The 60,948-nt window shown below is 49.0% G+C and overlaps 3 protein-coding genes across 4 annotated transcripts; 1 reads left to right on the forward strand and 2 right to left on the reverse strand.

The window, feature by feature from the left end:
• Positions 1 to 17,672: 17,672 nt before the first annotated feature.
• On the forward strand, positions 17,673 to 26,147 carry CCDC65 (coiled-coil domain containing 65). The gene is made up of 8 exons (XM_047786502.1): positions 17,673 to 18,024; positions 18,767 to 18,934; positions 21,622 to 21,791; positions 22,449 to 22,587; positions 24,035 to 24,232; positions 24,429 to 24,647; positions 25,487 to 25,639; positions 25,745 to 26,147. Exons 1-8 carry the CDS (start codon positions 17,893 to 17,895, stop codon positions 26,060 to 26,062), a joined length of 1,497 nt encoding a protein of 498 aa, XP_047642458.1. The 5' UTR covers positions 17,673 to 17,892; the 3' UTR covers positions 26,063 to 26,147.
• Positions 26,148 to 26,485: 338 nt separating this feature from the next.
• FKBP11 (FKBP prolyl isomerase 11) lies at positions 26,486 to 31,684 on the reverse strand. Of its 2 annotated transcripts, XM_047786503.1 has the most exons (6): positions 30,802 to 31,678; positions 30,560 to 30,625; positions 30,085 to 30,172; positions 29,755 to 29,788; positions 29,325 to 29,395; positions 26,486 to 26,726 (listed from the first exon to the last, which is right to left on the reverse strand). In XM_047786503.1, exons 1-6 carry the CDS (start codon positions 30,925 to 30,927, stop codon positions 26,509 to 26,511), a joined length of 603 nt encoding a protein of 200 aa, XP_047642459.1. In that variant the 5' UTR covers positions 30,928 to 31,678; the 3' UTR covers positions 26,486 to 26,508. The 2 variants fall into 2 exon arrangements, with proteins under 2 accessions (XP_047642459.1, XP_047642460.1); XM_047786504.1 differs by lacking the exon at positions 30,560 to 30,625 and having other exon boundaries at positions 30,802 to 31,684.
• A 9,272-nt stretch (positions 31,685 to 40,956) lies between these two features.
• Positions 40,957 to 60,363, reverse strand: ARF3 (ADP ribosylation factor 3). Its single transcript, XM_047786505.1, has 5 exons — positions 60,166 to 60,363; positions 45,686 to 45,926; positions 44,746 to 44,856; positions 44,390 to 44,514; positions 40,957 to 43,834 (listed from the first exon to the last, which is right to left on the reverse strand). Exons 2-5 carry the CDS (start codon positions 45,831 to 45,833, stop codon positions 43,673 to 43,675), a joined length of 546 nt encoding a protein of 181 aa, XP_047642461.1. The 5' UTR covers positions 45,834 to 45,926; positions 60,166 to 60,363; the 3' UTR covers positions 40,957 to 43,672.
• Positions 60,364 to 60,948: the final 585 nt, after the last annotated feature.

Genomic DNA, 60,948 nt, shown 5'->3' on the forward strand with positions numbered 1-60,948 from the left:
CGTGAGCTGTGGTGTAGGTCATAGGCACAGCTTGGATCTGGCGCGGCTATGGCTCTGGCATAGGTTGGCATCTGCAGCTCTGATTTGACCCCTAGCCTGGAAACTTCCATATGCTGCAGGTGTGGCCCTAAAAAGACAAAAAAAAAAAAAAATTCTATTTCTCAGCCCTTCCCACATCTCTCCTTTGCCGGCTCCCTTTATCACTTGTGTCTTTAGATACTGGCAGTCCAAGTCCAGCTCTAGGACTCTGGCATGTAGATGGAGCTGAATGGAAGAGGGCTGAGAAATAGCCCTATGTCCAGGAGGACCCTCAGGTCCAGTGACTAACAGCTCCATTACCCAGGCCCTTACCACCTGCGAGGCCCTGTGCCCAGTGCTTCCCCTGCATGATGTCATTTAAGCCTCTCTACAACTCTATTAGGTAAATGCTATTTTATTGATGATGAAGCCTAAACATAATTGGTGCAGGTTCCTAGGTTTATCTGACTTTCCAGATCCTCCTTTGGGTCAGGGTGCTCTCACAGTGGGACAAGCCAAGAACTGCAGACATAGAGTGACTTTTTTTTTCTCTTGTCTCTTTAGGGCTGCACCCACAGCCTTTGGAAGTTCCCAAGCTAGGGGTTGAATCCAAGCTACAGCTGCTGGCCTACACCACAGCCACAGCAATGCAGGATCCAAGCCGCGTCTGCGAGCTACACCACAGCTCCAGGCAACGTTGGATCCTAAACCCACAGAGTGAGGCCAGGGATCAAACCCACATCCTCATGGATACTAGTGGGGTTCTGACTAGTATCAGACTAGTATCTGACTAGTACCACTGAACCACGATGGGAACTTCTAGAGTAGCCTCTTCTGAGGGGAGGGGGAAAAAAATGCCACAGTAGAGGAAGTTCCCAGGAGGGAAACAAGAAAAAAGTATTAAAAGGATGAAAGACCCTGAGACGCATGCAGTTCAAAATTGCATCACAGTGTCTCCGGGCAGGGGGACCAGGAGAGGCAGTGATGAGAGATGGGTGGGATAAGTCTAGGATGGGGGGTGGGGGACAGAAGAAAGGTCACGGAAAGAAATGCGCCACCCCCATTCCTGGGAAGAACCGCAAGATCAGGAAGGTGCCGGTGTGTGAACTGTGTTTATTTTTTCCGAAGTCTAAAAATACAGTGAAAAGGAAACATACACACACACAAACCAGCCTAACCAGAAATGGGAAAAAGTGGTCATGGCAACAGTTGAGAAATCCGAGTCAGGAATTTCAGGAACTGGGATAACTCGGTGACCGGAGCTTGGAAATTCCACCTCATGACGAGGTTCTTGAAAGCTGCCGGCTTCCGATCAGAGTCTGGAGCGCTTTCCAGCAGCCTGGGGTGGGGCGGAGGGGAAGGAGGGAGGAGGCGGGGAAAGCCTCCTACCGAGAGGGCGGACCTGTCACCTTGAAAGGCTGTGGGTGTGGAATGAAAAAGCGGTAGGGTCCTCCAGTCAGCCCTCTCTCAGAGTAAAAATAAGCCCTCACCAAGTGCTCAGCAGATAGCAACAATCTTGCAAAATAAGAATTATAATCCTTGCGGAGTTCCCGTTGTGGTGCAGCGGAAATGAATCGGACTAGGAACCATGAGGTTGTGGGTTTGATCCCTGGCCTCGCTCAGTGGGTCAAGGATCCGGCGTTGCCGTGAGCTGTGGTGTAGGTCACAGACACAGCTCAGATCTGGCATTGCTGTGGCTGTGGCGTAGGACGGCAGCTGTAGCTCCAATTCGACCCCTAGCCTGGGAACTTCCATATGCCGTGGGTGCGGCCCTAAAAAGGCAAAAAAAAAAAAATATATATATATATATATAATCCTTGCTTTACAGATGAGGACTTCTGCACAGAGATGTTAAGGAATTTGCCTAAGTTCTACAGCTGGCAAGTGGCAGATCTAGGGACCTTTTTTTGAGCTCGCAAAGCCTTTTTGCAGATTTGATGAAAGCCAAGCGGCCAGGAAAAAGGCTTGTAATGAGCTTATATACATCTTACACTCAATTTCAGGGGGGTTGAAGAGCCCCTAGTCCCATTCTTGATAAAGCAATTGATAATAGGGCCAGTGTTGAATTACGTCCCCCCTCCCCCACCTCCAATCCAACAGTCCAGTAAGCAAAGCAAAGAATATATGGGGGAGGAGATGGTTTCCACGGATTGCCTGTTCCCCACCCCGAACCCCTGCTATTCTGGGACCTGAGCTTTGTCCTGGCTGGTTTGAGAGGTCTCCCCAGCCTGCTTGGGTGTGAGGTGGGGAGAGGGCTGGCAGGTGTGAGGGGATGGGCCAGGAAAGCTATAATGGGCTCTGTGGAGAAGCCCAAATTGTGCTCTATTAAAGGACAATGCTTTTCCCTCACCCCCTCAGGGTATCCTTTTTCCGGGAGAGATTTGGAACTGCCCAGACTAGAAGAGATGAAGGCCTCCTCCCTTAATTAAATGCCCAGGGGTTGCTATGGAAACCAGAGCTTCCAAATCCTGGCCAGACAATGGGGAGAGGAGCAGCCTCCAGCCTAGACCAGTGAAGCTTCAGGGGCCTCACAGGGGCTGGAGTGGGGGCCAGAGGGTGAGAAAAAGGGGGTGCCAATCAAGAAGTTCAGCCTCCCCTCTCCCTGGAACTGTGGGAAGGGGCCTCTCAGAACCAAGGGGTCTTGCCTGAGACAGGGGGGCATCGCTCCCGGAGAGAGGAAGGGAGTGGGGGCGGGTAGCTGGAGCCAGGCACGGCCCAGAACTGAACACCTCCTTTGTTCCCAGAGGAGAAAGCCAGCCAAGTTGGTAACCAAAGAGAAGAGGCCAGAGGGCAGACAGCGAAGCGATAAGGGACTGCGCAGAGCTGAGTAATGGAGCCTGAGAGACCGAGGGGGATCTCCTGTGTCTCACTGACAGGCAGAACGGGGCATATATTGTCACCTGGAGGTACACAGTCAGCAGAGCCACGTGGGAACCACACAGACACTCCCCTCTACAGAAAAGTATGCACTGGGGCACCTGTCTTTGGGGACTCTCAGCCCCGCCAAGCCATGGTCCCCTAGCTCCCCTCTGGAGCCACCTTTTCACCTCCAGCCTTTGGGCTGTGTCTTCAGGGAAGGTAGGGGACCGGGCTCTGGAATCTGCTCGGGCTCCCGCATGGGTGGGGAGCTGCATATTGGGGTCAGGTGCTTCAAAGGTCATGAATCTGGCCCAGGGGAAAGACCCACATTTTGAAAACGTTACAATCCCTACCTTCCTCACTGCTCATGGTGCCAGGCAGCTCTGCAGGGAAAAGTGACCGTCTTCCTTTCCCAGAGAGATGAACCTGAGGGGAAGTTAGGAAAAGCCAGAAGCTTCACAGTCAGGAAGTGGCCAGGCTGGGAATTTTATTTTATTTTTTGTCTTTTTAGGGCTGCACCTGCAGCATACGGAGGTTCCCAGGCTAGGGGTTGAATTCAAGCTACAGCTGCTGGCCTACACCACAGCCACAGCAACGCGGGATCCAAGCCGCCGCATCTGCGATCTACACCCAGCTCACAGCAACGTCGGATCCTTAACCCACTGAGCAAGGCCAGGGATGGAATCCACAACCTCATTGTTCCTAGTCGGGTTCATTAACCACTGAGCCACGAGGGGAACTCCCAGACTGGGATCTGAACCCATGTTTGTCTGGTTCTAAAGCCTGTGTGCCTTCCCATTTTATTTTATTTATTTACTTCTTCATTTTTGTTTTTGTCTTTGTTTTAGGGCCACACCCATGGCATATGGAAGTTCCCAGGCTAGGGGTCAAATCAGAGCTGCAGCTACTGCCCTATGTCACAGCCACAGCCACGCCAGATCTGAGCAGTGGATGCCCGACCCACTGAGTGAGGCCTGGGATGGAACCTACATCCTCATGGACACTAATCGGGTTCTTTACCACTGAGCCACAGTGGAAACTCCTGCCTTCCCACTTTAGACGCCTTTGCTTCAAAAACCTCCTGGAGGAGTTCCTGATGTGGCGCAGCGGAAACGAATCCAACTAGCATCTCTGAAGACAAGGCCTCGATCCCTGGCCTTGCTCAGTGGGTTAAGGATCATCTAGAGTTGTGTTGTGCTGCTGTGAGCTGTGGCGTAGGTCATAGACCTGGCTCAATCCCGCGTTGCTGTGGCTGTGGTGTAGGCCAGCAGCTGTAGCTCCCCTAGCCTGGGAACTTGCATATGCTGCGGGTACGGCTCTGAAAAAAAAAAAAAAAAAAAAACCTCTTGGAAACTTTTCTGAACAAGCCCACTCTGTTCTTGTCCCTTCACTCTCCCACTCGGTGTTACCTAAATACTTCTTAGAAGCAGCTCCCAATCTGCAAGCTAGTTTTCTAAAGAGTTTATATATAACTTGGTTGTTTGGAACCAAAACATTTTTTTTTTTTTCCCCAGAGAAAAGGTATTAAATGGCTCTAGAAAGGCCACTTGACCCAGAATGCAGCTGACAATGGTACAACTGGTTCAGGACTAGCCTGAGGCCCCAGCTGTCATTTAAACTGTTGTTCCTGGAGAAACATATCCCCAGTTATACTGGGGGGAAAGAAGTAGCGTTCTTTTCTCACTTTCTCCTCCATCATCCTGCAGGACCCATATCCTAGTCACTGAAGTGGCTGAGGAGGGGAGGTGATAATTCATAAATCAGGCTACATTCTGAGTGCTGACCAAAGGGGATGTTTCTGGAGAAAGGGGCCCAGGGTGAAGAAGCATTAAGAAACCAAACCTTGGAGTTCCCGTCGTGGCGCAGTGGTTAACGAATCCGACTAGGAACCATGAGGTTGCGGGTTCGGTCCCTGCCCTTGCTCAGGGGGTTAACGATCCGGCGTTGCCGTGAGCTGTGGTGTAGTTGCAGACGCGGCTCGGATCCCGCGTTGCTAGTGGCGTTGGCGTAGGCCGGTGGCTACAGCTCCGAGTTCACCCCTAGCCTGGAACCTCCATATGCCACAGGAGTGGCTCTAGAAAAGGCAAAAAGACAAGAAAGAAGGAAGGAAGGAAGGAAGGAAGGAAGGAAGGAAGGAAGGGAAGAAAGAAAGAAAGAAAGAAAGAAAGAAAGAAAGAAAGAAAGAAAGAAAGAAACCAAGCCTTCCAAAGCTGAAAGAAGGTTTGAGACTGGCAGGGCTGGGCAGGATGGCTATAGCTCTGATTCAACCCCTAGCCTGGGGACTTCCATATGAGATGAGTATGGCCCTAAAAAACAAAATGAAATGAAAAGAAAAGAAAGAAGAGTTTGACTAAAATGTTGTGAGCGACTGGCGCCTCCCATTATCCTGGAACCTCCCAGGGAGCAGGCTTTCTTGTGCTCTAACAGTATCCCTAGGAGCTGGAATGGGAGAATCCTTGCCTGTCTTATGTGGGAGGCCCAGGTTCAATTCTTTTTTTTTTTTTTTTTCTTTTTAGGGCCACATCTGTGGCATATGGAGGTTCCCAGGCTAGGGGTCTGATTGGAGTTGTAGCCGCCGTCCTACACCACAGCCACAGCAACTTAGGACCCTTAACCCACTGAGCAAGGCTAGGGATCAAACCTGCAACCTCATGGTTCCTAGTCAGATTCATTTCTGCTGGCCACAATGGGAACTCCCTAAAATTTGTTAAAGGTGTTTAGGACAGGACCTGGCATGTACTAAGTACTCTATGAGTGTTTGTTAAATAAAATAAGTTACTGGCAATAAATCATTACAACATCTGCGTCCTTGTCTCATCCCCGTGTTCTTCCAGTTCAGCACCTAAGCCTGCAGCAGGGAGCCAGGGGCCAAGCTTTCCGCTGTCATTGCTCACCTGCTTTTCTTTTCTTGTCTTTTTGTCTTTTTACACCCACCCCCAAGGCATATGGAGGTTCCCAGGCTAGGTAGGGGTCGAATCAGAGCTACAGCTGCTGGCCTTTGCTACAGCCATAGCAACGCAAGATCCCAGCCACGCCTGTGACCTACACCACAGCTCACGGCAACGCCGGATCCTTAACCCACTGAGGAAGGCCAGGAATCGAACCCGCAACCTCATGGTTCCTAGTCAGATTCGTTTCCGCTGCGCCACAATGGGAACTCCAAACCAAGGGACACGTGATTCCTCGCTTTCCTTTTGTCCTCCAGCTGTTTTCAGAAGCGGAGGGTATCCTGCTTTACACTGAATGTATCACCGAGTCTCACATCTTGGGCCCTGGGCCTGATCCCCGAGACTGAGACTAAAGCTCCTCCCATATGCTCCCACACCGCCCACTCCCGTGTTGAACTTACACGTCACATCACAACCACCAGCTTTCTTGTCTGTGTCCTTGAGGGCAGCATCTGTCTCCCTGCTTTCTGTTGCACCCCAGGGCCTACATATGGCACTTATGCCTCTAGCCCCATTTCTCATGAGTTCTCTGCCTGGCATTTCCGAGCCAACCACAGGCCTGTCTGCATCTCAGGTTTGCTGTTTTCTCTCCTCAGGGCCTTTATATGGACTTTTCACCCTGCTGATGTGTTCTTCCGGAGTTCCCATCATGGCGCAGCAGAAATGAATCTGACTAGTATCCATGAGGACGCAGGTGCGACCCCTGGCCTCGATCAGTGGGTTAAGGATTTGGCATTGCCATCAGCTGTGGTGTAGGTCATAGACGCAGCTCGGATCGGGCATTTTTGTGGCTGTGGTGTAGGCCAGTGGCTACAGTTCCAATTCGACCCCTAGCCTGGGAACTTCCATATGCTGTGGGTGCTGCCCTAAAAAGCAAAAAAAAAAAGTTCTTCCTCAGGTCTTTGCCTGGCCAGCTCCAGCTACTTCTTCAGCTCTCAGCTTACCTGTCGCTTCCTCCAGGAAGCTTTCTGTAAAGGCCTTGGTCTAGATCCTGGTGGGGCTCCCAGGACCTGAATTTCTCTTCACTGTATTTTAGGCATTTCTTTCTTGCTCTCTCTCCCCCTCTTTATTTATTTATTTATTTGTTTGTTTTTTGTCTTTTTAGGACTGCATCCCTGGCAAATGGACATTCCCAGGCTAGGGGTCTAATCGGAGCTGTAGCCACCAGCCTATGCCACAGCCACAGCAATGTGGGATCCGAGCCACATCTGGGCCCTACTCCACAGCTCCCAGCAATGCAGGATCCTTAACCCACTGAGTGGGCCAGAGATCGAACCCGAGTCCTTGTGGCTACTAGTTGGGTTCGTTAACCACTGAACCACAGTGGGAACTCCCTCTCTCTTTCTTTCTTGGCTACCCTGTGGCATATGGAATTCCCATGCCAGGGATCATATCCAAGCTGCAGTTGTGACCTTTTGTTGCTGCTGCTGCCGTGCCAGATCCTTTAACCTGCTGTTCTGGGCGGGGGAATCGAACCCATGTCCTGGCACTGCAGAGATGCCACTGATCCTGTGTGCCACACCGGGAATGCTGAGCATTTCTTTACTTACCTGTGTTGACAAGAATAACCAATAAACAATCTATAATAACAATAGAAAAAAGTTTTATTTGAACCAGAGTGAGGACTATAACCCAGAAGACAGCCTCTTAGATTATTGAGGAACTATTATGGTTTTCAGCACCCCGTTTTATGTCTTATCAGAACAAAGAACATCAAATATGTCAGGGATACATTCCTTCTAGATTAAAATTAAAAAAAAAAAAAAACAGATTAGCATGTACTCAGTGAGTCAGTCTGGCCTTGGCACCTGGGAAGAGTCTTATCATAGAAAGAGCAGCAGCACTGGCATCCCAGAAAGGAAGGCATTTAATCTTTATTTTTAACATGGACATTCTTTACTTCTGGTCAATGTGCCCTTTTCCTTAATAATTAAAGCAGATGTACAATGTATGTTTGATCACTATAAACCGACTGTTCTAATTAGCATAACATTCAAGTCAACTTATATATAGGCCAGAATGACTTCCTCATACCTCAACATGTGAAAATTTATTTTATCATGTGTCTCCCACTAGCCTATAAAGCCCAGGCAGGGTGGAGGCCATGTTTATCTAATTTGTTTGTTGATGTTGTGGCTTTTTTTGGGCCCTGTCCGTGGCATATGGAATTTCCCAGGGCCAAGGATCAAACGCAAGCTACAGCAGCAACCCGAGCCACAGCAGTGACATGGCAGATTCTTACCTTGCTAGGCCACGAGGGAACTCCATGTTTATCTAATTTGCATTGTATCCTCAGTGGCCTAGGACCCATAAGAGACCAGGAATTGAAGCCTTGGGACCCATGGAGGAGCTCCCAAGAGTTCAGGAGGCTCCCCAAATCATAACAATGTTTATAGATTTACAGTAGAATCTTTCTGGGAGAGAGAAAGAATGCACTATAAATATAATCATAATCTCCAAGAATATGCAACAGACCTCCCCTCTCAAAAAGGTTAAGAACCACCATGCAGGCATTCTGTAAACATTTGTTTCTGATTGGGTGCATCTATCCTTGAATATACTCATTGATACTCAGTAAACGGTTATCGAATGGATGACTAAGCTTCCTCCTCAGGGTTAGGGTGTTTTTTAATGTTTTCAACAGATTAAGAAAAACCGCAGAAACCTTCGCAGGTAAAAGTTAAAATGCCCTTGCTTCAGCCCCTGACTCTGTGGCCCTAAATACCTCTCTCCCCAAGGGAGCTCACAGCCTGAGACTCAAAGCTTTAGAGGCTCACAGCCCCTGCCAGAACCCATCTCCTGTCCTGAAATCCACCTACTGTGCATTTGCAGCCTGTCAGCTGAAAATAATCTTGGTGAGAACAGGGGTGGCAGCAGTGGAGAGGCAGGAGTCCTACAGAAGCTTTGACGGAGGGAGACTCTGCCCCCTGCTGGCGGCCCTGCTCCCCTTCAGCGACCCAGCCATGGCTCAAAGAATGAGGTCAGAACAGGGAAGAAGACAGCGAGACGAGGCAGAGGGGCCAGGGCAGGGGGCGGCTCTCGCAACGGGGTAGTCTCTCCCATCAAGGTTAGGCTTTGTCTTCAAACCAGAGAGCGGCTATAAACTCTGCTTTGAAGCCCTCACCGCTTCCCTTTCCAGGGCTCCTACGGTGTATTCCCGAATTAGGAGTTTGAGGAGGGCAGGGGGTGTGGTGGGGGTGGAAGTCCTTCTGGAGCTTAAGGGAGGTCCAGTCACTCAGACTTGGCTTTCTCATCGATCTCTTTTCCTGGAGCCTGGCTACTGCCGACACCTTTGGATCCTGAGCCAATTCTCTGCATCGCCTACACTTGGCGTGTGGTGTACCAGCCTCCCCACATCACCATGGAAACAGGAGCCTCTGCATCCATCCCAGAACTGATTTGTGAAGCTATGAGAAGAATCTGAATTTCCGGGTGGGGTGCATAGGAAGGGCAAAGAGAAAACGTTCACACAAGTGATGGGGAGAGGGGAAGAGAGACGTTAGGGTAGAGGAGGGGCTGTTTTATAAGGGTTACTGGAATAACTCGTACCATGTGAAGAGGGGCCTCTTCCTTGACAGATCATAAGGGCAGTCCTCTCCTGGGCTACAGGTCAGTTCAAACAGACCAACCGCCCCCTACAGGCTGTCCTTTGTAGCCGCATAACCTTGAGTGAGTTATTTAATAGCTCTAAGCATCACTTTTCTCACCTGTAAAATAAAAATAATAGCAGCACTTACTTCACAGGGTTATTGTAAGACTCCAGTGAGGTAATGCACATGTGGCACTTAATATAGTGCTTAGCACACAGTGAGTGCTCCAAAATGTATTGTTGCACATGCTTACATATTTAGTATTTGTGTCTCCTTAGCTAAATTGCCAGCCCTTCAGTAATGTTTGAAGACTTTACAACTTCCTTTTCTTTTTTTTTTTTTTTTTTGGTCTTTTATTTTTTTTAGGGCTGCACCTGTGGCATAGGTAGGTTCCCAGGCTAGGGGCTGAATCAGAGCTGTAGCTGCCGGCCTACGCCACAGCCAGAGCAGTGCAGGATCCAAGCTGTGTCTGCAACCTACACCGAAGCTCACAGCAATTGAACCCGCATCCTCATGGATACTAGTTGGGTTCGTTACCTCTGAGCCACAACAGGAATTCCTACTTTACAATTTTAAAAGTGCTTTTACACATATTTGTCCCACCACAATCCTGAAAAAACGAGAGGGGATTACTCTCCCCACTTGATACACAAAGATTTAGATTCAGGATTTAAGCTTGTTCAGGCTCAGCGCTAACCTGGTTCCAGGCCTCTGTAGAGCCTGGGTTCATTGCCCTGTTTGCTCATCTCCTTTTTGCATTCCGACACAGTGCCACGGATGGTCAATGCCTCATTGTTTGCTGACATTGATCCTGGAGTAGGAGTCTCCAGGAAAAGCTAGTCTTGAAGTGTGGGCATTGGGTTTAAACAGGAAGGAAGCATTAAACTCTTAATTGAATTTGTAATTTAACACATTGCCACAAAAGGGAAGTGACTGCTAATGGTTTGGGTTTCTTTTTCTTTTTTCTTTTTGTCCTTTCTAGGGCTGCACCCTCGGCATATGGAGGTTCCCAGGCTAGGAGTCTAATCGGAGCTGTAGCTGCCTGCTGGCCTACGCCAAAGCCACAGCAACGCAGGATCCGAGCCGCATCTGCAACCTACACCACAGCTCATGGCAACGCCAGATCCTTAACCCACTGAGAAAGGCCAGGGATCAAACCCGCAACCTCATGGTTCCTAATCAGATTCGTTAACCACTGAGCCAGGACGGGAACTATGGGGTTTCTTTTTCTTTTTTTTTTTTTTCCTTTGGGCCGGGGATCAAACCTTCACTACAACAGTAGACACAAGCCGGATTCTTTTTTTTGTCTTTTTGCTATTTCTTGGGCTGCTCCTGCAGCATATGGAGGTTCCCAGGCTAGGGGTTGAATCGGAGCTGTAGCCACCGGCCTACGCCACAGCCACAGCAACGCGGGATCCGAGCCGCGTCTGCAACCTACACCACAGCTCATGGCAACGCCGGATCGTTAACCCACTGAGCAAGGGCAGGGACCGAACCTGCAACCTCATGGTTCCTAGTCGGATTCGTTAACCGCTGCACCACGACGGGAACTCCGCCAAGCCAGATTCTTATCCTGCTGTGCCACAAGAGAACTCCTGGGGTTTCTTTTTGAAGTGATGAAAGTGTTTCCTCCCAACAAATTTTTTTTTTCTTTTTTGGCCACCCCTCCGCATATGGGGTTCCAGGCCAGGGATCAGATCTGAGCCACAGTTGTGACCTAAGCCACATTAATGCTGGATTCTTAACCCACTGTGCTAGGATGGGATGGGGGATTGAACCTGTGTCCCAGCACCCCAGAGACTCCACCAATCCCCTTGCACCACAACGGGAACTCCGTGTTCTAAAACTGATTGCAGTGATGGTTGCACAACTCTGTGAATGTAACAAACACCACTGAATTGTATATTTTAAGTGGATAAATGTCTGGTGTGTGAATTATATCTCAATGAAGTTCTTATTTTATTTTGTTTTTGTCTTTTTTAGGGCCCCACCTGTGGCATATGGACAATCCCAGGCTAGGGGTCAAATCGGAGCTACAGCTACTGGCCTACACTACAGCCACAGCAAGGCCAGAGCTGAGCAGCATCTGTGACCTACACCACAGCTCACAGCAATGTGGGATCCTTAACCCACTGAGCAAGCCAGGGATGGAACCTGCATCCTCATGGATACTAGTTGGGTTTGTAATCTGCTGAGCCACAACAGGAACTTCCTCAGCAATTAAACCTAGTGAACTAAGAAATTTTTTATTTAAAACAATTAAAACTGGTGAACTAAGGAATAAATGAAAACTTTTTTTTTTTTTTTTTTGCTTTTTAGGGCCACACCTGTGGCATATGGAGATATGGGGTCTAATTGGAGCTACACCTGCTGGCCTATGTCCCAGCCACAGCAACACAGGATCCAAGCCTCTTCTGTGACCTACACCACAGCTCACAGCAACACTGGATCCTTAACCCATTGAGCAAGGCCAGGGATCGAACCTGAAACTCATGGTTCCTGGTTGGATTTGTTTCTGCTGCGCCATGATGGGAATTCCAATGAAAACACTTTTAATCTGATGAAGAAAACCTTTAGAATCGCTATAAGCAAACATCATAGTTAGTGGTGAAATGTTGAAAGCTTTCCCTTTGACGTCACAAATAAAATGTCCCCAGAGTTCCCATTGTGGCCCAGTGGGTTAAGAACCCAACATAGTGTCTGTGAGGATTCAAGTCCGATGCCTGACTTGCTCAGTGGGTTAAGGATCCAGTGTTGCTGCAAGCTTCAGCAAGGTTCACAGATGCAGCTCAGATCCAGTGTTGCTGTGGCTGTGGCGTAGGCTGGCAGCTGCAGCTCCTATTGGACCCCTAGCCCGGGAACCTTTTCACAGGTGCAGCTGTAAAGGGAAAAATGAAAAAATAAAAGAAAGTGCAAAGGTAAACCACTGAATTGGGAAGCATAAATGCAAGGGAGTAATTAGACCCCAAGGTTGCAGGGGCCGTGTGGTGGCAGGCAACCAGCAAAGGCCAGGTAAGAGTGGCTACTGTAATGGATAGCAGATTCAAACCAGAAGTCATAATATCTGACTCACAAAAACCTGCAACATTGATTGATATTGATCGTGGTGCCCCTAGAAGTGAACTAAATAGGAATCCTACTAAGATCTTAATTGATCCATATAAGCAGAAAAGTTCTAGGCCAAGTGAAAAAAAATTCTAACCAGAATCATAAAAGCAGAGTCATCATAAAAAGAGTCAGAGCCCTCATTCAGTTCCCAGACTTGAGTCACTTTATACATGCAGAGCCCTTTGAATGAAGAGGAGATTGTGTCTTCCTGAGGAAGGACCCAGTACACGGCCAAAAATTTGTACTGTTAATGTCTCTCAGCATTTGCCAAAAGGCCTCTTACCAGGGTCACCATGCACTGGGGAAAAGGAAATGATCAGGCTTTCCAGGGACACTGGACACTGGCTCGGAACCAACACTAATTCGAAGAGACTCAAAATGTCACTGTGGGAGTTCGTGTTGTGGCACAGTGGGTTAAGAATCTGACTGTAGCAGCTCACGTCGCTTTGGAGGAATGGGTTTGATCCCTGCCCCAGTGAAGCAGGTTAAAGGATTTGGCATTGCCCCACCTGTGACTCGGATTCAATCCCTGGCCCAGGAACTTCCATATGCCATGGCTGCAACCATTGAAAAAAAAGTCACTGCGGTCCATCAGAGCAGAGACTTCTAGAGATCTTAAAATGATCGATCTAGGTCTATCTCACAATGGGCTAGTGGATCCCTGAACCCATCCTGTGGTTATTTCCCCAGTTCTGCAGTGCATAACTGGAGTATAATCAGCAGCTGCCAGAATGCCCGCATTGGTTCCCTGACCTGTGGAGTGAGGGCTATTATGGTGGGAAAGGCCAAGTGGAAGCCACTAGAACTGCCTCCTCCCAGGAAAATAGTAAACAAAATCAATGCCACATTCCTGAAGGGATTACACAGATTACCATCATCGTCAAGTTCTTTTTTTTTTTTTTTAATTTTATGGCTGCCCCATGGCATAGGGAGTTCCTGGGCCAGGGATCAGATCTGAGCTACAGTTACGACCTAAGCGGCAATTGCAGCAACACAGGATCCTTCACCCATTGTGCCAGGCCGGGGATTGTACCTGCGTCCCAGCATCCCAAGATGCCATGGATCCTGTTGCGTCATAGTGGAAACTCCATCAAGTTCTTGAAAGATGTAGGAGTGGTGGTTTCCACCCCATCACCATTCAACTCACCTATTTGGTCTGTGCAGAAGACAGATGGACCTTGGAGAATGACAGTGGATCACTGTAAGCTTAACCCGATGGTGACTTCAGTTGCCACATGTGATTTCATTGCTTGACCAAATTAACACATCCCCTGGTACCTGGTATGCAGCTATTTATCTAGCAAGTGCCTTTTTCTCCATCCTTGCCAACAAGGACCACCAAAAGTAGTTTGCTTTCAGCTGGCGAGGCCAGAAATACATCTTCCTGGTTCTAGCTTAGGGCATATCAACTATGCAGCCCTATGTCATTCAGTTCACAGGGATCTTGATCACCTTTTGCTGGAAAAGCCAGTCTCATGCTCACGATCTATCTTCCTTCCTTTCTTTTTTTTCTGTGTGTGTGTGTCTTTTTAGGGCTGCGCTTGTGGCATATGGAAATTCCCAGGCTAGGGTCATATTGGAGCTTTAGCTGTTGGCCTACACCACAGCCACAGCAACACCAGATCCGAGCCAAGTCTGTGACCTACACCACAGCTCATGGCAATGCTGGATCCTTACCCCACTGAGCGAGATCAGGGATGGAACCTGGGTCCTCATGGATACTAGTCAGATTTGTTTCCACTGAGCCACGACGGGAATTCCTCATGCTCACGATCTTTCAACGCCACTCAGCAACATAAGCATGGACCTTGGTGCTGGATCACTTTCTTACCAAGAGGTAAAGAGCCCACACAGCCTGTGCTGGGCTTATCACCTTGTGTGGGAATCTCTCTCTCTGTTTCATGCTCAGTGTGTACTCCTTTGTTCTGTTTAAGCAAATGCATCAACAGTACTCAGGCATGTCCCCAGCTGTTTCAGATTCTATGGGGGAGGGGGGAGGGGTCCTTCTCCTTGGCACCAGAGGGGGTGCGTGTAGGCCAATTGCCAATCAGCTTCCAGGAAGGACCCATGGGCCATGGGGGACCAACACCCGCGATTAGCTGATATTGCTCTGTCTCTTCTCTTTGTAAGTAAAGTACTGTTCCACCCAGTGCTTGACTGCGTTGTTCTCCTTGGCAACTCCAATTCTAAGAGGCAGTGAGCAGTGTTTGGATTTCTACTCCCAGTAGCCAGCCCTGGGATGATCTTTGCTCTTCCTCCGTGTAATTGGAGTCCTTCCCTGACACTCATCATCAGGGCATGATGTTCTGCTTGACACCTTTCCTGTCCACCTGATATCACACTTGTCCTTCGCATGGATGACATTATGCTGATCAGACCTAGTAAGCAAGAAGTAGCAACCACCGCAGACTTACTGGTTTTTATTGGTGAAATGTTTGTGTGGCAGAGGATGGGAAATACATCTGGCTAAAGTTCAGGGCCTTTCCTGCTCCGTGAAATTTCATGGGTGCAGCAGTATGGGACACAGTGAGATATGCCTTCTAAAGAAAGGATACATTGTGGTATCCAGCCCCTCCTACAACCAGAAGAGACGCGCAGCACCTTTTTGGGGCTCTTCAGATTTTGGAGGCAGCGTATTCCTTATCTGGGCGTGTTATTCTGGCCCACTCGCCAAGTGACCCGAAAAGCTGCTAGCTTTGAATGGGGCCAGACCAAGAGCAGGCTCTGCAACAGCTCAAGCTGCTATGCAAGATGTTCTGTCGCATGGGCCACATAAGCCATTCGATCCGATGGTGCTTGAAATGGCAGTGGCAGAGGGGGATGTGGTTTAGAGCCTTTGGCAGCCCCCTCTGGGTGAACTGCAGCCCAGGCCCTTAGGAATCTGGAGCAAAGTCCTGCCACCCTCCCCAGATAACTACTCCTCTTTTGAGAAACAGCTCTTGGTCTGCTACTATGTCTTAGTAGAGGCTGAAAGCTGAACCATGGGACATGAAATGACTATGTGACCTGAGCTGCCCATGGTGAACTGGCTGTTATCGGACTCACCAAGCCATGAAATTGGGCATTCAGAGCTACACTCCATCATCAAATGAGAGCGGAGATGAGGCTGATGGGCCTGAAGACACAAGTAATAAGTTACACGAAGAAGTGGTCCAAATTCTCATAGCCTCCACCACCTTCTCTCTTCCAGCCTGCACCCAAAACCTCAGAGGCGGAGGTCCTTGTCATCAGTTGTTGGAGGAAGAGGACTCAGGCCTGGTTTATAGATGATTCTGCACAAGGTGCAGGCACCACCCACAAGTGAACAGCTATAATACTAAAGCTCTTTTTTGGGGAATCTCTGAAGGACATCGTGAAGGTGATCCCCCCGGTGGGCAGAACTTCAAGTAGGGCACGTGGTTGTTCATTTCGCTTGTAAGGAGAAATGGCCAGACATATGATTATATGTCAACTCATGGGCTATGGCCAATGGCTTGGCTGAATTGTCAGGGACTTGGAAGAAACATGACTGGAAAATTGGTGACACATTTGGGGAAGAGCTATGTGGATAGAACTCTCTGAATGGGCAAAAAGAAAGGGGAAGATATTTCTGTTCCATGTAAGTGCTCACAAAGAGTGACCTCAGCAGAGAAAGATTTTAATAATCAAGTGGATAAGATTGAAATAGGAGATAGAGAGGCCCCAGGCTGAGCAGCTGCAGCTGGCTTACAAGCAAGATGGTTGGCCAGAGATAACCCTGAAAACTGCCCCCATATAAGCAACCTAAGACTTCCTTGTTGCACACAACTCCCAGTTCACCCATGTGCTCTTCCACATGTAATTGTTGCTAATAAACTCCATCTCTATTTCACAAGCTTGGTCTCTTTGCTGAATTCCTTCTTTGCAAAAGACAAAGACCAGGGTTCTTCTTCCAGCTGATCCACCACCAGAATCAGGGTGACTGTTATGTGTGTTCACCAGTTAATCTTTTTTCCAGCCACTCTTGCCATTGCTCAATGGGCTTGTGAACAAAGCAGCCACTGTGGCAGGGACAGAGGTTATGCATGGACCTGGCTACATGGGCTTTAACTCACCAAGGCCAAGCTGGCTAAAGCTATCACAGAATGCCCAGTCTGGCAGCAGCAGCGACCAACACTGGGGCGCCTGCATGGTGTCATTCTCCTGGGTAAACAGGTTGATTATATTGGACCGCTTCCATCACGGAAGGGGCAGTGTTTTGCTCTTAGTGGAGTAAGATATTTATTCTGGATACACATTTTCCCTCTGCACACAAGGCTTCTGCCCAAATTACCATCTGTGGATTTACAGAATGCCTCATCCACCACATATGGTATTCCACATAGCATTGTTTCAGATCATGGAAGCCACTTCACCCTTTTCGAGTGTATAATTCAAAGATTTTTTGAAACAAATTCATCAGTTGTCCACCATCAATCAGTTTTAGAATATTTACATCAACCCAATATGATATCTTGTGTGCATTTAATATTAATCTCCCATCCCCCTACCCCCAAGCAATCAATTTGTAGTCTATTTCCTTCTTTATAGCTTTGTCTTTTCTGGATATTTCACATAAAGAGAACCATACAATATGTAGTCTCTTGTATCTGGCCTCTTTGAGCATGTTTTTGTGGTTTATCCACACTGTAGCATGCATGCATAGTCTGTTCCTTTTTATTGTTGAATAGTATTTCACATATAGAAAGAGCATATTTTGTCTGACATTCACTTGTTTTTGGACACTTAGGTTGTTTCCAGATGGACTCTTATGAGCCTTGTTGCTAATAACATTCCTGTGCAAGAACATTCCTGTGGATACACATTCACTTCTCTTAGATTGATATCTAAAACTGAAACTGCTGGATCACATGGTAAATTTATAACATTTTAAGGAAATGCCAAACTGTTTCCAAAGTGGCTGTACCATTTTACATTCCCACCACCAGCGTATGAACGGTCCTGTTTCTCATCTCTCTCCAAAACTTATTTTAAAATATGCCCATTGTGTGAAAAATAATCCAAAATAGGTTTTAAAATAGGTTTTGAGAAAATGACCCTCTTTCTCAAAAACTGTGGTCCTCCAAAGGGCAGAGGGCGCTCCAAGCCAGGGCCTCTTCTCCTAGTTCTTATAGCGCCATCTTAGCGAGATCCCCGTTGCTAGGAGACGGAGATGCGTCTTTAGCCTTGGGAGCCCTGCCTTACTGCTCTCCCAGGCTCTCCCTTACCTGAGGACTGAGATTTAAGGTTCCATTATCCGCCAGGGGCATTTCCAGAAGGCTCCTTTCTGGGGACGTTTTCCTCCTACCCCCTCTAGTTCTGGCCAAGGCAGGCCGAGGATCCTCGCCCAGATCCAGTTTCTCACCCAAGCTATGTCTAAGAAGGGGAAAAAGGCCAAGATTCCCCTGTCGGATGAGGAGCAGCTGCTTCTGTTTCAGCAGAAGTTGCTTGCAGAGGAGGAGATGGCCAAGAAGAAAGAGAGGCTCCTGAACCAATTCTTGAAGGTGATGGATTTCTGCATTACTCTCTGCCCAACCCACCCCCTACAACCGCCCCCCGAGCCCCTCTTCCCACCCCAACCACCCCCCCCCCCGCCCCCGGCCCTGTCGCCTTGACCCTGTCATTACGGCAGCCTAATTTTCATGCTGGCCTACCCCTCTCTGGAAACCTTAAGACACAGATATACTTAGATCCCAGGCATTATTGTTTGGGGGAAGAGGCAGTTCTCTGTGAAGCATGGCGGGGGGGGGCAATAGATTTGACAGTCACAATTGAGCCCCAGAACTGGGACAGTAGGTGCTATCAGTTGTCTGGGCTGTCAGAAATTCTGATATTCTCCCTGGAGATGGGTCATTGTAAACAACATCCTGCTCTGATAGCCAGAAGGAAATGTCATTGGGCTGTTCCTGCCTTAATTCAGACCCTCCCCAAACAAGAATAGGAGCTCCTGAATGTTAGCCACCAGGGGTTCCGGTCAATCAGAAAACACAAAAGGTAAGATGTCAGTTGACAAAGCAAGTGTGATTTTTTTTTTTTTCTTCTTGGCTGTGCCTGCAGCATAGGGAAGTTCCCAGGCCAGGGATCAAACCTATGCCACAGCAGCAACCCAGGCTGCTGCACTGACACCAGATCCTTAACCTGCTGTGAGGGGAGAGAAGTCCAAATGTGATCCTTTTTGTTGTACTGTATCAGGGGTTTCAGTCCTGATCTCTTGGGGTGGGGGTGTGTATTTATTTCTTCACACAGGACAAGCTGGCCAAGGAGGAGCACAACAGTGCTATGAACCTTAATAAAATTAATACTCAATGGAGAACAGTCCTTCGGGAAGTCAAGACCAGGGAGCTTCATAAGGACATTGAGATCCTCAGCCAAACCTTTGAACGAGTGGTGGACTGCAAGGACAGTGTCATCAAGGCAAGCTCTCTTCCCAAACACTTGAATATGGCTGGCTTGATCTCTCCTTTTAATAGAATGGGCCTATTATTAACTGACCTTAAAGCCCGCACAAGATACAGGCTGTGATGAAGCGAGGCTATTGTTAATTTCATGGAAATGAAAAACAGAATATTGGGCTGTCATCCCTATCCCTCTGATAGAGGAGCCATTCTCCTTGGTCATCTACTGCCTCAAACCAGTACTATACAATAGTTGTAAGGCACAATAGACATCACCCAATGACTTGAACTTGGTTTTTTTTTTTTTTTGTCTTTTTGCTATTTCTTGGGCCACTCCAGCGGCATATGGAGGTTCCCAGGCTAGGGGTCCATTTGGAGCTGTAGCCACCGGCCTACGCCAGAGCCACAGCAACGCAGGATCCAAGCCGCGTCTGCAACCTACACCACAGCTCACAGCAATGCCGGATCGTTAACCCACTGAGCAAGGGCAGGGACCGAACCCGCAACCTCATGGTTCCTAGTTGGATTTGTTAACCACTGCGCCATGATGGGAACTCCTGAACTTAGTCCTATACCTTCATTTCAGTGTGTTAAAACTCAGTTCCAGAAGGAAGAGCCCGTTTGGCAAGGTCACGCGGCTAGTCAGTGAGAAAGCTGTGATACAGCACATATTTCTTGTTTCCCATTCCAGTCCTTTATTCAACCAAATCCTGTCTGGCCTCTTTGGTTCAAGTTCAGCGGCCCTGGATGAGGTTGAAAAGATCTCCTTGGGTAAGAGCAGTTCAGGATCTCTAAGCAATTCAACCAGCCAACCTTATGCTCTTGGGAGGTTCTTGAATTTTCTGAGGGATTTTTCTCTTGAGTTCCAAATCCCTATGTTCAGGATCCCTATATATCTGTTCCTAGCTGTTGCACTGTGCTCACAACTGAACTCATGAGCTCCCCCTTCTTTAGCCAGTCCCAATCCCATCCTCCACCATCTGCACAATCTTTTCTTTCTCATACTCTATTTGGGTGGCTGGCGACATTCACCACATTATCCATCCCAGGAATCTGGGAATCATCCAAGCTTTGCTGCCATCCGTGACTTCTATCACTATGTCTTTTTTTTTTTTTTTTTCCTGCTTTTTAGGGCCACAGGTGTGGCATATAGAAGTTCCCAGGCCAGGAGTCAACTCAGAGCTGTAGGTGCGACCTACACCACAGCTCACGGCAACACCAGATCCTTAACCCACTGAGTGAGGCCAGGGATCAAACCCACCTCCTTTGGATACTAGTTCACTAGTATTGCTAGTAGTAGGATTTACTACTGCTGAGCCACAATGGGAACACTGTAAGTCTTTTTTTTTTTTTTACTTTTTTTACATTTTTATTTTTTAATTTTTATAGAGTATAGTTGGTTTAGTGTTGTGCCGATTTTGTTTCTAAGTCTTGCTAAATCTTCTGCCTAAGTATTTTTCAGTCACACCCTGCTCTTCTTCTCCACTGTCCTGTAGTTGGGACCTGGGCATTTTTTCTCTCACATGGACTACTGCAGTAGTCTCTTATCTTCCCAACTTTGTGCTCGGTTGCCTCCAGATGACTGTCTCTACACAACTACCAGGACTATCTTTCTAAAACAAAAATCTGATCCTGTTACTCCATTGCTTAAATTGCCTCAGTGGCTCCCCTCTTCTAAGCAAAAAATTAAAACTCCATGGAAGGAACGTCAGAGCTCTTCATTATCTGGGCTGAACCTTTCCCATAGCCAGACTTCTTCCTTTCCGGTGCCTTTGCACATGCTGTTCCCTCTAACTGGAATTTGCTTTTCCCTATCTCTCCAATCTTCCTGGCAAAGTCTCCCTCCTCCTTCAAGAGCGATACAAATGACATCTCCTGTGTGAGGCCTTCCCCAGTGTTCTGCGTCAGATGTAGGCACTCAGTCCTTTGTAGCCTATTGTCACTGGGCTATCATCAACCTCACAGCATTTTCCATGTTATACTGTAATTTTCTGTTCATGTAACTTCTACTGCAAGACTTGAAGCTCCTTTGCAGGGGGAGTGAGAATGTCTTTTCATGTCCTTATTTATTTATTCATTTATTTTTCCTTTTTAGGGCCGCATCCGTCGCATGTGGAGGTTCCTAGGTTCAGGGTCAAATTGGAGCTACAGCTGCCGGCCTACACCACAGCCACGGGAACTCCCACATGTGATGTTTTTTAATCCACTGAAGTTCTTATCTTTACTGACGCTCCCGCTGTCCCTTTTCTGCCAGCAGAGGTGTGCCTGTTATCTATTGCTACATAACAAACCACCCTTCAATTAGAGACTTAAAACAATTTGTTTCCCTCTCTCTCACAGTTCTATAAGTTGACTTAGCATACCAGGGAGGTTCTTGCCTGGAGGTTCTTGTCTGTCATAGAGTTTTCAGTGAGAGGTCAATTTGGGCTGCTGTCATCTGAAGGCTTGGTGAGCGGGACGTCTAAGAGGACTGACAGTTGATTCTGTCACCTGGGAGCTCAGCAGGGCTGCTGCCTGGAATGTGTTCACATGGCCCCTTCGCAGGCACTGGCCTCTCCCATTCAAAAGTGGGAGAACCAGAAATCCCAGAGCCAAAGGACTGGCATTAGGAAGTAGGGAACATAGGAACTCGCCAACTGAACACATGTGGATTTTCTCACACAGATGCCATTCAGCCAAAATGATAACTCTGTGTTTCCCACCCAGTCTTTAGCAAAGGACCTGTCAGAAGCAGAGGAGCAGTACGCCCACGCCCTGCGCAGCCACTTGCACAACATTGACCAGCTCTTGGCCCTGCAGAGATGCCGGCTCAGCCTCCTCGAGGAAAATTACAACATGGAGCTGGAGTCCCTAACCAAGGAGTTTGAGACAGAAAGGTATCGGGGCCTAAGAGGAGATGGGTGGGGGAGTTGAGTCCAAGGGAGCGCCCAGAGCCTGTGTTAAGGTGCTGCCTGTGAACAGCCACCCACTTTCAACTATCAAAATCCTACTCAACTACCCATCCAGGGGACAGGGATGGGAGGGAGACTTTTTTTTTTTGGTCCTTTTAGGGCCACACCTGAGGCATATGGAGTTTCCCAGGCTGGGGTCGAATTGGAGCTGTAGCCACTGGCTTACACCACAGCCATAGCAACTCGGGATCCTAGCCGTATCTGCGACCTACACCACAGTTCACGGCAATGCCAGATCCTTAACCTGCTGAATGAGGCCAGGGATCCAACCTGCATCCTCATGGATACTAGTCAGATTTGTTTCTACTGAGCCATGACGGGAACTCCATGGGAAGGAGACTTCTCACTGCAATCTTTTGTACCTTTTAATTTTTGTATCATATGAATGTATTACCTACTCAAAAATCAAAATAATATTCATTCTTTCTGACCCTGAAAAGAATATAACCCACCCTCCCTCTGTTCTTCAGTACCTGAGAGTTTGCATCAGTCATGTAGTTTTATTACATACTGCTCTGCGTTGTCATTCCTGGTCCATATGCTTTATCCCTCAGAGCAGGGACAGTATCTTATCTCCTGTAGGAAGACAATTGTTGACCAGCATGAAAAAGAGATTCGCTACCTACAAGATGTCTTCATGGCCATGGAGCAAAACTATATAGATTCTGAGTATGAAAGCAAGCTGGAGTTCCAGAGCATGTGGGATGATCTCAAAAACAAGGTACAAAGGGATGGCTGGGGGAGAAGTGAGAGAAAAGTGCTCCAGGCCAGCAGAGCTAGAAGAGATCCCTTTAACCACCAGAGCCAATAAAATGCCTGTTGCTGCTGTAGTTACCCCTACTCTTTTTGAAATTTTGTGAAAATTGGTGGGGATGGAGGACCATCCGGAAATGTCAAGGAAACGCATTTTATTTTTTTGTCTTTTGTCTTTTTAGGGCCGCACCCGTGGCATATGGAGGTTCCCAGGTTAGGGGTCTGTTGAAGCTGTAGCCACCCCCCCACACCACAGCCACAATGCTGGATCCCAGCTGCGTTTTCGACCTGCACCACAGCTCACGGCAATGACGGATCCTTAACCCACTGAGCAATGCCAGGGATAGAACCCGAAACCTCATGGTTTCTAGTTGGATTCGTTAATCACTAAGCTACGACAGGAACTCCAGGAAATGCATTTTAAAGCTAAAACACACCAAGGAGATCATCTGGCTTTACCCCTGTGATTTGTAGATGCAGAAACTAAAGCCCAAAGAAGTGAAATGACCTGCCAGAGCCATGCTGCTGGCTTGTGGTGGAGCCAGGAGGAGAGTCCATGTCTCCTGCCCCTTGGAGCTCCCACCACCCTGGAGGCTGTCAGCTTAGCCACCCTGCATACCTGGGTTTGGGAGCTGAGGTTCTTTGTTTTCATTCTGCCCCATAATGTTGCGGCCTTTTTTTTTGGCTGTGCCCACAGCATGTGGAAGTTCCCAGGCCAGGGATTAAACCTGCACTACAGTAGTGACACAAGCCACCGCAGTGACAATGCTGGATCCTTAACCCACTGTGCCACAAGAGAAATCCACCCCGTAACAGTTTACAAAATTTTTAATGTGCTTCCTACATTTAAAAATTGGGAGGAGTTCCTCCTGTGGCCCAGTGGGTTAAGAATCTAACTGCAGGGGCTCGGGTGGCTATGGAGGCGCAGGTTTGATCCCCAGCCCGGTGCAGTGGGTAAAAGGTTCCAGCATTGCCACAGCTGTGGCATAGGTCACAGCTGCAGCTCAGATTCAGTCCCTGGCTCAGGAACTACCATATACTACAGGGTACAGCCGATTAAAAAAAAAAAAAAAAAAGGGGAGATTTCACATAAAAATCCAAAATTTCAGCTTCCCTTAAAAAATGTAAAGATCTAGGAACGCTGGGCCACGTTTCCAAATGGGGGCATGCACTAGAGCTGAGCCCTGTGTGCCCATCCCCCACCAATGGAGCATTTCCTCTCCGGTTCACCACAGGCGCCATCTCGCCCACAGCGCTTATTTACATCAACTGCCCGATCTTTGTAGGCTTTTTCACCCGGGACCTCTGCACCAGGCCGTGCTACAAATAGTTCAAGTTAGGGAGGTTGCTCGTGGAAGTGAAAGGACACTAATAGGGTAAATCCAAGCACTAGCTACTTTGGGGCCACTTCCTAGAATTTAGAAGAGAAGCACTTTTTAAGACTGCAACTGGAGAATGCGGTAGAAGATCTATGGAGGAGATTCCAGGATGCACTCAAGAATTACACTGATGCCACAGAGGATCGAAAGATCGCCTTCGAGACTCTAAAGGTGAAGGACGAGAGGAGCTCCAAAGAGATTGAAGCACAGATGAAAAAAATACAGAGACTACAGGTTAGTGCAGCCCACCTGAAAGACTCACTGCTGTAACCGCTCCATTAGCCCCTGTTCTTCTTTCCCGTTTCTACTGGGCCCTGTCACTGGTTGGGAAAGACAGTGTGCTCTGATTTCAGTCCCCAGGCAGTCCTTTTACCTGCTCACTGAGGAGCCTCAAATACTCAAGTGTTTCCTCTAATCTCCTCTGTTCTAGGATTCCATAATTATTTTAAAAGGCAAGATCATGGTGCACAGCCGCGAGAGTGAAGAACAGAACCAGGACATTCGTGATGACAAGGAGTTGGTCCTTGTACAACTGCAAAAACTGAAGGCCCAAAGAACTCAGGCCCGGGGAGTATCACAGGAGAACTTGGTCAGACTCACCCTGGAAAGTAATGCCACCCTCAAGGCCCTGAGGAAGACTGTCGACAAGGTAGCAAAGGGGAGAGGGCAGCCTGAACCAAACCAAGGACACTGGCCCCTTGTGAAGTGAATGGGGTTTGGGAGAGATTGCGGGCTTCCCCCGGCGTCCTGCCTGAGGGGGCACTTGGAATACCGGGGTTTTATTCCAGTCTCCCCCTCCTCTCACATTTTTTTTCTTTTTCTTTTTTTGGGCACCCCATGGCATATGGAGTTCCCAGGCCAGGGATCAGATCCAAGCTACAGTTGCAACCTAAGTGCAGCTGCAACAATGCCAGGTCCTTAACCCACTGCTTGGGGCTGGGGATTGAACCTGCATTGCAGCTCTCCCAAGACGCCGCTGATCCTGTTGCACTACAGCGGGAACTCCTCCTCTCAGTTTTTTTTTTTTTTAAGGGCCGCACCTGAGGCATATGGAGGTTCCCGGGCTAGGGGTCGAATCAGAGCTGTAGCCACCAGCCTACACCACAGCCACAGCCACGCCAGACCCGAGCTGTGTCTGTGACCTACATCACAGCTGACGGCAATGCCGGATCTTTAACCCTCTGAGCGAGGCCAGGGATCAAACCCACAACCTCATGGATACCAGCTGGGTTCATTAACCGCTGAGCCACGACAGGAACTCCCTCCTGTCACATTTTAAATCAAATGCGTTAATGACTGAATTTTAGAAGAATATAAAAATACTCGGAATAGTGCCTGGCACCTAGCAAGTGCTCTGTTAGATGTATTGATTACTTGTGTCCCCCATTTGGATAAGTGGCTTCCCTGGATTGAAGCAAGGGAATAAACACCACTGTTTCCCCTCCCCACCCCCTTTCCTAATAAAGGGGATCTTCTTGCTCCCAATAGGGTGAAAAGATCCTTAAACTTGCTGAAATATGTAGGAAGTTTGAAACAGAGGAAGAAAAAGTGCTACCTTTCTATTCTTCAGTATTGACTCCCGAGGAGCAGGAAGAGATAGAGAAAACTGACCCAGAGGAGTTTAATGAGGAGCTTGCAAAGGTGAGGTTCCTAGGGCCGGGAGGCCATCCCCAAGGCCGGGGACAACAGGGCTGCACTTGCTAATGGGTCCTACCACACACCTTCTTCCTTTAATTCAACTCCCAGGCAATAGCAGACTACACAGGCATGGAGAATTTCTGGAAAAGATACAACAAAGTGAAACTGGAGCAACTGAGTCTCCAACACAGACGCACCCAGTTGTTAAAAATCAACGAGAAGCTGCGGGAGATGCTCAGGCAGTACTTGGATGGCATCTCAGTGAGTGATGAGGTGCTGAGCCAGCTCAACCCACTCTTCATTGTCAACCACCGCAGCAACTTACCCAGGCCCTTGTCCACACCTACAGCCGAACCAGGTGACAAAAAACCTCCAACCACTTACAACATCATTGAAGCTGCCCATGTGATCTCCCACATCCTGTGATACAAGGAGAAAATACCTTTTCAACTCCCAGAGAATGTTTTGAGAGACCCAAGGACTTTGCTATTAAAAATCTCCATGGAGTTTATGAGCTCCTCACATCTTTGCGGTGGTAGATAGAAGAGTCTATCTGGAGGATACTAGGGGCACAGCGGCCTAGGGAGTAGAAAGAATAGCCAGGCAACTACCAGGAGGCTTCCTTCGCAGTGATGTACTGCTCCTCTGAGTCAGGACACCTTGAGAACCCAGAGATCCTGTGGTCCTTGGGGAAAGTTAGGACAGGAAGAGGAGGCCAGAAGTGGTCCGAAGCCCCCAACCACCCTTATGCCAGGGGAGACCCAACTCACAAGGCCTTTTTCCCCACCCTTTATCTCATTCCCACTTACAAAGGTAGCCTCGGAACGTATCGGGTGAAGAATGCAAAGATTTTTAAAAATTACTATTATTTATTATTTCTTTTTGCTCTTGTTTCGTTTCTCTTCCTTGAGCTTCTTTTTGGAGACTTTAGGTCTGCTGGCCTTTTTGTATAGGTGATACCCAATGAGGCCCAAGAGGGCTGGCACCATGGCCATGCCTACCAGAGGCAAAATGCCCTTCACCAGCTTTTGCCAGTAGTTGGCTCGGATGAGTGCAATCAGCTCCACGTCAAAATGCAGCTCTGCATCCGCTAGAGGCAGAGAGGAGGTGAGGGTTAGAATCTGCGCATTTTATCCAGGACTCAGAATCTGAATGAAAACTGGGAGGGCGGACCACACCATAGCAACAACTACAAAGCTGGCAAGATTTAAATAGAGGGCTGAGTTCCCTGTCACAAAGGCAGAGGCAGAAAAGGGTTATGAGGCTCTCCAGCGACAGTCACGTTTACCCTAAATAGACACGTGTGGCTTGTATTCACTGACAGGTCTTTGACAGGAAAACTTCTGTGGATCTGAAAAGTACAGGCTGCTCTCCATTTATAGGGACATTCTTATATTCTCCATCATATCAGTTAGAGAACCTCTGTACTCACTGTATTCCATTCCCAAACAACCCATGGACAGAATCTTTGCAGGGCTGAAATTAATTGGATTTAAACTAGACTTTTTAAAATTTCACCAACCAATGAGCACACTCAATGTAATTGTTAGAAAAAAAAAAAATAGGTATTTCAACATAAGGACTAGAGAGGAAGAAGGATGTGGTTTAAGAAGTTAGAAGTGGGGGGATGAACAGGAGTGAATTGGAGGAGAAATGCAAACAGAAGCAGCATGGGAAATAAGGTAACAGAAAGCTTCGGGTAAAAGGATATCTCCTTCTCTCTTGTTTTAAAAGACTAGTCTTGGAGTTCCCATTGTGGCTCAGTGGGTTAAGAACCCAACTAATATCCATGAGGAGGCAAGTTTGATTCCTGGCCTCACTCAGTGGGTTAAGGATCAGACATTGCTGTGAGCTGTGGTATAGGTCACAGATGTCACTCAGATCTGGCATTGTTGTGGCTGTGGTGTGGGCCAGAAGCTGCAGCTCCAATTCGACCCCTAGCCTGGGAATTTCCATATGCTGCAAGTATGGCCCTAAAGAAAAAAAAATTTTTTTTTAATTATTTTAAGAAAAAAAAAGAAAAGCACTAGAGTTCCTGTCATGGCTCAGTGGTTAATGAATCTGACTAGGATCCATGAGGACACAGGTCTGATCTCTGGCCTTGCTCAGGGGGTTAAGGATCCAGCGCTGCTGTGAGCTGTGGTGTAGGTTGCAGACTCAGCTCAGATCTGGCGTTGCTGTGGCTCTGGCGTAGGCCAGCAGCTGTAGCTCCGATTGGACCCCTAGCCTGGGACCCTCCATATGCCATGGGTGCAGCCCTAAAAAGAAAAAAAAAAAAAGGAAAAAAAAATTATTTTTGGCTGCACCTGCAGCATATGGAGGCTCTTGGGCCAGAGGTTGAACCCATACCACAGCAGTAACCAGAGCCACAGCAGTGACACCACTAGATCCTTAACCTGCTGAGCCATCAGGGAACTCCAAAGAATTTCTCTTTAGTCCCTCAACCCCTTTTCTGGGTCTCTCTCTAAGCTGGAACTAGGATAAGAACTTTTATCCCCAAACTCTGAAAATACAACTCATTGTAACTAACAGAACATTTCTCTAACCAGTCTCAGACCTTCAAAAATAGGTTTCAGTGATGAACTCTGAGGGCTTTTAAAATTAGGGAGTGGGGAGTTCCCGTCGTGGCGCAGTGGTTAACGAATCCGACTAGGAACCATGAGGTTGCGGGTTCAGTCCCTGCCCTTGCTCAGTGGGTTAACAATCCGGCGTTGCCGTGAGCTGTGGTGTAGGTTGCAGACGAGGCTCGGATCCTGCGTTGCTGTGGCTCTGGCGTAGGCCGGTGGCTACAGCTCCGATTCAACCCCTAGCCTGGGAATCTCCATATGCTGCGGGAGCGGCCCAAGAAATAGCAACAACAACAACAGACAAAAAGACAAAAGACAAAAAAAAATTAGGGAGTGGGCTTGGCTTTTAAAAGTTGATTTTTTTTTGGAGTTCCTGTTGTGGCTCAGCAGTGACGAATCCAACTAGCATCCATGAGGATGTGGGTTTGAGCCCTGGCCTCGCTCAGGGGGTTAAAGATCTGGTGTTGCCACGGCTGTGGTGAAGGCCAGCAGCCGCTGCTCCGATCCAGCACCTAGCCTGGGAACTTGCATTTGCCATGGGTTCAGCCCAGCCCTAAAAAGACAGAAAAAAGTTTTTAGTTTTGAATTACTTGACTATGATCACTTTTACTATCTCTTCCCTGGTGGAGGGCTGAAAGGAATGGAAGAGATGTGGTGAGAAGCCATGCCAGCTGCACAAACGATAGTTTGGAGTTGTAGGAAAAAGGCAGAAGAGAAGTCCAGAGTTGCAGGTGGCACTGGCAGCAGACCCAAGTGGCTCAAGCAGGTGTCTCCTCCCTAAAAGTCACTCGTTGCCAAAGGGCAAGCCAGGTGGCTTTAACAGGTATGTCTCTAGTCCCTGCCAGTGATCTGAGGAAGAAAAGGCTGGGCTTGCAGAAGGAAGCCTCAGCCACTCTGGTGCCTTTCAGCAAGCTGGGTTTAGACCTTCTCAAGCTCCAGACAAAGTGCATAAGGTGTAGCTTTACACCTGCAGCTAGCCTAAGTTCCGGGGCCAGGGATCAAACCCGCATCACAGCAGCAACCCGAGCCTCGGCAGTGACAACACCAGGTTTTTAACCCGCTGAGCCACCAGGCAACTCTGGGACTAGGTATTTTGCCTCGGAGAGGCCTGGTCAGATTACCTGGGATAGATGGCGGGAATCCCCGTTTGCCATAGGCCAGGTGAGAAGGGATGATTACCCTTCGCTTCTCTCTGAGGGAAGGAACGTGAGTCATAGGTAGCGTGGGAACAGGTGGGACCAGCTGCCTCAACCCACCTGAAGCCCCATCAGCAAAACCCTGTGGATAGTCACACCCAAACATGGACTTCTTCACCTGAGCACCAAACAGGCTGACCAGCTCAGGTGTCCATCCCCCCAGATGCCTCAAATCTATCAACAAAACCCACAGCCAGAAGGCCTGAGGCTTTCTTTACCCAAAGCCTCGAAGCCCAATGACCTGGACCTGCCCAGGATGAAGCCCATTCTCCTGCCTCCTCTGGGAGCAGGGATAGCAGAGGCAGCCTCCACCCATGCAGAGGGTACCCAAGCCCACCCCTGCCCAGATACTCACCCCACACACATGTCTAGAAGGCTCTGCTCCAGACCTTGAGGAAGAAGACACAACTGAACAGGAAACTACCTAAATTCCCCAAATCCCAGGAAAGGAGGACCAAAGGCTCCCCCTGATTCTCTACTGAGCGCCCCACTTCTCAGATCTCCGGCTTCCAGTGTGGTATGGGGCAAGAGGAGTACTAGAAGTGGGGTTTGAATCTCAGGAGGTGGCTAGTGGAGCCCTGGGGTCTTATTCCAGGGGGCCTTTGCAAGGTGTTTGACCGGGTTGAAGAAGCTAAGACAGGACTTAGGCTGGAAAGAAGTGGGATAGGAGGTACATCTCACATACCTGGTATCACCTGCTTTTGACCAAGTTCTATAACCAGAGGGTCTCTGCTCAGAGAAGTGTCAAAGATGCGGCCATCTACCAAGCTGCCCTGGTGGGGGGGGAGAGCGCACACCTAGTACCTCCCCCTCCCCCTCCCAGCAGGGCACACACACACAACAGGGTGGCAACCCCCCACCCCTGCAGCAGCAGCCGAGCATTCCCCTCTGGGCAGAGCGGAACAGGAAGACCCAAAAGGGCTGGCACTTCTCGGAGATCTCTCCACCCTTCATTTCTCAGGGCTGGGAAGGAACTGGCGTAAAAGCAGGGAGGGGAAAAGGTTAGGGAACAGGAGCGCCCCTCCCCCGCCCGCCACGTGCTACAGGACCCCAGAGCCTGAGTTACTCCTGAACCGCTTGCCACGTGTCCAAGCCAACGCTGACGTGTTTCACCAGGGCGCCGCCCCCGAAGGCCCCGCCCCGGCCCCCAGGCCCCTCACCGAGTAGTGTATGTGCAGCGTGTCTCCAAAGGCAGCCGGCTCAGCACACGGTTCAGGCGGCTCCACCTGTGACCGCACTACAGGAGTCACGGAGGCTCCTCCAAAGAGCCCATTCTTGCCCCTGGACTCAGTAGCCGCCGTCAGTCCCCGCACTTCCCCGCCTCCCCGCTCCCAGGCTGGTTTAGACCTCGGAGTTCCCCCACGAAGCCCGACCTCCGCGGCACCCGGGACTAACTCCTCACCAGGGTCTCCACTTGCAGGGTCCGGACGGGACTTTCGGTTTCGAACCCAGCCTCAGCCCGGCACATCGCCCCACTGAGCAGCAGCAGCAGCAGCCGGAGGGGTAGAAATGAGGGGCGCAGGGTCATGACTAGATGGGGACAGGGCACGGGGCACCGAGGACAGGCTGTTGGTGGCAGCGGCGAGGGCGGCAGTTCCTCCGGCGCCCAGGCCAGACTGGACGGGGGACGGGGCGGGTCGCGACGCGCCAGCTCCTCCTCCTGCAGCCCTTCCTCCACCTTGTCCCCACCTCCTGGGGGGAGGAGGCCGCGGGAGCTCCCTCTGCGCTCTAAGATCAGGAGGTTGCAGATTCTAACCTGTCCGTTAGCCGTTTGGTCTCAAAGTGAGGGGCTTGGGTCACATAATTAAGACCCATTTACGATTACCTATCGTGTTCCAAACGCTTGTCTGTAAGCCTCTAAACCATCTGGAAAGGTAGGCGTAATTGCTTCCATGTTAAAGATGAGGAACTGGGTGTTCAGGTTAAGTAACTTGCCCAAGGTCATCTAGCTAAGTGATAACAGCAGACAAAATTCAAACCACAGGATCCTCGAGTCCAGCATGTTTGCCCTCTGCCCTTTCCTATTAAAGATGTATGTCTTCTCACACCTACCCTGGCAGGAGTGGCTGGCCCACACCACCCCAGCAGGTGTCAAAAGTAGCAGCTCTCTCCCACATCCAGCCCTTTGGCTTGATTTTTTGGAGGTCAGATAAGGCAGGTAGCTGTTCCATCACCTTCTCCCACACGAAGGGAACTGAAGAGAGGACAGGGCTATTTTAGTGGAAGGATGGGGTCAGCTCCTATCTTTTCCTCCAAGGTTTCCAGTTCCTTCCTCCTTTCTTTTTCTTTTCTCTTTCCTTTTTTGTCCTTTTAGGGCCACACCCTCAGCATATGGAGGTTCCCAGGCTAGGGGTCAAATTGGAGCTGTAGCCACTGGCCTATGCCACAGCAATGCCAGATCCAAGCCGTGTCTGTGACCTACACCACAGCTCACAGCAACACCGGATCCTTATCCCACTGAGCGAGGCCAGGGATCAAAGCTGTGTCCTCAGGATGCCAGTCAGATTCATTCCCACTGAGCCACGACGGGAACTCCTCCTTCCTCCTTTCATCAACAAACTTGTTAAGAGGGCAGTACAGCACGTTTGCATATGTCCAAGGACTTCAGTTTTTAGTTTTTCTTTTGTGGCTGTACCCATAGCATATGGAAGTTCACAAGCCAGGGATCAAATCCAAGCTGCAGCGGCCACCTACGCCACAGCTGTGGCAACACCAGATCCTTAACTCACTGCATCAGGTGGGGGATCGAACCTGCGCTGCCAAAGAGACACCAGATCCTTAACATGCTGTGCCACAGCAGGAACTCCCAGTCTTTATTATTTAGTTATTTATTTAGTCTTTTTAGGGCCGCATCCACAGCAAATGGAGGTTCCCAGGCTAGGGGTTGAATCGGAGCTGCAGCTGCCAGCCTACACCACAGCCACAACCACAGCAACTCAGGATCCAAGCCACATCTGCGACCTACACCATAGCTCATGGCAATGCCAGATCCCTGACCCACTGAGCAAGGCCACGGACTGAACCCACATCCTCATGGATACTAGTCGGATTTGTTTCCACTGAGCCACAACAGGAACTCCCCTCAGTTTTTATTTATTTTTATTTTTGGCCATGCCCGTGGCATGCAGAAGGTCCCAGGCCAGGGACTGAGCCTGTGCCACAGCAGTAACCAGAGACACAGCAGTAACACTGGATCCTTAACCTGCTGAACCACCAGGTAACTCCAGACTTCGGTTTTTGAAAGGGTGACCCTGCAGTTCCCGTCATGGCACAGTGGTTAGCAAATCCAACTAGGAACAGTGAGGTTGTGGGTTCGATCCCTGGCCTTGCTCAGTGGGTCAAGGATCTGGCGTTGCTGTGAGCTATGGTATAGGTCGCAGACGCAGCTCAGATCCCACTTTGCTGTGGCTGTGGCATAGGCCGGCAGCAACAGCTCCAATTAGACCCCTAGCCTGGGAACCTCCATGTGCCGCAGGAGCGGCCCTAGAAAAGACTAAATAAATAGATAAATAAATAAATAAATAAAAGGGTGACCCTAGCAGTCCCCTTCTGCAGGATTTAAGCCACTCAGACATCTGGACGCCGCTTCAAGTCAGTAATGAGCTCACGGTCACCATGTTTGGGGTTACTTTTTAGTCTTTGTCCTTGTTAGCATCTCTCTGGTCTGTGAAGCCATTGAGCTCTGACTGCCCTCCTGAACTCTAGACATAAGTGTGTACTGGGAGCTCCAGCTGGGTGTTTGACTAGCACCTGAAATCAACACACATAACACTGTACTCAGTCCTCTCTTTCCTCCCATCCCACCTGCAACAATCAACTTCAATCCCAGGGTCCTGCTTCTGTTTGAGGCTCCTTTATCATCACTCTCTCTGACTCATTTCTCCCACACCTCCTTTGGATTCTCCCTCCACAGTCTCTCCAGCTTTCTTTCCATTCTCATGGCTACCATCCAGATTAAGCCTTCATTATTTCTCTCTTCTTGGTTGTTTTTTTAAGGGGGAAAAAAAAAACCCTCAGCAGGAACGAATTTCTGGGGGTAATGGAATGCTTTATACCTTCATAGGGATGTGGGTTACATGCCTGACAGAATTTATCAGACTGTGTAAGGCTGTGTATGCAAACTGTACTTCAAAAAAACTGGGGGGGGGGGGGCGTGCCCATGGCACATGGAAGTTCCTGGGCCAGGGATCAAACCTGCGCCACAGCAGCGACCCAAGCTGCTGCAGTGACAACACCAGATCCTTCACCTAGTACACAAGAGAACTTCTTAAAAATTTTTTAAGGGGAAAAAAAATCAAACACAAAACTATATTTCCAGGTGAAAGTTGGATAAGGCCACAGGACTAAATTCTGGCCAATAAGACATAAACCAAAGTATTAGAAATATTGTCCTGGACTTCCAGGGAGACTGCTTAAAGGGAGCTGATTTAGCTAAGAAGTGGGTCACAATGCTCCACTTCCTCCCCCCAGTCTCCTTCCCTTCTTTCTGCTGTCTGGAATGTAGATGAGATGAATTACACTCTGGCAGCCATATCAGACCATGAGGTGACCATAAGGATGTAAGCTACATACTTATATGGTGAACAAAAAAAAAAGTCATCAGGGAGTTCCTGTCGCGGCGCAGTGGTTAACGAATCCGACTAGGAACCATGAGGTTGCAGGTTCGATCCCTGGCCTTGCTCAGTGGGTTAAGGATCTGGTGTTGCCGTGAGCTGTGGTGTAGGTCAGCTACAGCTCCGATTAGACCCCTAGCCTGGGAACCTCCCATATGCCGCAGGAGCAGCCCAAGAAATGGCAAAAAAGACAAAAAAAAAGTCATCAGAGGCTGATTAAATGTAGAGCCTACAGAGCCACCGTACCATTCCTGGATCGCCTACCACCGGACACCCTTATTTATTTATTTTTTTAGGGCTACACCCCGGGAATACGGAGGTTCCCAGGCTAAGGATCAAATCAGAGTTACAGCTGCTGGCCTACACCACAGCCATAGCCATAGCCGCTCAGGATCTGAGCTGTGTCTGTGACCTACACCACAGCTCACAGCAATGCCGGATCCTTAACCCACTGAGCGAGGCCAGGGACTGAACTCAAGTCCTCATGGATGCTAGTCGGATTTGTTACCACTGAGCCATGTCAGGGCTCCCACCAGACAACTTTTAACTGAGTAGAAATGAACTTCTATCTTGTTAAAACAAACAAAAAAGGAGCAATAAGCCACTCAGCCTCAGCCTCTCCCTACGTTAGACCATTCTGTATACTGCTGCTATCTGCTCAGCTTCAGTCACATTATCTACCTACTAAAAAGCCTGCCATGGCCAGTGAATTAACTTCAGACTACCTGATATGCCAATGGAAAACTTTAATTTGCTCTTTATCTGCCTTTCCAAACTTGGCTTTGATTGCATTAAAATGAAAGCCTCTTAGGAGCTGCCCAGTGGCTCAGTGGGGTAAGAATCTGGCATTGTCACTGCTGTGGTTAGGGTCACTGCTATGGCATGGGGTTGGGTTTGATCCCTAGCCTGGGAATTTCTGCATTCCATGGCACAACCCCCCCCCCCAAAAAAAGCCCCAAGACAAGAACCTCATCTTTCTCATTTCTGTATTTTCATTGACTAATATGGTGTCTGACACACAGATGCTCGATAAATATTTATAAATTGAATCATATCTCCTTCCTGCTTATGTCATCAGACGAACCTGCATCATGTGTTTTCACCTCTGTGCAGCTCATGGCTCTTCCTTCACCTGTCAAGCTCCCTCCCAACCAAGTTCAAAGATCACCTCCTCTGTGAAGCCCTGATCCCCTTCGCTGGAAGTGACTTCTCGCATTTCTGAACTCAGGCAAACACTTGGGGACTTTACTGTACTTTCCCTTGTGTTGTGGTTATTTGTGTGTGTCCTGCTCTTCGCTCCCCTTCTCCTCTAGAGAGCCAGCTCACTGATGGCAACGATGAGGTTGTGATCCTATCTGGAGTCCCCTACGTGCTAGCTGCACAATACCCTCCACATAACAGATTCTAGACGAATACGTTTTGAGTAAATATTACACTATGGAATACTGAGAAACCATTAAAAAGAAAGACCTGGAGCTCCCACTGTGGCGCAATGGGGTCAGCAGCAACTTGGGAGTGCTGGGATGTGGGTTTGACCCCCAACCCGGCACAGTGGTTTGAGGATCCAGCATTGCTTGCAGCTGTGGCTCAGCTGTGATCCTGGCCTGGGAGCTCCATATGCCACAGGGCAGCCAAAAAAAAAAAAACCAAAAAACCAAAAAAGCACCAACAACAATAAAAAGGAAGACCTAACTATACTAACACAGAAAACCTCTAAGACAAATATATATACCTTTAAGTTAAAAAAGAGAATAAAAGATGTGATATGAGCCCCTTTATATTTTTAACTCCTCTCCAAATATGTGTAGGTATATACATTTAGAAAAGGAACTAAAGGGAGTTCCTGTTGTGGTGAAGCAGGTTAAAAACCAGGGAGTTCCCATTGTGGCTCAGTGGGTTGGGAACCTGATACAAGTATCCGTGAGAATGTGGGTTTGATCCCTGGCCACGCTCAGTGGGTTAAAGATCTGGCGTTTCCACAAGCTGCAGTGTAAGTCACAGGTGTGGCTCAGATCTGGCGTTGCTGTGGCTGTGGTGTAGGGAGTTATTTGGCCCCTAGCCCGAGAACTTCCATATGCTGCAGGTGCAGCTGTGATAAGAAAAAAAAAAAGGAACTAAAAGTATGCACACCAAAATAGCTGAGGGTGGCTACCTTTCGGGACAGAGTGAGCAAAGGGGGACAAGTTCCACATATGGGTACACAACATATATGTACGATTTGGATCTTCCGCATTAAAAATTATTTTGGTTACAAAAATAAAATTTTAAATTAAAATACTGAATGAACAAACAGGACATACAAGCAATCCAAGGCAATGTGTGGGAGGTGTTGAAGGAGTTGTGCTAACAGAGGTAAAGAAGCCAGACCAGGAAGGAAAAAAAATGTCCTTGTGATTAAAGAAGTCATGGGCAGCTTTGCAGATCTTAAAGGAAAGTGATATTTTTAAACAACTGAGAAAGGCTATAAAGGCAGAGGACCAGGTATTTGGAAAGAATGAACAGATCATTGATTCTAAAGTAAGAGCTTTAGCCAGAAGAATATACAGAGGTAACTGGAGAGGGAAGTAAGAGAGCTGGTTGTGGAGCACCTTGAATGGCAGTAGGAATCCTCTGAGCAAAAAGGTGACCACACCCACTGTACTGAGGCATCAGTACTGGAAAGGCGTCGTGAAGGTGGAAGGCTACTGTGTCCGGCTCTGAGGCTTTGTTAGGGAATGTGAATAGGAAGGGGCGAGAGGATGGCAGCAGTAAAGCGCAAAACTAAGACAACAAAGTCGCCCACAGAGGGCAGCACAAGCCCACTTGGATCCAGAAGGGACCAGGGAGGAAGGCACTTTCTCCTTAAGCAAGTTAGGAGGAAGCTAAAGGATAGAGAAAGATGACCCTTCTGGGAAAGGTAGGGGAGCTGACCCAACCCTCGAGACCCAAGTTAATCAGAGGGCCACTCCTGGAAAAGCTTCCACCCTCAAAGGTTTCTGCGTCAGCAAGTAGGAGAAACTACCACAGATTCCTGGCTTCCAAGACTCATGGGGCCCTCACCATGCCCAGCTTGGTTAAGGACACTGATGTTTATTCATTCATCAAGGCTGAGTGCCTATTATGTGCCAGATAATAAGAAAGGCATTGCTTTTTTTTTTTTTTTTTGCTGTGCTTACAGCATGCGTAAGTTCCCAGGCCAGGGATCGAATTTGTGCCAAGAGCAGTGACCCAAGCCACAGCAGTGACAAGGCTGAATCCTTAACCCGCTGAGCCACCAGGGAACCCCAAGGTACTGCTTTTTAAATGGTTTCAATATGCTTATCAGAGTACAAATAAATTAATTTTTTTTTCGGCTGCACTCATGGCATATGGAAGTCCTGGGCCAGGGATCAAGTCCCAGCCATAGTGGGTTAAGGATCTGCTGGGGATAAAACCCTCGCAGATGAAGAGACAACTTGGATCCTTAAGCTGCTGCGGGAACTTTGAGTATTAATACATAAAAAGCTTGTGAGTCAGCATATACACGTCTGGGTTCAAAACTGAACGCCACATTTTCAGGAGCATGCATACCCTAGCCAACTAGATGTTTTCTTTCTAGGTATGGTTATGCACTCATAACCAAGAAGGATGTGTCACCTCCCTCTCCTACTCTCCCCTTTGGCTGTTCTAGCCAGGGAGGGATCATCCTATCAATGCAAGATCTGGCGTAGGCAAAAGCAGAGGTTCTCCATCTTCTATTACCTAAAGCCAGTATTCCTATACTTAGAAAAAAGCTAGCATCCAAATCCCGGTGGTTCAAAGCCCCAAGCTAAGCCCTCCCACCCTTAAAAGGCCTTGTACTCAATTCTGTCCTAGGAGTACTCTCAACAATAAGGGAGTGCCAGGTGGACAAGTTCATTCTCAAACCTCTTGCCTGGCCCGGACTAAGCGTCCAGACTTCCGCAGAGACACCTCTCAATGCGCCTGGTTTGGAGGAAGGGTTGGGGCAGGAAAGATGCATGCGCAGAATGGTCCGCTCTGGGCACAGGTAGCTAGAGTTCTGGCTTGAGTGTTGTCTTGTTCTACATTCAGCTCAGAAGGCAGAGCTGCTCTTGGAGCCCAGGTCCTGTCTTCTGTAGCTCATGGCCATAGTGATACAAACAAGCAGACACTTACCTTCAAGCCTTGACGGCGAACAGTTCTGTCCCAAGGTCCTCACTTCCAGACCTCCAACTACTGCTTTTAACTGCACTGTGCCCTCTACCATACTCAAGGCTCAGATTTCCTCAGCCCTCACCTTTTCTTTCCTTTGCTTACGAACTCAGGGCCATCCTTACCTATCCCAGCAATCAGGGCCAGGAAACCGAATTTGGATAAAAAACCTGCAGAGGAAAAAAGGCATCTAGATCCTATCACGCCCCAGTGACCAGGTTAGAAAGTAGAGAACTGGACTTTGACTCTTTTACTTCCACACCCATCTGAATGGGCAAAGAGGCTGTCCTTAGTATGATGACTGCCTGTACGAAGACACCACACCCCGCACCAAGCAGCAGCAGGGAGGTCTCCCCTCAACTCCCCATGAGGTACACTCTGGTTATCCCAAAGGATTCCAGAGCTTCCCAGAAAAGCAAATCTCTGGTCTCTCCTTCAGTACAGTGGTTTGATTCCATTCTTAGCACAGGTCTGGAAGGTCATAGAAGATACAAAATAAATACCTGTCGATGTTCTGCCCTGACCAATCTAGGGACCTGAAACTGGAAAAACGTGCTGACTCCCCAGAGCCTTCAGACCTTAGCTATACCTCTACTCCGAGAAACACATACACACTCCCAGTCTCCCTGTCACTGCCTCCATCTCACCTGGACCAATCCAAGGCCCTCCACTGGCTTTCTCCAGGCTCCTTTTAGAAGCTCCCTTGCCCAGATTAACCTGAAGTGGATCCTAGGCCCAGGTCCTCCACCAAGCCATGAATGAAGAGCTATTTTGTGTTCTGGGAAGATAAGGTTGCTGTTTATCCTAAGATCTGGATGCTAAACATTTACCTTCCAGGTTAAGTCTCCCTTCCATCCTCCCCACGTTCTCTCCCCAAAAGCTGTAAGGTTTAAGGAACTGCCACAAGACAGCTTCCTCCACCTTCTTCCTGGCATCCTAGGGCCAAGTACCGGGTGACACAGCGACGAGGTCATCCTCTTCCCCAAGATGTTCAGGGGCCAAAAGACCCCCGCTAGCCTCCCATCCAGCTTAAGTCCTCTCTGTTACCATCATCTTAAGGGAGGATATAGGTCTATTTATTAGTATACAAATAAAGTACTTGGAAAAGTGCTCCTAACTCATCAGTAGACTTAGTCACTAAGTGGGACTATTTTTTCTTTTTGTCTTTCAGGGCCATACCCATGGCATATGGAGGTTCCCAGCTAGGGGTCAAATCGGAGCTGTAGCCGCTGGCCTATGCCTCAGTCACAGCCACACCAGATTCAAGCCACATCTGTGACCTACACCACAGCTCACGGCAATGCCAGATCCCTGACCCACTGAGCAAGGCCAAGGATCAAACTCGAGACCTCATGGATATTTGGATTCATTTCTGCTGCACCACAACAGGATCTCCTACCAAGCAGGCCTTTCAAGGACCCTCAAGGAGGAAAGCACCATCTGACTTTGAGGGGTAAGTGGGCAGTGTTCAAAGCTTAAAGGGTTAATGTGGTGATGTCTGGTTGGAGTAGTTAAGGGTTTCGTAAGGGCAGAAGCACTGGTCCTTGAGGGTGATGGCTTATTTTAACAGCAAGACAGGTTTCAAAAAGGAAAACTGGCAGGGGAGGCAGCAAGGAGGTAAGTAAATACAAATGAAACACTTCATATTGGTACTCGGGGCTCTCAAACTTAGTACATGCCAAAATCCCACCCCTTCCCCATAACATCAGGTTGGGAAGACCTCTGTTCTCAAAGCTTAAGAAAGTGGTAAGAGCAGGGAAGGCCTGTCTGGCTTACCCAGACCTCATCCACCAAAGAAAGGGCAGCACCACCCTCTTCTCTGCCTGAGTAATAGCAAGAAAGGAACAGAGTAGTGGTGGGGGTGGGATGGGAGGACAGAGGCTGGTCTTTTTCCTCAAGACATCCATGGAATATCTGGATGGGGCTTGGCCTCCTGACAAGAGGGAACCGCACACCTAAAGCAAAGGTGATGCATGGCCGTGAGCTGTAAGGATGATCAAGGTCCTTATACTACTCAGGCCTTTCCCCTTCAGGCTTCCTCACTGTTAGAACTAGATGGGTGAGCAGACTCCAGTGGATAAGGGGACCCTGTTCCAACTGGGGGCACCTGATGGACAGGGCTGGGGAGATCTGAGTGGAGGCAGTGTGAGCACACCAAGTTCATAGCCTATAGCCACTGAAATCCCTAATGTCTACCAAAAGGTGATACACATGGCTAAGTGCGGGGTTAAACCCTTTAGAACTAGAAGGGCAAAGTCACTAAACCCTCACACTCTGATGCCCAACTCATTCAGGCTCCCTCTTGGGATCTGAAGGGAAGAAGTAAGCAGTGTGGGGATGAGCCTAAGTTCCTCCCTAACCTCACTTTCCCCAATCAAGGGTACCCTTTAGGAGTTCCTGTCATGGCTCAGTGGTTAATGAATCCGCCTAGGATCCATGAGGTTCGGGTTCAATCCCTGGCCTTGCTCAGTGGGTTAAGGATCCGGCGTTGCCGTGAGCTGTGGCGTAGGTCACAGACACGGCTCGGATCCTGCGTTGCTGTGGCTCTGGTGTAGGCTGGCAGCTACAGCTCTGATTAGACCCCTAGCCTGGGAACCTCCATATGCCGCGGGTACAGCCCCAGAAAATTAAAAAAAAAAAAAAAAAAAAGGGCACCCTTTACCCTTCTGCTGAGAGGAGCAGTCTGCAGAGAGGGACCAGAAGCAACACTACCCTCACCATTAAACACTGTCCATTGGCTGCTGCACATCAAGGAGGAAGGTCTGCTCCAAAGCTGCATAAAACAAGTTTAATTTCCAACGAGGGTCACAGTCATCGCGTATCCCACATTTTGAGCAAGGAGAGAGAAGGTGAGTTATAAACATATACAGTCTACATTCCAGAGGAGGAAAAAAGAAGAGAAAAACCAGTTCAGAACTGCAGTTACCACTACAACACCACAAACTTTTCGGGGGGGAACAGGGAAAATCCCCAGGGAGAAGAGAGGCTGGAACAAAGGAAAACATAAAATTAAACCGACCCGAGGAGAGGAGGGGAGGGAGTGGGCAGAAATGGAATGAGACACCCAATCCCAAAAGACCTTTCAGGGGAATGGGAAAGTAGAAAGGACAGCCCTGCCCAAGGCCTAGCAGCCAGGGTCCTACCACGATCACTTACTGCCCCCTGCTGGACAGAGCCTCAAGCAGCACCAAGGCAACCTCCAAGGCTGCTTCCTAACATCCTCGGCCGGCTAGTCCCTGAAGCCCCCACACCAAGGTGGTGGTGGGCCTAAAATGAGAAAAGACCTATTTGGGACTGGCATCTAACTAAGGAGGGTCAGAGAGGGAGTGAGGCAGGAGAGGCCAAGTCCTCACCAACCACAAAGATACAGAGTGAGGGCTCCTTTGTAGGAAAGAATGAAGGAAAGGGGAAACAAACAGGCAACAGCAGTGAGAAAGTTGAGAAGGCAAAGGAGAGTTCCGGGAGGGAAGAGGCCACAGGGGCAGGAGCAAAAAAAAAAAAAAAAAAAAAAAAATCTGATGAAATGGAGGCAAAGAAAAAGTGTGGAGGAAAGCATCTGTGGGGTCAGGGGAATGAATACGTGTTAAAAGGAAAGAGAAGCTCCAGCAGCCGCCCCCTCACCCCCACCCCACCCCACACCCACACACACCCACACCCACACACACACACAGGCCTAGAGAGCAAGAGACCTGCATGCATCCACTGCATCCTGGGTAACACACTACTAAGGAGCTGGCACTGAGGAGGACACCCCTGGAACCTTTCTTTCACGGTTCAGGCTGGGGTGAGGGAGGGGGTACTGATGGCCTGTGGTAGACAAAGGTGGCAGGAAGCCTGGCCCCATGGGGTGGGGCTTGGGACAGCCCTTCAGGGAAGGTCCCTCAGCCATGCTATGGGGGTTCTGGGCCCTGACCGTAGCAGAAAGGTTATGGGTGGCTGTCTTGGAGCTCAGGGCGCAGCCAGCACACACAGGAGCCCACAGAAAAGCCACGGCTTCACAGAAACCGCAGAAGTCAGGACCCAGGCCAGGACCTCAGGGACAAGCGCCTCCTGTAGCCAGAGACACAGTAGCAGCAGCTTCTGAACAACTACATCATGATGGAGGGAAGACTCTGAGCCTGCTGCATCCCACAGCACCAGCGACCACTTCAGAGCTCCATTTCCTCCATCCCAATGCCCAGATCCATTTATGGGAAGTGGGTGAAGAGGGCAGGGGAAACAGTTGGGACGGAAAAGGTAGGAACAGTAGGATGGTCTGAGGGTCCGGAAACAGAACAATTTGCATCCTTCCACACATTCTGGAGTACAAAGAACTGGAGAACAGGGGGATTGATATTGAGGTCTGCTATGTCACCCCCACTTCTCGCTCGCCAGGAAACCACCCAGCCAGCTTTGGCCAGGCTGGCAGAACTACTGGGGTGAGGAAACTTCTGACAGGACAGAAGAACCACCCAGCCCCAGGATCAGAAGATTGGGGGAGGGGGACAAGAAGGCAGGAGCAGGACTGACCTGCACCTCACCTTCTCCTAATAACAAAAGGATGAAGATGGAAAACCTGAGGCCCTCTCCCCTGTGCTCTGGACCCCAAACACCCCACAGTCTTGCTGTCCCCACCTCCCACCTGAAGCTCCTGAGGAACAGATCTAAGGATGAGGGGGAGGATCAGCTGAACACTGTGAGCTGGTAAGACTGAGTGGGTTCCTCTCTCCTTCCCACTAACAAGGCAGGGCAGGATGGCATCTCCTTGGGAACACTCATCTAGAGAGAAATGCCACACACCCGTCCGTCCTAAGTGGGGTGGAGAGGGGGTAAAGGAAGATGGCAGCAGGAATTCATCATCCATCCTATCCTCCAGGAAAGCTGACCTGCAGACAGGACAGGAACCAGTGCAGCCTGGGGCAGCCTTCCCTCCAGCGTGGCAGGGGCAGATGACAGCCAGAGTGGGCAGTGTCCTGGCTCTAAGCTCTGAGAGGCACTCCACCTCCTCCACCCCCTCCTCGGCTCCCATATATATCTCTCTATACAGGTATATACACGCGCACACATGCACGCACACAAAGAGAGGCCCGTGCAATTTCCATGTAGAACAGGGAGAGCGCCAAAGGGACGGAAGACGGAGTGGGAGAGGGGCTCGTGGGGAGAGGGAAGGGACTCAGATGCCAAGAGCACAGCAACCGGAGCCAAAGGAAGCAAACGGAGAGAATACCCCACCCCACCTCCCGAACCCCAGAGCTTGAGGGGGGGCCACCCCATGAAACCATAACAACCTTGTTTTTGTTTTAAATCCGGTAAATTGGAATGATTCATCATCAGGACAGCAACTGGGACTGGTCACGGACGGGGGGAGGGGAGGGCAGGGGAGGCAAGGCTCTCGTTGGGCATGCGGACATGATACCCAGGGCCTGGCCACGCTGGCAACAGGAAGGAAAGGGTAGGGCTGGGGCAGGGACAGTGGGGGGATGGGGGTGGTCGGACAGGGCTGCCTGGCTCTCACTTCTTGTTTTTGAGCTGATTGGCCAGCCAGTCCAGGCCTTCGTACAGCCCGTCCCCACTGGTGGCACAGGTGGCCTGAATGTACCAGTTGCGGTGACGCAGGGAATGCAGGCCCAACTTGTCTGTGATCTCAGCAGCGTTCATAGCATTAGGCAAATCCTGGAGCACGAGGAAAACACAGAAAAAGGAGCCTCAGGATCTTTCAAAGGCTCTAAAAGAGCCACCCATCGACCAAAGGGATGTGTACCAGCACCCTCTCATCCTCCTTCGGTTAGGAACCCAGAGCAAGAGCCTCAAGAGCTACCTTGGATTTAATCACCCTAGAACTCCAGATCCAAGGCACTAAAGGTCATGCCACCGAGGAGCTGGAAACCAAATCCGGGGCTGGCAGGGAAGTGGAGAGGTGATTCAGACCGGGCAAACAAGCGGGTCTGTCCGACCACAGAAGCAAGGGCTGGGCCACTAAGGTGGACAATAGGGAAGATAAACAGGGATTGGAGGTGAAGTACCTACCACACCAATCCCTCCCGATGGACATGTTGCTCATTAAAGCTGCCACAGGGACAGAAAAGGGACCTACAGGAGCCAACTCATCTTGCTTCCTGCACTTTCAAAACTGAGAGCACAGTCACAGGGCTTTCCACACAGTAAGACCCTATGCTTTCCCCGGCCAGGCTGCCCTCTCTCAAACCCAGGGGTAGGGAGATGTCTCACCTGTTTGTTCGCAAAGACAAGGAGCACAGCATCCCGCAGCTCATCCTCTGCCAGCATCCTCATCAGCTCCTCCCGGGCCTCATTTACTCGCTCCCGATCATTGCTGTCGACCACAAATATCAACCCTGGGGAGGCAGAGCATGGGCTGCACAGAGACGAAAGATCAACTCCCCTCCCCCACCAGCAAAAGACAACACCCTCCTCACAGCCTCCAAATATTTGCTCCCTTTTCTCCCACGCTTCGGAGCTGCAGCAGGGTAAGAGTCAGCTGCTGATAACCAAAAGCAAACAACAGCCACAATCTTCGCTCACACCCAACAGCCCATGCCAGTCCACGGGAAATTCATATGCCCTACCTTGGGTGTTCTGGAAGTAATGTCTCCAGAGAGGCCGAATCTTGTCCTGGCCACCCACATCCCAAACTGTGAAGCTAATGTTCTTGTACTCCACTGTCTCCACATTGAACCCTTTGGAAAAAGCAGACAATGGTCACTTAGCCTGAAACCGCAGGCCTGCAAACAACGCCCTGGGGGGTTTGTTCCTGTTTCCCTAGTCACGGCCAGGGCCCTGCAAGGGAGAGAAAGGTAAGGCTGCCTCAGGCCTGGTGTGCCTTGGCTTAGGCATGTAAAGGTCCAAAAGAAAATCTGAGAGAAGTGGAAGATGACAAAGAGGGCCAGGCCAGGAAGGAAGTTCTCATCACCTGGGCAACGTGAGACAACCTTCCCGCCTCGTTCTCTCAGTCTCTGACTCTCCCTCCTGCAAAGAAATGACTCAGCCCCACTCCTGTACCTTGGCCACCAGAATCTGCCTCAGCTGAGACGTGGGGCCTGGGAGACAGAGTGAAGAACAGGAAGTGAGCCACAGTCCTAGAGCCCCCAACGCAGAACCAGCTGATGATGATGATCTGGAGCCCCCTCCACAGGGCAAACATTCTCCCTCCCACAGGCAGGTCTTAACTGGGATCAGGGCCACCAGGGATCTAAACTGAAACAATTCCAGGCCTCTGGCAGGAACATCAAAGCCCTTCACCTGCTTTTCAAAAAACAGAGAACAAACCAGCTCAGAGCCTGAGGGCCACCGTTGGGTGCCAGGCTGCGGAAGTTCCTGCATCAGGGAGCGCCAGGGTAGGTGGGCAAACTGCAGCCCCAGCACCTGCTGGTGAGCTAAATAACCACCCTCCCCGAACCCCACAAATTGCAGGGCCCTGCCTGGTGGCCAGGTGGGGGGATCTAGGAATAGGCCCCCGCTCTGGCTCAGCTGTTGGCATGAAAGCCTACATCCGAGCCATGCCCTTACCAATGGTGGGGATGGTGGTGACGATCTCGCCCAGTTTCAGCTTGTACAGGATGGTGGTCTTCCCCGCGGCATCCAGACCCACCATCAGGATGCGCATCTCCTTCTTCCCAATCAGGCTCTTGAGGAGGTTTCCAAAGATATTACCCATGATCACAGCAGCTGCTTTCTGAGGACAGGCGGGTGCAAGGAGGGGCAGTGGCAGTCTGGTTTTGGTCTGGTCCCTGGTATGGAGGGCTTGATTCTAGGCAAAAAAAAATGTCAACTCATTACCACCATCTGCTTGTCAGGCTTTTGTATGAATGAGAGTTGCCAAAGTCATGGCTGGAGTTCACCCATGACAAACTGAGAGCCTGACGGTACTAAGGGTACTATGAAGAGCAAGGCCCACTCAGACACATCCTGAGCCTTTGGGAGCAGAGACAAAGCAGTGCACGCTAAGGACCTCTGCTTCTGCCAGTGACTTTGGAGGAGCTACTACGCCTGTCCTTATCTGCACCTGTAAGCAGAGGGGGTGGAACAAGACGATTTCTAAAGTCCCTTCGGTCTCGACATCCACACTATACCCCAAGGCATCGAGAGATCATTACTGCCGCTCCCTCCCCCCACCTTACCCTGAGACTTCTGGAAAGGGTGGGAGAGGAGGGAGTGGAATGAGGAGTGGCTCTTTGTGACTCCCGACAAGGTCCAGGCTTGCCAGGTTCCCAAGGTTTACGCTCTCTGCTCTAATCAAGAGACTCTGCTTCTTCCCTTCCTATACTTCCACACTTTCCTTCTACACATCAAAATTCATGAGGAGGAACTAAGAAAGCAACGCTCTTAAAAGAGGCTGAGGCTTTCCACTCTTTGAAATGCCAGCCGCTAAAATCGTGCCCTGTTCATACAACACCACACAGAGCTGGGAGGCGGCAGGGGGTGAGGCTACCCCTCATTCCTCACCCAGGTAGGTCTGAGGCTCGCTGTGGCCCATCCCAGGACAGCAGCTCCACAGGGTCACTTGCGCTGAGGCAGTCCTCTCACTCCCTGCTTCTCCTCTAACCCCTTCAGTCTAGTCTCCGCAGAGCAGCCAGACTAATGTGAAAGCCCAAATCAGGTCATGTGGCTCCTCTGTTCAAAACCCTCTCTTGGCTTTATATCTCCCTTAGTAAAACCCAAAGCCCTACCATGGCCTACAAAGTCCTGCATGATTGGCATTCCTATTTCTGTCATCAGATATCCTACCACTCTCCCCTCGGCTTTCTCCACTCCAATTCCTCAATGCTTTGCTGCCTCAAAGCTTCTGTCTTTGCTATTCCCTCTCCCAAACAACCTTGCTCGAGCACCCCCTCACTTCCTTCAGGAGTCTATTCAACTGTCATTGTACCAAAAAGGCCTTCCATAACCACCTATAACACACACACACACACCACTCTCTACCCCATTTATCCCATTTCACTTTTCTGCACAGCATTTATCACCATTGCACACGTTGCAGATTTGTTCCTTGCTGTACTGTTTTTCTCCTCCCACTAGAATGTCAGTCCCTTATCTATTTTGTTTCTTGCTGTGTTCCTGGTACTTGACTGGTGCCTGGCACATAGTAGCGGAATAACTGAACTAACTCTCAAGGTCTCTACTAACCTCACTGGCAGCTCACTCGGGTTAGACATTTCTGCCTGGTACATGATGAGCAAAATGAAGGGAGCAGCTAGAACACCACAAAAGTCCAAAATGCCTATCTGCCCACCCCACCCACCACCCCCGAAACAGAGAATCACCGAGTCATTCATTCCCTGTCTTCTTTCCTCCCTTCTCTATGGCTCAGGACAGCCACAGAAATGAATCTTTGAAATAACAATGAAACAGGGGATCAGAATCACCCATGCCAGCCAGTTCTCTGTGCCTGCGGGAGACATGCGTCAGTGGGCAGCTTATTCAGCAATCACCATATGCCAGCTGCTGGCACTCTCTATACAGTCTGAGAACCAGAGATGCACACACACACCCCAAACCCAGCAGGCGAAGGAACAGGTCAAGACAGAGTGCACCCAAACCCAAGAATGTGAAAGGTGGATGGGAGGAATCCTATTTACAAGGGGCCTGGTGGGAGTTTAGCTGTTTTTTCAAAAACTATTTCAGGCTGGTTTTTTTCCTACTCTCCTCAGTTTGCAGCAAATTCCAGACTAGTACAAAGGAGCCAGATCAACAGCCCCTGGAGACCAAAGTACTAGTTTGTCCAAAAAACAGAAACGACGAGTGCTTATGGAGTGTTTCATCTTCAAAGGCCGCCCCAGACATCCACTAATGAGCCAGGCGTGGTACTCTGGGTAGTTCTGCAGATGAGCCCTGCCCCTGACCTAGAGGGCTCACACCCCAGGGGGAAGGCTGGGCTCAACTTCAGCCAAATCGCCCACTAGCCACTCTTCTTGCCCATCCTGCCTCAACCACCCAGGCAGACAGATTCCCGAGGATTCCTGAGGCAGGAGGGGACACCTGCCCAGCTAACAAGATCAGATCCCATTAAACTTGGTGATCTGTGGTAGTCAGACTTTTGGTTCTGCTGCCATCACTTCCAGAAATTTAAACTTTCCCCAATCCTTCCTAGTTTTTAATCTTGGCTCTTGCTCAGGTGTCCTTTCCTTCAGCTCCAGATGATACTTTGCTTTAAAGCTTAGGTAACAGGCTTTGGCTCAGATTCTGAATTGAATTTATACTGCACGTTTATCTTGCTGTCCTTCATGACTGGAACTATCCCTGATTGGCAACTGTGAGTAGAGCAGAGGCTGAAGATGCCCTTGCCCCAGAACATGCATACACTATCCTTTTGGTTTGCTTCTTTGCTAAGCTAAAGTCTTGGTTCAAAAGCTGATCCCAGTGTTACACTCATTTCTATTTCCTGGCATGCTACGTAAAGGCCCCCGAATTACCCGAACCACTCAAGTGGCACTGACTTAAATTGTGGAGCTGCTTCTTCTAAGCCTGCGCATTTACGGCCTCCTCAATTTAGCTGTGTACTCACCATGGGCAAGGACTATGCCTTTTATTTATTTTGGATCTGTCCTCATTCCCACTGCCAAGCCCACTACAGGAGTTCAACCAAGCACATTGACAGATTTAAGCCTCATCTGAGGATGGCCTTATATCATTTCTTCTGACCTAGCAGTACTTGGTAGCTCTGTGTAATGCACAGATGGTTGCTTGAGTATCCTGTCAATTCTTGGCCATTTTCCACACATACTGACCCCAAGACTGGTTTGAGAAAGCCATGAAAGAGCTAGAAGACTAAAATTGGTGGAATTTCCTCTTGCCCCTTAATACACAATGGAGCTAAGAGATAACTAATGAAATATCCAAGTACTCACCATGTGTCCCCCCTGGCATCCCAGGGCCTTGAAATTAATGGACATTACAGCTCCTCTTTAATATAACCTAACCCTAATCCTAACTCAGAATAGCATTCCAAAGGGGATGTGGACAAGAAGTCTTGGCTTGTTTTGTCCTTGTCTGTTTCTACCCAGCACGCTGCCCTTATCACCAGGATGGTGAGAACTTTCTGCTTTGTGCCGCAAACACAAATCTTTGGCTATATAGCCAATTCTCAGTTTCACCATAATGCATTCCTAGAAAGAGCTCTGGGAAGCAGAATGGCAAACAAACAAACAAACAAACCCTGGATTGTTTCTCTATACCTACCATACAGCCTATAGTTATTCTTCTTTGCCACAAATGGCACTCTTGTGTCAACAGGGCAAAATGCCAGGAATCCATGGGCTGGTAGAAACAGGAAGTGGTTAAAACTGAAGGTGAGTGGCTCCAGATGAAAAATGAAATACAGTAAGAGTTCCCACTGTGGCACGGTGGGAACTGTGGCGTCTTGGGAGCACTGAGACGCAGGTTCGATCCTTGGCCCGGCACAGTGGGTTAAGGATCCGGTGTCACCGCAGCTGTGACCTAGGTCGCAACTGCAGCTTGGATCTGATCCCTGGCCTGGAAACTCTATGCCACAGGGCGGCCGAAAAAGGAAAAGAAAAAAAAAAGAATATATCTCAATATTCCATTTTACAGTTACAAACTTTGTTATCAGCGGTAAAAATAAGAATAGGAGCTCTAAAAGTGTGTTCTAGTACAATCTGTGTGGGACATTGCAGGAATTCCATCCGGCACATTGATCAGCCTCACCTGAGGATGTCCACTGGCGACCATTTACCTCCTTCAACCCCTCCCCCCACCCCACCCCCGGGAGAGGCAGGTGGCTGCTGTCACTGATCGGTCAGGCATCATGACTTGAGGCATGCCTGCCTCACCCTCCAGGTGATTCTGAGACTCACGGCCTAGTCGGCCACACTAGCAAAAGCTAGATCACGAAGGGCCTTAAAGATCACTCCTCCTTCCTGCCTCAGGCCTGTGTCCTGAGAGATCTCTGAGGGGACTCCATGTCCAGAACATCCTCTGCAGACTGCACGGGTACAGGGAAAGGACGACCAGAGTCCCCCAAACCCTCTGCTGCCAGGCAGGGTGCATTAAAAGCAGCTTTATTCCCCGATAATTTTCAAATTGAGCTATCACTAATAGAGATGCTATTTTTAGCACAGCCAATGGAGCAGACCAAAAAATTTAAGGAAACCAAAGCAGGATCTGCCTGTATTTAGTTTCTTTAGCACAGCTGGCTTGTGACCTCTGTAAACTTTCCAAGTTTTTGTCTCAAGAGCACTGTAATCGGCACACAAGAACTCTGAGATCAGTATCTCAATGACTTCTATGGGACACAAAATTTCCCAAAGCCAAGAAACAGCTTCTGACGTCACTTTCCATCCATTCATTAGACACGTATTGAGTATACTGAACCAGGGATACAAAGGAAGAGAGTTTCTGCTTTCATGAAACTCAGTCAATGGGAGAAAAAGACGAGGAGACAGAGAATTACAAACAGTGAGAGGATAAGAGTGGATTAGCACACAATATTATGGGGACAGAAAGCTGGAGCAGCCAAGACTGGAGGGTAAAGGACAATTCTCAGACATTATTCTCAGGTCATACCTAAGCTGACTCTTAAAGGAAGAACAGGAAGCAATCAGAAAATACAGAACAGGGAAGGTGGGAGAGGGAACAGTGTGTGCGCAGGCACAAAGACTTGAGTCAGAAAGAGCATTTATTAGCCAAAGCCAGGTGTAAATACGAGGTCGTTTATGTGGATGCAGCATGATGAGTTAAAGGAAGGGATGAGGCTGAAGAAAGACGCAGAAGCTAGACTGAAGGGCTTAAAGATCATACTGAGTAACATGATCAGATAAGTGCTTTAGAAAGACTATTCTGACGGTAGTTTAGGGAATAAATTAAAAGGGAGAAAGACTCGAGGCAGAGAGACCACTTGGGAGGTATGGTAAGTAACGAAGATAAGAAATCACAAGTTCTGGAGTACCCGTCGTGGCTCAGCAGAAACAAATCTGACTAGTATCCATGAAAACGCAGGTTTGATCCCTGGTCTTGCTCAGTGGGTTAAGGATCCAGCGTTGCCGTGAGCTGTGGTATAGGTCACAGACGTGACTTGGATCCCACATTGCTGTGGCTGTGCCATAGACTGGCAGCTGTAGCTCCAATTTGACCCCTAGCCTGGGAACCTCCATATGCCACAAGGGCGGCCTTAAAAAGCAAAAAAAAAAAAAAAAAGAAAGAAAGAAAGAAAAGAAAGAAAGAAAGAAATACAAGTACTGAAAGAGAGGTGGCAATAGAAAGGACAGGACAGATTTGAAACATCAAAATAGCAGAATGTACAGGATTTAATGACTGATTAAACAAAGGAAGAGGAGAAGAGTCAAAGATGATTCCCAGGTTTCTGGCCTGCATGATTCAGTGGCACTTCTTGAGACACAAAACACAAGAGGAACAGATCTAAGTTCCTTTTTTTCTTTCGGTCTTTTTAGGGCTGCACTTGCAGCATATGGAAGCTCCTAGGCTAGGGGGTCAAAATGGAGCTATAGCCGCTAGACTATGCCACAGCCACAGATATAGCAACGCAGGATGAGAGGTACACCTGTGACCTACACCCCAGCTCACGGCAAAGCCAAATCCTTTTAATCCACAGAGCAAGGCTGGGGATCAAACCCAAGTCCTCATGGATACTAGCAGGGTTCATTACTGCTAAGCCACAAGGGGAACTCCTTTTTATTTTTTTAGTTTTTAAAATTTTTGGCCATGCCTGCAGTATACAGAAGTTTTCTGGCCATTGATCAAACTCATACCACAGCAGCAACCCAAACCACTGCAAACCACTGCAGTGACAACACTGGATCCTTAACCTGGTGCACCACCAAGAGAACTCCCAAGATGTTTGTTTTTAGATTAACACTGATTTTGAGGTGCTAAGGTATGAAGCTCAGGAGAAAAGCCTGATCTGAGTATTTGGAATTATCTGCAGAGATAGTAAGTGAAGCCACCAGAGGAACCAAGAGAATCCAGGATGGCAGCAGTTACTGGCTGCCTACCCCAACAGCCATCTTCCTCGTCTTTCTTCTAACAGAACCCTGAATTTGTTCTGATGTTGGCGTGGAGGGGGTATGAGCTACCCCTCCCCAGCCCTAAGGTATGAAAACTGATCAGCTGAAGGGATGTGGGCATTCCATTTTTCTTGCCAGTGACTGAGTCGCAAATGGTCAGGCATTAATTCCAGGCAACAAGATGTAAGGAAAGTCTGCTCGGAGTGTCTGGGAAAGTTTTCCTCAATCTTAAAAGAGAACATATGTCAACATTCTCTTGCCCAGCCTTTGGATGTTAATGTAGAAGGGTGAGATGCTATATGAAGAGACAGCTGTAAGAACACTAGGATGTCAGAGCTGAAAAACAGAGAAAATCTGGATCCTTAATAACACTGTTAAGCTGACAGATTAAAAAGATAATAATAATAAAAAGTATTCTTGGGAGTTCCCCTCGTGGCGCAATGGTTAACGAATCCAATTAGGAACAATGAGGTTGCGGGTTCGGTCCCTGGCCTTGTTCAGTGGGTTAAGGATCTGGCGTTGCCCTGAGCTGTGGTGTAGGTCGCAGACACGGCTCGGATCCCGAGTTGCTGTGGCTGTGACGTAGGCCAGCGGCTACAGCTCTGATTTGACCCCTAGCCCGGGAACCTCCATATGCCGCAGGAGCAGCCCAAGAAATAGCAAAGACAAAAAAAAAAAAAAAGTATTCTACCCTTGGACCTGCTTCTATCTGTGGCAGAATATACATAACATAAAATTTACCATTTTAATTATTTATAAGTGTTCAGGTCAGTGTCATTAAGTACCTTCATAGTGTTATGCAACCATCACCAGCATCCATCTCCAGAACTTTTTCATCTTCCCAAACTGAAACTCTGTACTCATTAAACAATAATCCCCTTACCCCCAGCTCCTAGAAACTACCATTCTACTTTTGTCTCTGAATTTCTAGACTTCTCATAAATGTGGAATCATACAATATTTGTCCTTTTGTGTCTGGCTTATTTCACCTAGACTTCTTGCTGTATGTTTAATGAATCCTTTTATTGTTTGAGCCACAGATGTGTTTTCTATCTTTTGCAACCGATACATCCTAATTGATACAGCTAGAGAGAGTGTGTAGAATGAGACAGGAGAAAAGGGCCAAAGGCAGAAACCTGGAGCACATCAACATTTAAAGCCATGGGCAAAAAAAAGAGGCCAGGAAAAAGAGCAGGAAGCAACCAAAAGGGCAGAAAGGAAATCGAGAGAGTGAGACATCACAGGCACCAATGAGGAAAGAACATTTTTAAAAAAAGGAAAGGAGTTCTCCTGTGGCAGGTTAAGAATCAGTGTGGTCACTGCTGTGGCGTGAGGTGGATCCCTGGCCCAGAGAACTTCCACACACCGCAGGTGCGACCAAAAAAAAAAGAAAAAGAAGGGTCAAAGGCTGGGCTGTAGAAACGCCATATTAAGATAAGGCCTGAAAGATACCTGTTGAACTTAGCTACTAGGCAATCAGTGATGACCTTCTGTTATAAATTTAACTAAAACTAGGCTCCACTTAATTAGCAGTGTTTAGGCCCAAGTCACAATCCTTATGCCAGTTTCCCTTCTAGTCCGAGAAGACGACTCCAGTACAAGATAACTTAGTGGAGGCCACAACATCAAGCGAAGAAGGCTTCTAAATAGCCTAGCAGAGATCCAAACACCTGGGAAGGGTATGGCTTTTCCCATGGACATCCCTCATCAAATGAGTCAGAACAGAGCATCTGGTCAGTTTCAGAATATATGACCTACCTAGACAAAACAGTGATGAGATTAAAAACGTAGTGTCATTTGTTTTCTTGGAATATTCTGTAGCACTGTCTTCTAACCAAAGCTTTCAGCTTGCCCTATGCTCAGAACCTGACCAGTTTACAACTGCTTCATCTCCTGATATTTGATGGCTGCTCCAATGTCCACATCTACAGCCTGAAATATCCAGAACACTGAACTTGCCTAATCACAAAATCACTGATTCCGTGAGTAATCAGCCCAAAGCCCTAGTAAACCTTTGCCCCAATCTGGTCCCACTGTGCAGGTCAAGATGGAGCTGCCAGTGAACAGATGAAACAGGAGGCCATGATTTGGACACGGCCACTCTTCACAGAGCAGCCTAAGGATACAGAGGACAGACAACTGCCTGCCCTGGGGGACAAGCACCATCTGTTATCCCCCAGCATCTCAAACACACTTCTACCCTAGCACGTACCATAGAAGGTTTTCTTCACCTTCGTGTGTTTTGCTTTCCAGAACTGGAACTTCCCAAAGAATGTGCCTTTAATGCAATACAGGTCAGCTACAGATACTGATCCCATCAATACTGGACGGTGAGGCAGGGCTTAGGGTGGCTGGAGCCCCTGGGACAGTCACCTCAGGTTGCAAGCAGCTATGCCTGTCTCACTATTACCATTTTCTCCGTATACTGTAGCGGGAAAAAGCTTGAGAAGTACTTCAACAGACTATCAGCCCCTTGCCAGGAGGGACCACGCCTCATTCATATTTCATGTTCCCAGCATCCAGCACCGTGACTGATCTGTAGCTCGTGACTGATATGCAGCTAGTAATTGACATGCCTGTTGTTGAGCATGAGTCGACGGAAGATGGCAAACACTTGGAGTAGAGGAGGACAGGACTCTGTGGGTGATCTCCAATCCTTTTCCTGTATCTGACAAACTGGGAAGTGGCTTCCATGCTCTCAGAGCCCTAGAGTTCCTGGGATAGGACACAGAGGCTGCCTAGGGGAAAAGGAGAACTCCAGGAAAGACTCTTATTAGGCTCCACTACTCTCCACCACTACCAGAGCACATTCACTTTTATCCATTTTATGTATTAGACTTCAAAAAAGATTTTATGGGAGTTCCCGTCGTGGCGCAGTGGTTAACGAATCCGACTAGGAACCATGAGGTTGCGGGTTCAGTCCCTGCCCTTGCTCAGTGGGTTAAGGATCTGGCATCGCTGTGAGCTGTGGTGTAGGTTGCAGACGCGGCTCGGATCCCGAGTTGCTGTGGCTCTGGTGTAGGCTGGTGGCTATAGCTCCGATTCGACCCCGTAGCCTGGGAACCTCCATATGCCGCGGAAGTGGCCCTAAAAAAGGCAAAAAAAAAGATTTTATGTAAAGTTTGACTGCTTTTTTAAGAAAAGCGGGGGAGGGGGACAAAACCCCTGCAACAGAGAGAAAACATTCTTCTGCATCCTGAACTATGGTGAAATTTAAACATTCAGGCTTGACACTATTGTGTTTAAGTTCATAAAGGACAGCTAATGGCAGACTCTCACCAGTTAATGGTGGAGCTAAAAGGTACCACGAGACGTGCCACACCTAGTCATCTCACCTTTCTTCTGAAATCTCGAGCCCCTTCTTTTCTGGTCCATATGGTGCAGTAGATCCTTTGCAGAAATTCATGACAAATCTCTAAGAGCTTCATAAAATCTCTACCTCAGTCAGTTCTTTCTCAGATGACAATACAAAGCTTTTAAACATTTCTGGAACTTTTTCCAAATGCTCCCCATGTCCTTTCAATATCAAGAAGCTTGGGAGTTCCCATTGTGGCTCAGTTGGTTAACAAATCTGACTTGGAACCATGAGGTTGCGGGTTCGATCCCTGGCCTCCCTGTTTAGTGGGTTAAAGGATCCAGTGTTGCCGTGAGCTGTAGTGTAGGTCGAAGATGCGGCTCGGATCCTACGTTGCTGTGGCTCTGGCGTAGGCTGTCGGCTACAGCTCTGAATAGACCCCTAGCCTGGGAGCCTCCAGATGCCACAGGTGCGGCCCTAGAAAAGACAAAAAAAAAAAAAATCAAGAAGCTTCATTAACACTCTACCTATATTTGCAACAGATGTCATAAAAAGGATAGTAGACAGAAGTACAGATACCAGAACTCTGGACCTGAACACAGTATGTTCTCAAACAGAGGCAGACATTTAAAGGAGATATGACTAAGTGAAAAGACTGGCCCAGGAAATGGAGGATGCTGAAATACTGACTGAAATCTAAAATAAGGGGACCCAGGAATCAGTTTTCTTTTTTTGTCTTTTTCTGGGCCCGTACCCTCGGCATATGAAGGTTCCCAGGCTAGGGGTCTAATCGGAGCGGTAGCCACCGACCGGCCGACACCAGAGCCACAGCAACACCAGATCCGAGCCACATCTGTGACCTAATACCACAGCTCACGGCAACGCTGAATCCTTAACCCACTGAGCAAGGCCAGGGATCGAACCCGCAACCTCATGGCTCCTAGTTGGGTTCGTTAACCACTGAGCCACGATGGGAACTCGCTCTTTCTTTTTTTCTGGCCACGACTATGGCATGTGGAAGTTCCCGGGCCAGGGATCAAACCTGTGCTACAGCAGCGACCCAAGCGGCTGCAGTGACAACACCAGATCCTTAACCTGCTGTGCCACAAGAGAACTCTGGGGCCCACAAATCTAAATGCCCAACCTAGGTCGATCAGGGTGCTCTTTTTTAGAAGAGTCAACCACCGTTACTTCAGTCATTCTGATTTTTCTAACATGAATGCTATTCTTGAGCCCCCACAGCCTCACCCTACATCCAAGTTGCTGGTTCAGGGACCCTGCCTTGCTCCAGCTTTACCTCCCACTCAGGCAACAGGAGCTGCCTCTGTGAGGCTGATGCTGAAAAAAGATTTCATTGCTCATGAGCCTACGACTAACACAGAGAGTCACGGTAACAATCATCCTTCTACACAAGCACTTCAGGCGGCAAGTTGTTCTTTTGTAAACCTCCTCTTCTTTAAGGCAGCCCTGAGTGCTCATGTTATTATTACTATTATGATGATGATTATTAATAGCACTTGACATTTACTTGGGGCTTACTATGTACTTTGTATAATACTAAGTGTTTTACATGTATTCCTCAGTTTTTTTTCTTTTTACCGCTGCACCTGCGGCATATGGAAGTTTCCAGGCTAGGAGTCCAATCGGAGCTGCAGCTGTAGGTCTACACCACAGCCACAGCAACACCTGATCCAAGTCACACCTGAGACCTACACCGAAGCTTGTGGCAACGCCAGATCCTTAACCCACTGAATGAGGCCAGGGATCAAACCTGCATCCTCGTGGATGCTAGTCGGGTTCTTAACCCACTGAGCCACAACAGGAATTCCTGTATTATCTCATTTAATCTCATGCCAACATTATAAAGTAGGTACTATCATTATCGCACTCTTTACAGACAAAGAAAATGAAGCAGAGAGGATAGATAATTTCGCTAAAATCATACAACTAGAAATTAGCAGAGGCAGGATTTGAACCTAATTTTGTCTGGTTCCAAGGTCCACACTTAATCAATTACCACACCATTTTGCATCTTAATTCACCTGCAACGAAACTGGTGAAGGGATTTACGCTGTACACCTGAAACAAACACAATATTGTAAATCAATTATACCTCGAGTTGTTAAAGAACGGTGAGGCGAGCCAAACACAGTGATATGTTTCAAGTCTCAGGCCTCTTGGTCTCTGTTTCTAAAGGTATATGGGGAAGCAGATTCCACAATGTCCCTCAGTTACTGACTCAGCTTTAACAGTCCTAGTTTTAAAGGACTTCCTCCTACGAACCAGCAACTCCCACCCACTGTCCTGAGTCCATTTCCTCTATTGTGACTCCAATGGAAAAGAGTAGCAGAGATGAACACACACAGTAAGACCTTTTGTGCACTTAAGACTGCACTTCCACTCCTGCCAACCTGCTGTCTGCCCTCCTTAACACTTGAATTCAGTTTAATAATAATGGCTACCATTCACTGGCACCTCGGACATACGATGGCTCCTTTCTCCCTAATCACCAGGATCCCAATTTGCAGATGACACTCTGAAGGACTTAGATCTGATAGAGAGACTCCCTTGCCCACAATGGGGAAGCAGGATATCTGAGATTTCAGATAAATAATAACTCTGTGTTCTAATATTTTTCTTTCTTTTTTTTTGTCTTTTTGCCTTTTTCTAGGGCCGCACCTATGGCACATGGAGGTTCCCAGGCTAGGGGTCCAATTGGAGCTGCAGCCACTGGCCTACACCACAGCCACAGCAACGCGGGACCCAAGCTGCGTCTGCGACCTACACCACAGCTCACAACAATGCGGAATCCTTAACCCACTGAGCAAGGCCAGGGATCGAACCCGCAACCTCATGGTTCCTAGTCGGATTCATTAACCACTGCGCCACGACAGGAACTCCTAATATTTTTCTTTTTGCATCTTCGCTTCATTATCCATGGTTGTTCTGGGCTTCTTAGGAAGATGGACAGACCAAGGACTCTAAATTACAAAAGCTAAGGACCTTTATGCCCTCATTCAGCTATCTTCGGGCACTCTCCCTGATGGCCAGGCCACCTCTTTCTCTTTCATTAAACTGTGGTCAGAAAACCTGAGTTTTACTCATTTACATCCTGAGTGCCTACTGTGCACAAGTAGTATGGGAGGTAACAAAATGGCATCCAACTCCTATACTCAAAAAGCTGCTTCTCTTTGGAAAAGCAAGACATACTCAAAAGAATTTTGACTAAACAAGCTAATAACTCTATGCTAGGAGACCAGAGGCATGTGAATACGTGATACATAAGAACCCTTCCCAGCTGAATCAAAGGTCAATGATTCATTCTCTGAAAAGGTGAACTCAACGGATCAGCTTCTTTCTCAGAATGAGCTTTTAAAGACATGTTATTCAAACTCACGTCTAATGTACAATGACCAATTCACTGACCCATTCCAGTCATAGTAAGTGGAGACACCTGCTCCAACAACAAGCTCCAGACAAAATGGCAGCAAAGATTGTCACCACCTGATAAGGGACAGGGAAGGAAACACGCAGAGACTAGATTCTGTCCTGCTGCACTGACCCAAGCAATCAGACTCCTGCAGCAGATCTCCTATCAAATAAAACTTTCATGCCAAAGACCAGGGATGACCCAATCAATGGCGGCAGAGACAGGTTTTAAGTTACACTTCTCCCTCACCCGATGACCTCACTATTTCTTCTCACTCCTGACCACATACCACACTCCCCCTGGCCTGGCCAGAGGGAGACTGGCAGTAATACAACCCAGAAAGAAGGGAACTCCCCCAGAAGAGGCGCTACCACTTTGCTCATCAAGTGGTTCGTTTTAACAGGGAATTCCACTCCCTCCCTTCCTCCCTCAAGCACTGGTGTAAGCAATGGCTCCATTTTCTGTTCCGGGAATCCTGGTACTTCCTAAAGAAAGAAAGCGGATTGGAAGACACAAACTCAGAGCCAGCGACAAGATGCTCCCTCCTCCTGTGAGACCGCCCCCGCTTCGCCTGGGGGAGGAAGGCACCACCTCTCTTCTCCAACCAAGATCAGATCCCCCTCCCCCTTCCCTGCCGCCTCCCCTCCTGCTCCTCACCTGCTGCCCTCTTCCCAACCTGCGGTTCCCAAGACCCGAAAGCACAATCTCTACCAGAACAGTGCCCCTGCGGTGCCCCACGAGCCTGCGTTCCCGGCTAATCCCTAAACCCCCTATGCACCCCTGCCCCATGATGTGGGGGGAGGAGGTGTCACCATGGCAAGCTTCTCTCTGATCCATTACTAAGGTGGAGGAGGAGCGGGGGCAGGAAAAAAGCGACATTCTCTAGCCCTTTAATAGGAAAAGGATATAAAACAACCATCACCGCTCCCACGTCACCTCTCCCTGGACTGCTCTCCTCCCCCTCAGCCCCAACCCCTCAAAAGCCCACCTCCTGCAGGCGAGGGGAACCTAACTGCAGGCCAGGTCGCCTCCTTGTGCGAGACGGAGGACAAATCCGTGTGCGCCCCCCACCCCCACCCCAGCTCCGCGTCCTTCAAATGCGGGGGCAGGCGTGAGGATGGCCCAGAGGCCCCTCTCCGAGCTCTCGGGTGGGAAGGACCCCACCGTCCGATGCTAGGCACTGCCGTGCGAGCTTGGGGACGGGAGGGGGGGTTGCTCTATCCTCTCAGCCACCACCCCGAGCCTCTCCTCTACCAGGACCCGCCTTCTCTCCTCAGCCCCTCACCTGTTCCTGCTCGCAGCTCTGCCGCTGCGGCCGCCGCCTCCGCCCCCGCGGGTTCCGCTCGGCTCTCGCTCCACTCTCTCCGGCTCCCTCAGCCGATTTCAGCGCTGCTGCTCCCCTGGCCCCGCTCCCAGCTCCCTCCTTCCTTCCCACCACCTAGCACCGGAAGCCGCGACGGCGACAGGAGCTGTGCGCCGCACCCCCACCCCCAGACCGGGATACTTCCCACCTCCCCGATCGCGCGAGAGTTGCGCGGCGGTGAGCGGCAGTTCTCGCGAGATCCATCACCATGGTAGCGGCTGCAGCAGTGGCAGCCGGGTGTTGGAGCTGGAGTCCGGGAGGGGGCCGAAATGGGGGCTGGAATCTGCGGGTGGAGGAGGCGGGAGCTACGGAATGGGGGTGAGGCAGTGGGGACAGAGGTGAGAATCCCAAGGCCCAGGGCCGTGCTTGGAATTTAAAGACGGGCCGGGTAGTGGGTACACTGGAGACTGGGGCTCCTTGGAAGTCCGGAAGGAGCAGAGTATGATTGAACAGCCCTTGCTTTGGCCCTTACCCCTTCAGATTTCTGTATTTCTTAACCAGAGGTAGGTGCACGCCCTGAGAGCCCTCGCTGCACCAGTGTTGCTACTCACTACTAGCACTAGGTTACCCCGGGGTCGGAATCAAGAGATTTTTTACATTGGGAAGGAGGAGAGTGATGAATTTAAGAGATTGAAGGAAACAACTGGACGCTGGGCCAGTTGGGAAGCTGGAACTTGAATGACAGTTGAGGCGTCATATTCAGAG

The sequence above is a fragment of the Phacochoerus africanus genome, chromosome 7, assembly GCF_016906955.1.
Source record: "Phacochoerus africanus isolate WHEZ1 chromosome 7, ROS_Pafr_v1, whole genome shotgun sequence".
Classification (NCBI taxonomy): domain Eukaryota; kingdom Metazoa; phylum Chordata; class Mammalia; order Artiodactyla; family Suidae; genus Phacochoerus; species Phacochoerus africanus.

Coding starts and splice junctions, on each gene's coding strand:
- CCDC65 (XM_047786502.1), top strand. CDS start 17,893: ATGTCTAAGAAGGGGAAAAAGGCCAAGATTCCCCTGTCGGATGAGGAG. Junction 18,025..18,766: donor TCCTGAACCAATTCTTGAAG/GTGATGGATTTC, acceptor TTCTTCACACAG/GACAAGCTGGCCAAGGAGGA. Junction 22,588..24,034: donor GGGATGATCTCAAAAACAAG/GTACAAAGGGAT, acceptor GCCACTTCCTAG/AATTTAGAAGAGAAGCACTT.
- ARF3 (XM_047786505.1), bottom strand. CDS start 45,833: ATGGGTAATATCTTTGGAAACCTCCTCAAGAGCCTGATTGGGAAGAAG. Junction 44,857..45,685: donor CACCACCATCCCCACCATTG/GTAAGGGCATGG, acceptor CTTTTTCCAAAG/GGTTCAATGTGGAGACAGTG. Junction 43,835..44,389: donor TTGTCTTTGCGAACAAACAG/GTGAGACATCTC, acceptor CTCGTGCTCCAG/GATTTGCCTAATGCTATGAA.
- FKBP11 (XM_047786503.1), bottom strand. CDS start 30,927: ATGACCCTGCGCCCCTCATTTCTACCCCTCCGGCTGCTGCTGCTGCTG. Junction 30,626..30,801: donor CCCTGCAAGTGGAGACCCTG/GTGAGGAGTTAG, acceptor GTGCGGTCACAG/GTGGAGCCGCCTGAACCGTG. Junction 29,396..29,754: donor CTTCTAGACATGTGTGTGGG/GTGAGTATCTGG, acceptor TCCTTCCCTCAG/AGAGAAGCGAAGGGTAATCA.